General features: G+C 34.1%; 3 protein-coding genes and 1 long non-coding RNA gene across 30 annotated transcripts; 3 read left to right on the forward strand and 1 right to left on the reverse strand.

The window, feature by feature from the left end:
• The first annotated feature begins 6923 nt into the window (after window positions 1-6923).
• LOC145052804 (phosphatidylinositol 4-kinase beta 1-like) lies at window positions 6924-13668 on the forward strand. 2 transcript variants are annotated; one of them, XM_079000689.1, is made up of 17 exons: window positions 6924-8352; window positions 8545-8736; window positions 8838-8886; window positions 9150-9282; window positions 9350-9773; window positions 10218-10298; window positions 10381-10473; window positions 10793-10862; window positions 11093-11190; window positions 11282-11386; window positions 11484-11537; window positions 11799-11942; window positions 12052-12105; window positions 12193-12267; window positions 12705-12788; window positions 12873-13074; window positions 13338-13668. In XM_079000689.1, exons 1-16 carry the CDS (start codon window positions 7312-7314, stop codon window positions 12972-12974), a joined length of 2799 nt encoding a protein of 932 aa, XP_078856815.1. In that variant the 5' UTR covers window positions 6924-7311; the 3' UTR covers window positions 12975-13074; window positions 13338-13668. The 2 variants fall into 2 exon arrangements, with proteins under 2 accessions (XP_078856815.1, XP_078856816.1); XM_079000690.1 differs by having other exon boundaries at window positions 9353-9773.
• Window positions 13669-20813: 7145 nt separating this feature from the next.
• Window positions 20814-24232, forward strand: LOC145052805 (uncharacterized). The gene is made up of 3 exons (XM_079000691.1): window positions 20814-21826; window positions 21966-22898; window positions 23625-24232. The coding sequence occupies exons 1-3, from the start codon at window positions 20906-20908 to the stop codon at window positions 24120-24122; spliced, it is 2352 nt and encodes a 783-aa protein (XP_078856817.1). The 5' UTR covers window positions 20814-20905; the 3' UTR covers window positions 24123-24232.
• Window positions 24233-25089: 857 nt separating this feature from the next.
• LOC145052806 (uncharacterized) lies at window positions 25090-33242 on the reverse strand. Of its 26 annotated transcripts, none has more exons than XR_013684204.1 (10): window positions 32901-33238; window positions 32718-32787; window positions 32285-32619; window positions 31471-32194; window positions 31218-31380; window positions 30360-30694; window positions 27095-27540; window positions 26068-26162; window positions 25892-25990; window positions 25528-25807 (listed from the first exon to the last, which is right to left on the reverse strand). It is a non-coding gene; the product is annotated as an uncharacterized LOC145052806 (long non-coding RNA). The 26 variants fall into 26 exon arrangements; XR_013684205.1 differs by having other exon boundaries at window positions 25892-25993; XR_013684203.1 differs by having other exon boundaries at window positions 25892-26162; window positions 27095-27157; window positions 27509-27540; window positions 32901-33236.
• A 7173-nt stretch (window positions 33243-40415) lies between these two features.
• On the forward strand, window positions 40416-44739 carry LOC145052807 (uncharacterized). The gene is made up of 3 exons (XM_079000693.1): window positions 40416-41447; window positions 42530-43468; window positions 44098-44739. Exons 1-3 carry the CDS (start codon window positions 40527-40529, stop codon window positions 44593-44595), a joined length of 2358 nt encoding a protein of 785 aa, XP_078856819.1. The 5' UTR covers window positions 40416-40526; the 3' UTR covers window positions 44596-44739.
• The last annotated feature ends 27350 nt before the right edge of the window (window positions 44740-72089 follow it).

Here is a 72089-nt window from a genome sequence, read left to right on the forward strand (position 1 = left end):
ACTTTGATTTTTGTATTTCTTCTTGATTCTTGATCTTCATACTTTGTAAGCTCTCATTCACTCAATATTTTTGACATTTTTTTCACAACTTTTTTCACTTTTTTTCAATACTCATTTTTTTTCTATCCTAAAAAACTAAAAAAAACATATGCTTAAGCTTGAAAATTTAACTTTAACCTTTATTGTCTAATGATATAGTCTAATATGTAATGACTAAAATAAATTTCCATGTGTATATTTCAATACACGATGCAAAACATATTATATCCTTCAAACTACACAAGTTTGTATTTTTGTCCCACAATTTCTGTGACATCCCCAATTTCACGGCCAGAAAAGACCGATTTGTTTATGCTTTGTTTTTAAAATCAGAGTAATATTTTAAAGAAAACGGTTGCGGAATTTGTCCCAAAACAAGATATGATAATGATTTATCAAAACATTTCTCAAAGAGAATGTTTTTTCATTTAATAATAAAACCTCGGGATGTCATGTTCCGATACAGACACATAAGCATAAACATAACATACATTCATTTACACTATTGATTTACATCTCCTTTAATCTCTCAGTGCAAAGCAGCATTCATGTTGATACCTGTGATACAAAGAAAATTGAGTGGGTCAGGCTTGGGAGTCTGGTGAACATATAGGGTTTTCAACCCACAATAATACAATTATTATATTCAATCATTAAACAAACAACCCAATTACCCATCCCCATTATCTTCTTTACTCTTAAGGTTTACCCTAAGAATCAACTATCCTTCATTCATTCATTCCTAAGGATTGACCTAAGGAATTGGCACGAAGTCCATTGCTGCCAAAGTTTATCTATCAGGTACTAAATCCATAGCTATCAGACGCTAAGTCCATAGTCGCCGGGGTTTACTCAAGCGACACTAACTCCATAGTCACCAAGGTTCACTTAACAGGCACGAAGTCACATCGTCACCAAGGTTTACTCAATAGGCGCTAACTCCATAGTCACCAAGGTCTATACAATAGGCGCTAACTCCATAGTCACCAAGGTCTATACAATAGGCGCTAACTCCATAGTCACCAAGGTCTATATAGTAGGCGCTAACTCCATAGTCACCAAGGTCTATACAATAGGCGCTAACTCCATAGTCACCAAGGTTTATACAGTAGGCACTAACTCCATAGTCACCAAGGTTTATACAGTAGGTGCTAACTCCATAGTCACCAACTATCCCATCTACCCATGTTCTACCCAACATTTTCGTAGATACAAATACTTACACAGTTTAAATCATTTAACACCTGTATAAAACATCAATTCTATGCCCATATCAAATAGACAAACAATATATAAACACATAGCACGTATTTCATAGCAAATACTTTATATTTATGTGTTAGAAGAAAGTAACCACACACTCACACAAAACATATACTTAATACATTCAAACAATACTTGTATTAAAATCGTGTTTGTGAAAGGGACTATACACTCACTTGATCAGAAGATGATCGGACAACACTACGACTTGCAGAAGTAGTATTCTTCGGTAGATCTAGAAGATCTTCACAAAAATCGGGCTCCTCGCAGGCAAAGCTTCGGCTTGGGAATTGCACTTCTCGGGATCTTCGGGCTTTGGGACTCGCTTCGGGTCTCGGGATGATACTGGGGCTTCGAGGGTACTTCTTTGCATGTAAATTGAGGTAATATGGTTGAGAGATGAGAGAATGAGCAACCAAACTCGGCTGGCCCTTCAAATCTATTTATAGGGCAAAATATGCCATTGCCACGTCGTGGCACCTTTTTCCACGTCGTGGGCTTGGTCGTCACTGCATGCGTCATCGCAAGTTGCATCTGGGGGACTCCCGGAGGTGTCAGAAGACTTGCCACTTCATGGCACTGCTTGCCACGTCGTGGTATCTGACAATTTTGGGGTTTCGCGCCCCGAACTTCAGAAATTCATAACTTTCGCATACGAACTCCGTTTTCGATGTTCTTTATATCGACGCGTAGATGAGATTATACTATACAACTCTCGTTTAGACTCCATTGGCTAATTTTGACTTTATTTTTAATATATTATAAATATATTATCTTTAGTAGGCCGGGACAGGAAAACTCCGTTCGAAATTCAGAACTCTTTCACCTGAACTCCGTTTTCGTCTGTCTTTTTATCGTTGGACTACTATCGCAGACATCTTCGAATCTCGTTTAGATCACTAAGGATAGATATCTATCTACCTTAAATTCACTATTTACGTCGCGCTGGGTCGTGCAGGTTCTGTCGCGAAACTTCGACATGTCATAACTTCTTCGTTATAACTCGGATTTTGGCATTCTTTATATGTACGGAATCCTTGTAACATATACTAAAACTTAGTTAAGATTAATCCTTCTAAATAATCTTCCATCAAAAAGTCATTTTTGATGCTTATCGTCTCTAAATTGACTAGCCTTGATCTACGGGCGTTACAATTTCACTAAAACTAGGAAGGCACAAATATACTATAACATATTGACATAACTAAATCTTAGAATTCGCTTCAAGTTATCCCACATAACACTAGCAAACACAATTCTAATGCAATAATATCAAAACAATATTTTATATTTTCTAGATTTTTCTATATTTGACCATTTTCAAGTCTTTATTTTATTCAAAAAAATTTAATCTAGCACACACACACACACACACACATATATATATATATATATATATATATATATATATATATATATATATATAATCTGCAAGCTTTAATCCTTTTTCAACCTCATACCTTACACTTATTTCATACAATATTCTCATTGTATGCATAAACAATTGATGAGTTTTATATGTTATTAAAATACATATGAAGCGAAAATCTTAACCTTTAAGTTCTCATGTAACCTATAAAGGGATCTATGTTTCTCTAATTGATAGGAATAAACTATGAACATCAACCCTAAAATAACCCTATTGAAATCGAAATTCATAGGTTAGGGCTTACATACATTTGATTTATTATTTGTAAATAAATCCTTGATCCAATTCTTGATTTCTTTAGAAAAACTAGCACCAAAAGCTTAGTGCCTCTAATGGTTTGTACCCAAACCTAGCAATTAGAAGACTTGAGGAGAGAAGAGGATAGAGGAGGTATCACTACATTCGTAAGGCTGTCAAGTCTAAAAGGTTGTAATCTTGAAAGGTTAACTAATCATAATAGATTCATTTATAAATCCCATGCCCACAACAAAAGCACGCAATTCATAATGTAAAATTTGAACTTAGGCAGTGCTAATATTTATTATTTGCATTTTATTATTTAGATATTGGAATGCTAAGCGATTTTGTTTGTTAGTTATAAATTAATATATTGGGAGTATATTAGTTTTCATAAAACAATAGTGTGTCATGTATTCATATGTTTAATTTCCTTGATTAGTTGTATACTTCTTTAAAATGTCCATAGTTTGTTGTAGTTATAAGAGTAATTATGAAATAAAACTAATGTGAAGGCTTGGAAACATCCACATGGTGGATGTATCTTAGGCCCCGTTTGGTAGCCTCTTAATTGAAAAATTAAGAGGCAGTCTCTTAATTTTTTAGATTTAGACTGTTTGGTTGGATATGAATTTATGCCTCTTAATTTTTAAGAAGCCTCTTAAAATTTCAGATATAAAACTACGTCTGAAAAAATAAAAAGATCCCGTTCCCTTTTTGCCCAAATACTTCTTCTCTTTCCTCTGCCTTTCTTCTTCACAATTGTCGCTTTTCTTCTTGCCCCCTCCCACTGAAACGCCGATTGCAACCCTCCGCCATCCCTTCCGGTCATCCCCTTCGGAACGTTGGGCTTAGATTTAAAATGTGTGTGATAGCCAAGAAAGCCCCATTTTACCCTTGAGGCCTTGACCTCTTCACTTTTCCATTGAGTTCGACCTCTTCAAAGCAACCACCTTCATCTCCGGTGTGTCACCCTTACATCGACACCGCCCCTCCAGCGACTGTGGGTGTGTACAAGAGAGAACACCAAGAACTGAAGAGGCCGCGTAAGACTTCATGGGTTCATTATCCTCTCCTAAGGCTGACGTCATCATCGATTTGGGAAATCATCTTCTCAATCACAGCGTCGATCGATGACTTCTTAAAAGATCAGAACTCTCTATGTATTCGTTATCTTCTCCCAAAGTGTTTTTTGTTTTTGTTTCTGCTTCCCAATTAGGTCTTAAGAGTTCTAATTTTGATGTGATAATTCGCATTTCAGGTTGCTGATGATACCATGATCAAAGAACAAGTGGGAAATGTGTTGTTGTTGGCCTTAAGATGTACCAAATGGGAGGCAACAAGAAGTGCTCGTGAAGAAAGCAGAGCTTGCTACTGTGAACATAATCAAATCATCAATATCTAGGTCAAAGTTGGGTGATTTCACATCAATATTGGTGTTGTTTTAATGAATTTTGACGTTGTTTTTTTTACTGAATTTTGATGTTTTTATTAGTTTTGATGTTATTTGGTGAAATTTATGGTTATAGTTTTTTAAGTACGAACTCTTGATAAGGAAAAATTGGAAGTACAATGTTGTAGTTGAAAGAAATGATATACAAGGGCAAAACGGTCATTTTTATTATTCAGCACAACAATTCAGAGGTTCTAGCCAAACAGATTTTTAAAATTCAGATCTTAAAAATTTAGACCCTCTTAGAAATTCAGACTTCTTAAAAATTCAGATCTTAAAAATTCAGATCCTGCCAAACAGCCCCTTAGTAGAAGACCCAAGATTCATATGTATTCATGGTGTATTAATATTGGATTGACACTTCAAGATGTGACTTCACGGGTCGATGCCATTAAACAAATCTTGAAGAATGCATTAAGTTTTTGTATCCTTTGTCATATGATATGTGTAGGTTCCGAGTAAACATACGGTTATGCTGTAAAGTCAAACATTATTATCAAACATAACACTTATAAAGGCTATAATCAAGTATGAAATGGAACATATAAGGAACATGTATAATCAATATGAGATATGTTCCTCTTAATTAGTTGGAGTGTGATACTAGTTAGTTTGACCCATCGGTAGGATTAGATAACATTTATTGTATGTCCATACCCCGATTATCAAGAGTGAAGTCCCTTTTTTTATTTGGGTCCATAAATCAAAAAACCGTTGTTGAATAATAAGAATGATTAAATTCCATGCCACATGTTCAGTGATGTTATAACAAAGAGATTTTAAAAGATGACAACACAATCACCCATAGTACAAGTTAATGTTGGCTTTGTGGAACGAATACTCATACGACAAAGACATGTTGCTAGGAGATCAACACTATTTGTACAATTGTTTGCTTTTCTCTTATATGAATAAGAGACTAATGGAAATAATGACTAATATATAAACAAATTAATGTACTATTGATTACATGTCAAACTATGGAGTCACATACTAAAATTAAAAAAATATAAGAAATAAATAATAAATGTCTATAACATAAATTCTATTTATTAACTAAAAAAATACAAAAACATAAATATTTTAGTTATTATTATATGTTATATAAAAAAATTAAATACAATGGTCATTAGATGCTTAAATAAGAGTTATTTATTTCTTTATTTAAAGGATAAGTATCATTGGCCTTACATTATTGGGCATACTTAAGAATGAGCTTTAGAAGCCTCATCCAATAATTCATGTATTAACACTTTGTTTCTGAGTTCAACTTAACGAGAGAAAAGAAAAGAAATGGGTGTAAGTGAGAAGAAAAATAAAAAAATTGATGTTCCCCAGTTTCATTAAAGGAAAGAAGTGGAAGGAAATAGAATGATCGCTTTTCCTCCTAACTTTCCTTTCGATTTGAAAGGATTTGAAGAGAAAGAAAAAAAATGTTTAAGTTTCCTTCCACTTCTCTCCAACTCGAGAACACAAAAGATAAATTTCTTTTCCTTTCCTTTCTATTCTTTTCTCTCCCTACTTTCTATCCTCTTATTTTCTTTTCTCTGCTACAACGGGGTATTATGGTTATAATGGAATAAACAACACAACAGCCAAAACCCTAATCCATACCTATCCACCTAGCAACTCCTCTCCATCCAACTCCCTTATGTTTGATACAAGCAAAGAAGGAAGAAAGAAAGTAGAGAAACTTTATTGGTTGATTATTTACTAACTATTTGGATTGAAATATATAGATACATAATATGTGTAATGTATCTTGATTGTGATCTCCCATGTTTAAAGGGTATTAACTCTAAAAACATATGGTTTTTGTTAGTTGACACTCTTTATCTAAATAGATCCACCTTTTGGTGTTATGAAATTCTAGAATTTTCTTTTCAATCCCCGACAATATTCACATGGTGGTTTAGAAGGTAAGGGGGAATCGATCGTTCAATCGGTTTTCCACTATTAGATTGACTATTCTTCAAAGGACTCTAAAAGCTGGTTCATTAAATGTTGTCAGAATACAACCAGAATTCATTGATAGTTTCAAAATCCTAAGAGAATGAAGTTACTTCACAAATTCTTGATGTCTATGAGTATTTTGTATGTGTTTACTTTTTATGTTAATTCCATTTATACCATTAGTGCATAATTAAGAACATGAATCCACAAGGTTGTGATTATGAGACAATTAATGAAGATGATGAGGGTCTTGTAAGGAAAGAAGCCGAATACGATGCCGTGAGGGTAGGGGTGGCGGTAGGTTCCATATTTAATAAGTGTTTTAATCAAAATCAATATAAAATTGCTAATATAAGTTAAGTATGGATACTTTAGTAATTTCACATAGACCGGTCAGTCATTGGGACCAAACCACAAAAAAAGAGGCATGAGACGAAAATCACATATTTTTATAAACCCTAAGGACCATTTATGTCATTACTAATTTATATGAAATTATTTGATAAAAGTTTAGCGGAAATATGTTGCTACATATTTGAAAAACACAATTGTATTCCGAACAGGGGAAATGGTGTTCTTGCCGTTTTCAATGCCCGAACAACGGAAACAACGATGGAGAAGAAAGGTGACTTGCATTACAACATTGCAGACGAATAATAACTCATTTGCATACAACAAACTCTTCTCGTAAGACTGTTCATCAGATCTCTCTCCGTTTTCCTTATATTTTTTCTTCCATTCCATCTCAAAATCTCTGATATCGAAACATAGGAGCAAAATTCTGCAGCATCGGTAGTACGATTGGCAGACAACTGCCATTGCAAAAATTTTGAATTCATTCTGTTTTTTCTTGTGAAATTAATCAATGTTTTTGAGGGTTTAGGATCGGATGTCATTTTTCAATGTAGGTTTAGGAGTATGGTAGTTTAATTCGATAATGGTGGTGAGGATTTTGGGATTAACTCGGGGAGATGACGAGTCACCGAGAGAGATCACGCGGAACAATCAATCAATTGATAATGTCGGGGAGAACGGATGGTTGATTCGATTTTTGGATTCCGCTTTCTTCTCTGAGTGGATTGCTGTTAGTTATCTCTACAAACATGATCACTCAGGGGTTAGGGATTATCTCTGCAATCGTATGTACACTCTTCCATTATCTGGCCTTGAAAGCTACTTGTTTCAGATTTGTTACATGCTTGTTCACAAGCCTAGCCCTTCACTTGATAAATTTGTCATCGATATATGCTCAAAATCACTTAAGATAGCACTGAAAGTGCATTGGTTCCTTATTGCTGAGCTTGAAGATTCTGATGATAATGAAGGAATTGGTAGAATCCAAGAGAAATGTCAGATTGCTGCCACTTTGATGGGTGAATGGGCACCATTGGTTAGACTTCAAAATGATTCAGCTATCAATCTGGGAAAGAATAAAGTACTAAACAGATGGCATTCCTCAAAGCAACGGTTACTGTCATTAACATCATCTCACCAGTTTCGTAAGTCTTTTTCATTCTCACCTTCTTCAGGGAACAATTTGCAGGATGAAGGTAGTAGTAGTAAAGCATCCCAAGATGAAAATAATATGTTCAAGAAATTTATTCCTAGTCAAAAAGTCCGGGATGCATTGCGTTTTAGGAAATCTGTATATAAAGATAATGAGGAATCAGAAAAAGATGGTTTTTTTACAAGACTTTTAAGAGACTCTAAAGAAGAGGATGTAGGGACATCCATGGAAAGGGATGATGAAGACAAGGAGAAAGATGGGTTTTTCAGTAGGTTTTTAAAAGATAGTAAAGATGAGAATGAGGTGACATCAAGCTCAGATAGTTTTTTAAAAAGAATATTTAGCAAAGGCGATTTGGAGTCTGTAGAAGGTGATGATGATAAAGAAGGGTATTTTAATAAGTTTATTAAAGAGAAATTTGAAGACAAACAGAAAGATATTGCTGCTAATGATGATGAGGAATACAAGGAGGTATATCAATAATTTGAGGTTTCTGCTCCTTTGAATCTTTTAATACTATCTACAAAGTTCTGCCATTATCTTCTTGCAAATTTATTTTCTATTTTTTTTAGTAATTACTTGACATAGCTACTTAGAAGCAATTGGTTTTTTGACTAATACACTTGAATATGCATTTGATATATGTAATGTTTCTTTTGGCAGAAGCAACCTGGTTCACCAAAGCAAAAGCACGATAGATCCAATCCTAAACCTCCATTGCCAAATACAAATACTTCACAATTTCGTAAAGGAACATATCATGAGTCACTTGAGTTTGTTCAATCCTTGTGTGACACATCATATTGTTTGGTAGATGTTTTTCCAGTTGAAGAACGCAAAAGTGCTCTTTGTGAGGTTGTGCTTCATCTTTCCTTTTAATTTTCTTCTCAATTTTGTTATATGTTTTCAAAACATTGCTTCCTATATACTAAATCTTTGCTTTATGTCTGTTTTAGTCACTCTCTGATATCAATGATCATGTTGTTGCAGCTCAAAGTAGTGGAGGTTTCTCTCTCTCTCTCTCTCTCCCCATTTACAAACAACAATCATTTATGTGAACATATGTATGTATATGGATATGGATATGTATCTATATACACGCACACACTTATATAAACTATGAAATAACTTCAATGAATTGTATAAAGAAATGAATGCAAAAAATTTAAGATCTTTTGTAAACTATAGTCATTTGCAATTTGTTCCCCATTGATTAGTACGATTAAAATAATAATAATTATTTTTTACAATATTTGGTTGTATGATAGGCTTGTGCTTTCCCATGGGGAAGGGAATGTATCGTGTGGTTCACATACCAGAAGATGAAGCCATTCTTCTTAACTCTAGGGATAAGGCACCTTATCTAATATGTGTTGAAGTATTAAAAAGTGAAACCTCAAGGTAAACACACACACACACACACTCATCAACCCTTTCATTGTTATTGATGATTCTTTTTTGTATTCAGTAGCAGCACAAAGGACCACAAACTTTCCAAGGGTGGAACCCCGTTAGCTAACGGAGATGCAAATTTACCAAAACGCCCTCCGTGGGCTAACCCGTTACCAAATAGACAAGATATGTATCTTTCTAGTTTTAATAAGATTTCAAGAACCACTTCACAAGCTATTGATGAAGCCATGAGTAGCTTGTGGGATTCAAATGCAAAGTTTGTTCATGTGAGTCTTTTAGTGGAGAATCAAATATCCAAGTCAAAGTTTGACCATGAATGTGGTCAAACTAGAGATGAAGATGGTGATGATGTGGAATGGGTGAGGGTTGAGTTGAAAGCGGACCCTGGGGTCCACATGGATGACATAGCGGTTCAGGAACCGCCACGTAGGCGGGAGCACCGCCGGGTCCCTAGTATGGTAGCTTTTGAGGAAGTTAAGGTAGTTTTTTCTAAAAATATTTGCATTATTAGTTTAATTTTGAGATTTCATGGTAGTTATTCAATTTAGTTTTATATATTTTAATACGCAAATTTTTTTAAAGTGATAAGTAATTTCATTTGAGTAGTTGTTAAATATATATAATATATGTCAAATGGATATTAAACACATTTATTTGTTACATAATAACATTTTTTTTTCTTGATTTGTGAATTTAATTTCATTTGGGTGTCTAGTTAAGCATAGTAAACAACATGCTTGAATATTTCATTCTTTCAAATCAACCAAACACTATAATGGAATGTGATGAGTGATGACCGATTCCATTCCATTAATTCTTTTTCTTTGTGATTCCATTTCATAAAATTTATTCCTTTCTCTATAAAAATAAGAAAGGAAACAAAACGGAGTGTTGACTAATTTTTTAAACTATTTTTTTTGGAGGCTGCTGCATTAAGAGGAGGAGTACCTCCTGGACTTTGTGTAAAGAGGTCTAGTCAAGAGTCATCAGAAGCAGAGTCAAAGGTGAGAGATTACATTTTTTTTTTTTAAATTTGGCATGAAATTTATATATATAAATGTTTTAGAGATTTTTATTTGAAAACAGGATGTATTATCTGGTGAACTTTGGGAGGCAAAGAAAGATAGAATTCGCCAGGCTTCAGTATATGGAAAGTTGCCTGGTTGGGATTTGGTCTCGGTAGGTAACTTTTAAAATTTTAAATAAATTACAATATTAATTTTTTAATTATGACTTTTTTTGGGTTTAAGATTGAGTTCATAGATTTGTTTTATAAATAAATAAAAGTTGGTTAAGATAATTATAACAACATATAGAAATAAAGTTTCAAAACAATATACTGTATTCACATATAGTATAAAATAATCATATGAATTAATATTCAGTCTATGTGATGACTCATTCCATTCCTAAACAAATCCTTTGTGAATCCATGAATGGAATCCATAAAAGATTTAAACTTTTCTTCTTAATCTATTTCAGTTTTGTTATTTTTTAGGTTATTGTGAAAAGTGGGGATGATTGTAGACAGGAACATCTAGCTGTGCAACTTATTTCTCACTTCTATGGTATGTATGTTAATCTTATAATTTTTTTATAACAAATTATAAAAAAATCTACAAGCAATTTTTGTGCATAATCTGTTTTACAAAAAACCAACTTTAAATCTGTAAGCTTCTAATGTAATATGGTGTATACAGTGTGGAACGAGACTAATTTTCCATACAAAATTAGTATATGTGGAAAATTATTAAATATTTTTTTAATAATTTTTAATAAGATATAGTGTTTATGTCAGATATATTCCAGGAAGCTGGACTACCTCTCTGGCTAAGACCATATGAAGTTCTAGTGACTTCTTCTTACACAGCTCTAATTGAAACGATTCCAGATACTGTAATTAATGTTACTAAACTTATTTATTATTTATTATTTAAGTTTTAAGTTATTGTTTTTATTAAATAATTTGCTCTTTGGCTCCTTGTAGGCCTCACTTCATTCTATCAAAAGCAGATATCCCGATATCACAAGCTTACGTGATTTTTTTATTGCCAAATATCAAGAAAATTCTCCAAGTTATAAGCTTTCACAGGTAAATGATATTATTTTTTTAATGTTTTTTTTTTATATAAGAGGTTCATTTCATTCACACACCAAACATAATCATGGAATTTAAATTCTTGTTGCAGAGGAACTTTGTGGAAAGTATGGCTGGATACTCCCTGGTTTGCTACCTCTTACAGGTATAACTAAAAACTACTAGTAATCATTGTTTTTCAACTCAATAATCACCATAGCTATTTACAAATTTAATATACAAAATAAAATAGTTATCAAAGTTAACACCAGTTTTTGTCACTGCTTTATTTTCCACTTTTGCAATCTAGGAATGTTGTGGTTTACATAATTGATAAATGAGTAGGAAATGATTTTTGTGATTTTACCTTTTAAATTCTAATTCTTTTCTTGAAAAAAAAATTGTTTTGCATTTTCAACACGTGTAGGTGAAAGATAGGCACAATGGCAACCTTTTGCTTGATGAAGAAGGTCATCTTATACACATTGACTTTGGCTTCATGCTCTCCAATTCACCCGGGGGTGTAAATTTTGAAAGCGCACCTTTCAAGTTAACACGTGAACTTCTTGAGGTAAGTAACTACTATTGCAAAAAGACGTCAATACCCTTCTCATAATACACAGCCTATAAGATTATGTAGTGATTTTGAGTGACATTGGTTTTTTGTCATTTTGTGTTAGGTTATGGATTCGGATGCTGAGGGAGTTTCGAGCGAGTTCTTCGACTATTTCAAAGTATAGTATTTGTCTTTTTTTCTTTTTTTATAAATTAAATTCAGAAAATATTTTCATGTTTTTGGTGTTTATCCAATCTGAAATCAGGTTTTATGCATCCAAGGGTTTCTGACATGCCGAAAACATGCAGAACAGATAATCCTACTTGTTGAGATGTTGCAGGTAATGGAAGCTTCATCATTTTTAGGGTTAAATACAATAAATAGCAATGTATTTTCATTCATTTGTTTATTATAATAGCATCCTACTATTATTCTTTTAAATATTTCCATTTATTTGAGAAATCCATCCATTTATAGCAATGTAATTTAAAATACAAAGCAATTTTCACTACTAAAATCAGGGTAAAATTTTCATTATATAATGTCCTAAAAATAAATTTTAGGTAGAATGCTATAAATATAATGGGTACATTTTCAAGCCTTAATAAGAATAAGAAAAAGAAAAAGAAAAAGAAAAGGAAAGTACAATGTTGAAATAGAAATAAGTAAAAGTAGGATGCTATACTATTTAATACTGTGTTTGGCGTGCATTGGACCAGGACAACAATTGCAAAAAGACGTAAATGCCCTTACATTCTTTTTCACTTTCTTCTCCAGGACTCAGGTTTCCCATGCTTCAAAGGTGGTCCGAGAACTGTACAAAACTTAAGGAAACGTTTTCATTTAAGTTTAACAGAAGAAGTAAATTTATATATTTATTTACTTTTAGTTTTAAATTTTTTTTTTAAAAAAAAGTAACATATTATTTTGGTTATTTTGTTCCAGCAATGTGTGTCCTTGGTGCTTTCTCTAATTAGCAGCAGCTTAGATGCATGGAGAACACGTCAATACGATTACTATCAAAGGGTTTTGAATGGGATACTCTAATATCACTTTCATTCGGTTCCATGAAATGACTATTTAGCCCCTGGACCAAGCAAGCTGTCTTTTCTTTCTGCCTTAATGATGGGGGGCATGACTTAATCCAGTAAGCTTTATATCAGTGTTTCTTTTTCTTACTTAATGTAGAAAGAACGCCTTCATAGAAAACTGCTATATAATACACAAATAAATGAAAGTAAGTTAATATTTCTTGCATTTAGCCCTAATAGACAAAGTCAGGGAAATGAGGCTTTCCCCATTAAGTTGTATCTTTTTACAAATTTCCCACATTTTTATTTTTCCTTACATTTCGCCTGGTGTGCCTCCATTTTCTCAAATATTTTATTAAATATTATTTACTTTATCCAGACAACACCTAATGGGAAACAAAGGAACATAATGCAAAGATTTTAATAGATGAAAGGGAAAGGAAAGGATGACAAGTTTTTTGGCCCATGGATGACATTTACCATTTTTACCCTTTTTAGTGTACAGGGAAATTTCATGTGATTATATTAGAAGCAATAGTTCGATTGCTTTATCACCATTTTTTTTTTGCTACACAACCGCTAATTATTGTATTTGTTGTAGTGTATAGTAGTAGTATGATAAGTGTTTTTTTGATGTTGTTTATGTTGGACACTCTATGTATACAATTGCAAGTGGTTACTAAGGTATTGGTAATATCAAAGTTTTGAAAGTTGTTATCTTCGTGATACACATGTTACAAGTTGTGTTCATGGGTTATCTTTTTATTTATTTATTTATTTTTTGATCTAGCTATCATTGGATTAGCATTATGTACACGTATATATAAATTATAATTGTTCATTTATGTGATTGATCGAGTTTGTTTTAGTAATCCTATTTACAGATTTGAGGTTACATATTTGATTAATTCGGCTAAGAAACGCAACTAGCAAACTTGGTTGCTATGTGGTGCAACTTTCCTTAGGATGGAAGGAGTCATTCCCTCCAAACCCACTTAACTTACCACCACATCATCTTCACATATAAGGTTTTTTTTTTTTTTTTTTTTTTTTTTTTTTTTTTTTTTTCTATTATTTTTCTATTTTTAATTATATATATATATATATATATATATATATATATATATATATATATATATATATATATATATATATATATATATATTCCAACTTACAACACATGGAATCCATATCATTTTAAACCCACTTAATTTTTAATTTTAAAATAAATATAAACTAATAAAAATCATACAAAATTAATTTACAAAATATTAAAAACCTACAAAACTAATTTAAAAACATACAAAATTATTTTGGTACAAGCACAATCAATTAAGCATACATAATCATTTGTCAAAGATTTAGTCAAATTGAAACTCAAATGCTATAAAATAATGAAATAAGGACAATTAATTAAAAATATATTTAGACTAAAACAAAAAAAAGTTTGCAATGTAATGATCTAATTCTAATCTTATATCTTGGGCCCAACAGAAGTTTGATAAATTATTAGTTTTATTTTATTCTAACTGAATAACCCTAAAAAAGTTTAGGGCATTACAAAAACACTTATGATTACTACGTGATTACTATGTTTTGAGTTCCCAAAATCAATAGCAACAACTTTCTCCTCCTCCAAGCAAGTTAGGGTTTTCCTCCAAGAGGATCCACCCTTCAATTCAACGTAAGAAGAGAAGAGAAAGATACTGCTTCTCTAACCCGCTGCAAGCGATTAAAGGCTCTAGCCCGCTAGAACCGCGAATCAAGGATTCACAACTTTATGGTACCGTCGGTACCGCCTCAACCCATTCCCAACCGATCGTTGACCCCGTCCACTCTTATAGATATATAAAGGTTTAGTTTTGTAGAATGTTGGCTTGAACAAATTGTCTCCTTGAGTCCTTAGCGGTAAGTGAGGTTTAGATATTAATACGGGCAAATTGCACCAAACAACAAAACATTTTACCATTTTACCAAAACATGCAATATCATATTATATGTTTCATGTTACATGTTGCCTAAATCGGTAAAAACAAATGCAAGTTGGTTGCTATTACTGGTAAAAAAATTAGCGTGTTGCATAATTTGGTAAAAATGGGAAAGTTTGTTACTAGTTAAGTGCAATATACATTATTAGTTTCGTACATAAAGATTTTGTGTTGGTGTAAGTCTTTAATTCACTTAACATCACGATTTTTGCTTTGATGATAAAAAATCTAACCCGAAATAATATTGTGAGCTAACCAAGTAACTTTTTTATTTGAAACATATTATTATCCATGGATCAAGTCTTATCGGTATTCACACATCTCAAGTGATCAAGACAATTGAAGCTTCAATATATATATATATATATATATATATATATATATATATATATATATATATATATATATATATATATATATATATATATATATATATATATATACTTTTGTCTTAGGATTAGGAAGTGCGTCAACAAGTACATTTTATGTAGTAGCGAAGATTATTAGCATATTGAAGTGAATTTCTGAAACATCTCTCGCATAAAGTGATTTTAAAATTGTTTTAAAATCAAATTTTCATTCCAAAATCAAAGTTTAAGTTTTAAAACATGTACGGATAAACGTTTTGGTCCCAAATCAATTTTAGTTTAAAATATAGCGAGCATATTACAATCAATTTCAAAACATAAGTAAAAGTATGATATTACAAACAATATAATCTTCTAAGTATCCAAGCCTCCTTTATCTCTAACTAGAGCAACATGTCAAAATATAGTGTAAGCTGTGAGAATGCATCGTGAGAATACCTGATGTCAACTCTTCGAGAGTAAAGGATGATGGCTATCATCCATACTCAAAGTTAAACTCCCGAAATAGTTTAAATCAACAAAACATCTCAATACCCTTACAAAGTAATATAATAGATTTGGGAAAAACATATCAACATATTAAGTTCACAACATTCGGAGGAATGCAATGCACATGCTCCTAAATCCATTTCCCATGTCCATCTCAGTCAATCTCACAATCCAAATGGTGTTGGATTAGGTTTTTAAGTCCGTAACTATAATTGGTATACACTTAAATTGATAGTAGCACAATCCTTTTGGATTGCCCTCAAGACTAGTAACTAGACATGATAATATTTGGAGAGAGAGTTTTGATTTATTATTGAAATAAATAATTTGTTAATATATTATGAAAATAATATATTAATTAGAAATAGTAATATTTAATTAATATTAATCAGAAATTAATTAGAATTAATTTTAGGATTAGAGGAATTAATTAAAAGTGCAGGGACTGAAGTGCAATTATTTAATAGTTGAGCAAGAGCAATCTAGAACCCTTAATATGGGTTGGACGGTTTCTTGAAGCCTAAGGGCTTCTAGAATGATCCCTTGTGGATAAACAAGAAAGTGGATAATTACCCGGTTTAAGATAATCTTGGATTATGCCTTAATTAGGGTTTTTTTACTACACTATATATACAACCTCAACCCTAAGAATTTCGGCCATGCTATTCCTTAAAGGGTTAGGCCAAAAATTCCTCCTATCTCCTCCTTCTCAATCATCTTCCTTTGCTAGTGTTGGGTGTGAACCATTAGAGACGTAACATTTGTGACGCTTGCTCTCAAGGCTTCAACAACACAAGGATTTACATTATTATTACTATATAACAATCAAGGAATGATTCTTATAACCCTAATTATGTATTTTGGATTATATACTAGTGTTCTAGGGTTTATATTTTGTTGTTTAAGTTGCATGTTCAATTAGAGAAAACATAGATCAATTTTTAGGGTTGCATGTACACATAGGATTTATATGTATTACATAATACCCATAAGTGGTATCAGAGCATAGGTTTAGTTTTCTATTGAATTGATACAATGGTTAAACTTGAACAAGGAGAAGAAAACATAATCGTCATTCTTTTCCGCCACCACGACGTGGTAATTGTTTACCACGACATGGTAATTGTTTCCCACGACGTGTTGGACAGTCAGATCCACAAAATTTGGATTTATGCTTATCTCATGATTTGATTAAGATAATTACATTAAATAATGTTTTAAATAAGTAAAACTGAATAATTATCTAAGTAATTCTTGAGTTGTTATTATATTGATTACTTGTTTAAATATTGACATGTTAGGGTAAAATTGAGTCCTTTAAGAGACCAAGATCCAATGAATCAAGTGTTGAAGGATCGTCCAAAAGACAATGCTCCAATTCTAATCAATCATTCCCTTTGGTTTCTAATGCTCCATATCCACAAAGACCACAATCACAAAGTCTACAACCTACAACTACTCCAATTAGAAGTATTGATTTGAAGTTGAAATTTTTAAAAGGTTGTGGATATGCAAATTATAGAATTCGGGGACCGATTTAATGAAATAACCACCAATTACTAGAATACATGGGGGCTTTGAGTCCTTGTGATTCATTTGCTAACTTTGACAAAACAAAGTTGTTGAAATTGAGTGAGTCGTTGTATAAGAGTGATTTTAATGATTTAGAGAGGATGTAACTTGATGATGAACTTGAGATATATTATCACTATTTACATAAAGAAGTCCTCGTGATTCATTTCCGACCTTTTTCATTTGATGGTGGAAACATGAAAACATCGTTCTTATCCTATGATTTATAGGTTGTTAAAGTAAGTTTTGGTTTTACCCATCCTGATCGCAATAGTGGAAAAATGTTTTTCCATGACGAAGCTTTTGAATACAGACTCGCATAACAAAATAAGTAATGATTTTTTGAACGGTGTCTTGATTTGTAATGCTAAAAAAGAAGCTTTTATAAAGGTTAAGATCGAAGATGTAATGAATCGTTTTAAAAAAAATGTAAATGTAGATGTAAAATTTAAAATTTATGTTCGATAACCACTAGTTTGTTATTTTTAATGCACTCATTTTTTTTTTGTAATACTGCTGCTATAAATTCCTACGTCCGTTCCTGTCATGTGGAGTTGTTGCCCCTTAGGAATGTGGTACTCTTGGTCATTGCTTTAAGAATAACTTTGTTGTTATTATTGGTGTCTACAAACCTGCTATCTAAATTTTTTGACAATATCACCCTTGGTGTACATACTTTAATTGTTGGTAATATCGAAGCTGTCTACAATCTTCGTAGCCATTAATAGATGCAACAACTCCTGTCTAGTTTATTAAAGCCCAAAATGCCATGGTTACAATCTTCCTAGCCATTAATAGATGCAACAACTCATGTCTAGTTTCTTAAAGCCCAAAATGCCAGAGATCCGGGGGAACAAAAAATATTGTCTAGATCATTAAGCCTTATGTTGATGTATCGTTTGCGGTTTTATTGTTTTTTTCCTTTTGTTTTTATAATTTTCCAGCTTGTTTCTATTTTTTAATAAAATTTCTATCGCCGTTAAAAAAACCAAAGTGATAATTATACCGTTGATCTAAACCATGACTCTTCCGCCGGTGTTGGTCATTGAACCAACTTACCAACCCCTTGAACTATGACAATTTTAATGGCATTTTAGTGAATACGAAGCCGGAGATGAGACATTTTATAAAAAGAAAACTTTGCAAATGACCAAAAAGTAGGATGACTTTGAAAAAAATGACCATAAAAATGAAGATTTCAGAAAATGACCACAGGTTCCGCAGAGGGGGTTCTGCGGAACCATAAACACCTCTGCGGATCTTATTTTTTCATTTTTTTTGTTTATTAATATTTTTTTAATCACATAAGATATTATGTGATTATTATGTAAAAAAAGTGTTTTCATTTTTTTATTTTTCTTATTTAATTCCCCGTTTATAAAAGTTGTGTGTTTAATAAAAATTATACAAATATTCTATGTTTTTTTTATAAAATTACACACTGGTATTCTAAATAATAAACATATTTTAAGTAGGTTACGGAATATAATTTAGAAAACATAAACATACAACCTTCATAATAAACATACTTTGAAATAAACTTCATTGTAGGCTCTGTAGATCCTCTACAGCTCTGCATAATCTTTGTTGTTGTTGTTGTTTTTTTTTTTTTTTAATTTATTTTCGTTTTTTTTGCGTTCATTTTCGTTTATTAATATATTTTTTTAAATACACTAATACCCTATGTGATTATTATATAAAAAATTCTACAAAAAAGGTTATATATAATGAAATGTTTTATGTAATACGTTTGCATCTGAGGAACCGAAACACCTCTGCGGATCTTGAATTTTTTAATTTTTAATTTTTTGTTTTTTTGTTTATTCGTTTTTTCTATTTTTTGTTTTCATTTATTAATATTATTTTTTCTGCGGATCTTGAATTTTTTAATTTTTAATTTTTTGTTTTTTTGTTTATTCGTTTTTTCTATTTTTTGTTTTCATTTATTAATATTATTTTTTTTAATACACTAATACCTTATGTTTTAAGTAAAAAATTTGACAAAAAAAGGTTAAAAATAATGAACTTATATTTAATATCAGTCCACGGAACTGTTTGGGAATCCACAAAAATTTTATCAGTGTATCAATGTATACCTCTGCGGATCAGTGTACACCTCTGCGGATCTGTGTACACCTCTACGGATCTATTTACACCTCTTAATCTCACAAACTCACAAAAACCCACTAAAATACGTCTATAACTTCTATAACTGATCCGTAGAGGTGTACATAGATCCGCAAAGGTGACCACTGATCTGTAGATATGTACATTGATGCACTGATAACAATTTTGTGGATTCCCAAACAGTTATGTGGATTGATATTAAACATAAGTTCATTATTTTTAACCTTTTTTTTGTCAAATTTTTTACGTAAAACATAAGGTATTAGTGTATTAAAAAAACTAATATTAATAAACGAAAACAAAAAATAGAAAAAACGAAAAAATTAAAAATTAAAAAACTCAAGATCCGCAGAGGTGTTTCGGGTCCTCAAACGCAAACGTATTACATAAAACATTTCATTATTTATAACCTTTTTTTGTTGAATTTTTTACATAATAATCACATAGGGTATTAGTGTATTTTAAAAAAATTATATTAATAAACGAAAATGAATGGAAAAAAAATGAAAAAAACATTAAAAAATAAAAAAACAAAGATTCCGCAGAACTATAGAAGATCCGTAGAGACTTTAATGAAGTTTATTTCAAAGTATGTTTATTATGAAGGTTGTATGTTTATGTTTTCTAAAGTATATTTTGTAACCTACTTAAAATATGTTTATTATTCAGAATACCGATGTGTATCATTTTATAAAAAACATAGAATATATGTATAATTTTTATTAAAGACACAACTTTTATAAACGAGTAATTAAATAAGAAAAGGAAAAACGAAAACAAAAATTTTTAAATAATAATCACATAATACCTTATGTGATTAAAAAAATATTAATAAACGAAAAAAAAAACCAATATTCGCAGAGGTGTTCACATTCCGCAGAGAAGTTTATGGTTCCGCAGAGCAACCCCTCTGCGGAACCTATGATCATTTTCTAAAATGTTCATTTTTATGATCATTTTCTTCAAACTCACTCTACTTTTTGATCATTTGCCGAATTTACCCTTTTGTAAATGCCGAATTTACCCTTTTATAAATGCATCACAATTTGATAATCTTAAAGCACATGGGAATAATTAATAATGGTTGGTAAGGCACGTGCTAGTTCTGTTATACTCATTTTGCAACCACGCAATTCATCATCATTAAATAAATCATCAGTTATGTAAGGAGAGAGAGGTCGACTAAGATCTTAAGTTTTAGATATTTCTAAGAAGTGCATGCAAGCTGGCAATTCATTATTTTAATAAGACTGAACATCGATAAGGTAAGGAGAGAGTTGACTAAGACCTTATGTTTTATATATTCTCATGGAGCAATAAACGCAATATCTTCTCAAACACATCTACTTTTATTCTTTGAAACTTTTACTCTTGTTTCCTATTTTTGATCGATCATCAAAAAGATGCCGATTCTAAAAGGGTTTGAACACCTAAGAATGAAACTAGATGCTATAAAAAAAGCAACTAACGAATTTGCAATAGATAATCATATCGGCGGAGGAGGATTTGGACCGGTGTTCAAGGGAGAACTCATTTCGGACGAGACGACAAAGACAGTGGCTGTAAAATGTTTAAATCGCAAGTTTGGCCAAGGAGATCCTGAGTTTTTGAAGGAGATCATTATGCTTTCAGCTTATAAGCATGAAAATATTATCTCCCTCTTAGGCTATTGTGAAGAGAAAGATGAGAAGATCCTAGTCTACGAATATGCATCTAAGAAAAGTCTCGACAAACATCTTACCAGCCACGAGTTAACGTGGGTCAAACGCCTTAAAATATGCATCGGGGCAGCTCGTGGAGTGGCATATATTCATAATCCTGCTGGGGGTCATCAAAGACTACTGCATCGCGATATCAAGAGTTCCAACATTTTAATAGATGAAAATTGGAATGCCAAGATCGCAGATTTTGGTTTAGCCAAAATCGCTCCAGCCAACCAGCAAAACTCTTTTATTATCACCAATAATAATAATGTTGTAGGGACTGTAGGGTATACTGATCCTCAATACATGGAGAGGGGAATACTAACAAAGGAATCCGATATTTACTCGTTTGGTGTTGTTTTGTTTGAGGTTTTGTGCGGGAGGGTATGTATTATTAACATTAATGATACATCTACTCCATTTTTGACTCATATAGTAAGATACCATCATAGACGAAAGAAGTTAAAGGAACTTGTTTGTCGTAACATAAAGGATGAAATACATCCCAGTTCTTACAAGATCTTTTCAGAAATTGCCTATCAATGTTTGCACGGAGAGTACGATTTACGTCCATCTATAGAGCAGATCGTGAGAGAACTTGAAACAAGCCTTGAATATCAAGTAAGTTGACTTTTATTTTTCGGTTAATTATATTTGTTTTAGCAATCCTTATTACCCTAAACTCTTGGAGGAAGACCCCCTAAAGATGCTCTAACTATCATTGCGAGGAAATATTAACTTTCTTTTCCAAATTGTATAGTCAGTCGCAGACACAAATTCGTCCTTAGTGAAAGAGTTTGGACATCTCAGAATTGGACTTGATATCATAAAGCATGCCACAAACAACTTTGGTGATGACCACTTTATTGCGGAAGGTGGATCTGCAGGGAAGTTATACAGAGGAGAATTCAAACACTCTAAGGGACAAGTCATGTGTGCTGTAAAGCGCTTGGATTGTACCATGGCCGATACAGATCTTTTGTTTTGGAGAGAGATCATGTTGTTGACAAGTTATAAACATCAAAATATTGTCTCTCTTAGAGGATTTTGTGACGAGAGTAAGGAAAAGATCATTGTGTACGACTATGCACTTCATCAGCGTCTTGATGTTCTTCTACTTGACCCCAAATTCACTTGGCTTCAACGTCTCAAGGCATGTCTTGGGGCTGCATGTGGCTTGGAGTACCTTCATGATCATAAGGGTACCCATCAAAGTGTCGTGCATGGTCATATTAGAAGTGCCAACATCTTGTTGGACCGAAATTGGAATGCATATATTACAGATTTTGGCCTATCCAGATACGGGAAAGACAACGAAGATCACAGGCTCCTTTTCTTCGATGAGGAAGTCCCTCTTGGCTATTTTGATCCAATATATAAAGATACTGTGTTATTGACAAAGGAATCTGATGTCTACTCGTTGGGTGTGGTACTATTCGAAGCTTTGTGCTCAAGGCCTTGTATTGATAATAGTTATGAGGATGCGCGTCGATCCCTACCAATATTAATTAAGAAGAACTATCTAGAGCAGAAACTAGATAGTGTTGTGGATGATAATCTAAGGCAACAGATTGGCCAAAATTGTTTTGATACATTCCTAGAACTTGCATACCAATGTTTGGAAAGTAATAAGTCACGACGCCCAACAACAAATTTGGTTGTGAGCACGCTTAAAACTGCACTTGAATATCAAGTAAGTTGTTTATTTTTATTTATTTATTTTTTGAGTAAATTACACGAATGGTGCCTGTGGTTTGGGGTAATTTATACGTTTGGTCTCTAATTTATTTTTTTAACTCAAGATCCATATTGTTTGTTTTTGTTGCGTATTTGGTCTCTATTTTACCTAAAACAACTATTTTGCCATTGCTTTTTTAATTTATTTAAATAATGTGAGGCAGATAGGTAAGATGAGTGGAAGTGAGGTTGGAACGCGCAACAAGAACAAACTATAAGACTTTCCGAGTAAAAAAATAAATTAGAGACTAAACGTGCAACTTACCCCAAACTATAGGGACCATTCGTGTAATTTACTTTTTTTTTAAGGATGTATAATAACCTGTTTTTTACTATTTATATTTTGAAGAAATAATTAGAACATGAATACAGATTGATATACCTACGTAAGATAAGAAATAGAAAGAATATATTCATATTCTCCTACCGTACACATTTGACTGGTTTATGGTAGAAAATTCTGAATTTAGTTCATTATGGTATAGTAAATATGAAAAAAAAACAAAAAAAAAAACAAAAAAACAATTACACATAAAGTTTCTAATTGGAAAATTATGCATGGTTTTTGTACTACGAGCTCAATTCATACAAAATAACAATTCTTTGGTTCTGGAATAAATCCCAAAAATAAATCTTAAGTTTATTACAAAACATCATCATCTTTTACCCACTTTTTGAGCAGGAGGTCTTTGAAGCAAAAGCAAATCGCCTATTGGATTTTGAAGAAATCTGTCCTCCCGGGGGAAGCGATTTGGTAATTTTGTACACAACAAGCGTCAAAGGCATCAGAAAGACGTCAAAAGATTGCTCCAGGGTTCACTCTCTACTCAAGAGTTTAAAGGTTTTATACCAAGAAAGGGATGTAGCGATGTACTCGGATTTCAGAGATGAATTGCAGAAATTGGGAAAATTAACGGCATTACCTCGGCTGTTTATAAAGGGTAGGTACATCGGCGGAGCTGATGATATTTTTCTGTTGCACGAGCAAGGAAAATTCCAGCCACTTGTTCGTGATATACTAAACATATCGGAAGGGCCATGCAAAAGGTGTGCTGGAGCTCGGTCTGTGGTGTGCCGTAAGTGTAATGGTAGCAATATTCTGAAATCTGTTGAATGGGGCAGAACGAGATGTACGGAATGTAACAAGAATGGTCTGATCAAATGTCCCATTTGCTTCTGAAAATATTTATTTTTAATTTGGTCCATGCCATGTGTATTGTTGCCACTTGCCACTATCAGGTGATGATAAATCTGGTTTGAGTATTTATATATGTATATATTATTATCCCATATTATTGATGATGACGGTCTCATCTTCCTCTATTCATTGAAGTAAAATCTCTCTTAAGGTCATGTCTTGTACAACATACCGCGGTATAGTACGGTATGCGGCAAACACCGTACTGACCCCCAAATTAAAAGTGTGGTATGAATATTTTGTGGTACAACTTTACCGTAAAAAACTCTCCTTCATATGTAGTATTTCATGCATAAAAATATGTACTGTGGTGGGTGTTGTAAGGTATGGTATGACGCCCACTAGTTTTGTGGGATGTGGTAAAAAATGACATGACACAAAAAATATGGAGAATGTGTCACCCTAAAACCACTTTTCAAGATAAAATCCAAGACTTCACACACACACACACACACACACACACACATATATATATATATATATATATATATATATATATATATATATATATATATATATATATATATATATATATATATATATATATATATATATGACAAAATGTGGACCATTAGATTACAATTATGAATGATTAAGATTCTATTGTATACAATAGCTATAGTGGAATACAATACACATAAACATTTCTTTAATAACTAGTCTAATTAAAAAAAAAAGATTAATAGGATATAATGGACAACTTTGATTAATAATCATTAAAGTTCAGAGAATTTAGGAGTTAACAATTATGATTATTCAAATCACAAATCGGTTACAGTAATAAACCAAAATATCAAAACACAATAAACCTTTATATACGAAGAATATGCATTTGAATATTAATGAAATTCTTTAAATATAGTAAATTCTTCAAGAATTCATTATGTTTTTAAAGTACATACATTTCTTACGGTTTTTTTTGACATGAAAAATAATTGTTTTCAAACATATACGTAAAACATAGTTTAAAAAGTAGTGAATATATGATATCTTTAAGAATCTACCTACATTTTTGTTAAAGTTTGCAAGATATTCAACTATATGGAAAACTTTAATTATAACCAGCTGGGAAACCCCACTCCGCGGGGTTCGGTTAAGAGCAGTAAAGTATGTTGCTATTGTCTACAATTCGGTTAAGAGCAGGAAATTAACGATTTAATTTAGAAATCATAAGGCTAGAATTTGCTTCCAAGTGATCTTACTTGTTGGTTTTGTATTACAAATGTTTCTTCTACTGATGGTGTCAACAACTACATCATTTGAGTATCAGCAGAATCATAACAAATGTGTTCTAATATATCTTTATCAGCAACAAATCGCACTGGTAATAAAAAAAGTATGTAAGATTCAATACAAACAAATGTAAATTTTGCCCTTCATTAGCTCATTTAAGAAAAGATGCTAACCTGCTAAGATATAATCACATAAAATAGATTATTGCTTGCGCATTACTTTCGAAAGAGTCTGTCTTTACTTTACCAGCTTCTCTAAGATATCAATCACTAAACTAAACAAAGTAGCAAAAATCATAAGAGAAGAAAAGCTCAACTAAGGGTTTGCTTCTTGAGTTGTTGTATGCATAAAGGGTTCTTATCTTTTCTGGGCTGAACAAAATTTTCTTGATTGCATGTAACAGGCTCATAAGAGTGGCAGCTATCTGTGAGTACCTGAAGTGAAAACACAGGATTGGTACTCCATTACAAGTTGAAGAGTAGCAGACTTAATAGATGTTTTTATAGTAGTAGACTTACGGTTCTATCCAAAAGTATAACATATGTTTTTCCTCCAAAAGGTGATTGTATCTTTCCCAACACCCAAAACCCATGTTGGACACGACACCATACTGGGAGCTGCTGAAAGGGTAAAATAGTCATTTACTCACTGACACCAATGATCTGATAAATCTTCTTAGTTTCCAACTGCTTACAATCTCATTTCAACCCAGTTGATGCATGCATTCAATTTCGTCGAAGAGTGACCTGAATTTCTTTGAATCTGCCTTCGTTATATAATGTCTGTTGTCTACAAGAAAAAAAAAAGCAATAAAAAACCCTAAAAATTTGCTCTTCATAAGGCTTGATTCTTTAAACAAAATTAGATGAAAGGCTTTGTCTGCCGCCGCCTCTACTTCTACCATCGCAGGTAACAATCGTTGCCCTCCCCTCGTTGATTTCCCAGGGATTAAGCAGGCGAAACCAAGAGACCTATCGGAGGGTGACGATGGCTTACCAACATCTCATACCTGCAATCTACGTTTGACTCGCTATCTCCGACTGCATCAATCTCCCCCACGGTTTGTTCCCAACTGTTTCTTACACTCTCCTGCTTTGTGCAGAGCGGTGGAATCCGAATATGACTGGATGAGAAAGCGGGTGGGGGGAAGATAAGGTGGTAGATTAACAAAGAGTAATGAGTCGATCGTATGGTGGCTCTGTGTAGAGGTGTCGTTCACAAATGGAGGAATCTAGAAAAGAAGTGGTGGCTCTATGTAGAAGTGATGAAAGTTCAATAATCATAAGACTTTAAGATCGATGCAGTTAATTGTGTTTACTAAATTATCAGAGTTTGTAGGAACTTACAGGACACAGATTATAATTTATTTCATGCAAAAAAGAAAATGAATTTGTCCATCGGAAAGATACTACACCATTAATTAACTATAGAATGGGATTTCAAACTATTGAAAATTAATAAAACTGGAACATGGAACAATAATTTGTGTAAAGAGACATTATCTAGATTAAGTAATCAGGACAAAACATTTGATAAATAGTTAAAAGAAAGAATAAAAGAAAAGTATCCAAAAACATGCCTTAAAATACAATAGTTTTATAAACTTACCATGTTTGAACACAAATTGGCACTCCTTGGCCTTATAGCATTGGAAGTATGGAACATTTAAGCAATTATGAAAATTTATCTTACAAACATATGCAAGTATGACAAATGTTTACCTTTGCAATGAAAACGGATTTTGATTTTTTGAAGCTTGCACCAACTTTTTCCAATGATATATTCTACAGTGTTTACATTGTAGCATGATTGAGCAAGAGAATATTGAAAGAAAGTCATTATTAATGCAATTCAAACATTGTAGACAACAAAATTACAATTGTTTGGTAATTTTAAGAACAAAAATTACCAGCTACAGTCATCAACGAGCAGATGAACAGTCAGTAAGACATCAAGCATAAAACCAAAACAAAAATAACAAATATTGCTCTTACCTTTGAACTGTAACGGTAGACCATCAGTAAAACTTCAATATAACATTATAGAGTGAGATGGAATGAACGTATTTCATCTTAACATAGTTGATTTTAGTAGAAAATAAATAGAATAAAAGAGGGGAAAGAGGGATTCGGAACCTGATGAGTATATAACCCGAATGACTCAAAACCTGAAAAAAAAAAACAAATAAAATTAGAAACTTACACCTAATGGATTTAAATCAAATGAAACAAAATAAAATCGACTGAAAGACCAATTTCAAAGCAGAAGATAGAGCATTCAAATTGGAAGGTAAATCAAAGAGAAACTGATCATTGCAAAAAAATTGAAGGTAAATAGTTGAATCACTATTATGTACAGGTAATTCAACGACAAAGGCTTAATATCAAAAATTGCCAAATCAGAAAAACAAATAGGAAATACAAATTCAATTGAAAATACCAAGATTAATATCAAAATCATCAAAATGTTGCATATAATTTTTGAAAGCGAAAATACCTGAAGCGATGCAAAAATCATGCATACATTTTAGATATACCTACCGAGCTCTGTATATAAGATCATGATCATGTGCCCCTTTCATGTTCTCCCCAGCCTTCCACATCTCTCTCAATATCAACCCATAACAAATCACATAAAGGCCACTGATCAGGGATATCAGGACGTGCTATATTCCTAATCTGTCCAAGTTTTTTAAGTCATGGGACAATCCTTCGTGCATATAAATAATATTTTAATCAATAAGAGCATAAACATGGAACCAGTTGAAACCAGTCAGTAAATGTCTTCCATAAACAGACATTGAACCTTCTTCGGCTCTTTAAGCGAGTTTACAGGATATTTCACTTTTTGCTCACCAACCAAATAAAGATCAACATACACTTAGAGGCAAGGGAAAACCCCAAAACCATCCCCTTTGGGGTGACAGATACTCTCCTACTGTGACAACCCGAAACTTTTATCCGGTACAATTGATCCGTATATCAATATTAAACTCGAATTTATCATCTTTTAACGAAATTGTGGGTCCTTATGAGTGCTCTAGGCTTAGTATAACCTAGAAACGAGTCTTAAGAAGGATTAGAAAGTGTGTAGCATCACAAAATCAAGCCAATCACACCAAAGGAGGTGTGTGCGGCCGCACACCCGAGTGTGCGGCCAGCCAGCCGCACACACACCCCAGCCACACATCCGACCCTATATATAGGAGAGGACCCCTTTTCATTCACTTTTTCTTCTTTGGCTGCACACTACTTTCTCTCTCTAAAAATCTCATCCAAGAACACTCTAAGGGCCTCAAAAACATGAATAACTCCATCATCTAGCTTGTTATTCAGGTAAAACACCTAAATCTAAGCCTAAAACTCTGCATGTTCTTCGTGTTCTTCATCCTTTGAAGGAGTGCAGCCGCACACCTTCATAAGGTGGCTGCACACACACTAAAACTCTCCAATGGGAAGAGTTTGGCCTCCATTTACTAGTTAGACTTGGTTTTAGAACCTGAACACCTCAAAAATCGACATTTCGGGCACAAATGAGGAGTGTACGGCCGCACACACTCTCTGTACGGCCGCGCATCTCTGTGTGCAGCCGCACACACAGTCTGGCCGCATACCCTGGCCGCACACTCACCTTTATGGCCATACACCCACTTTAATGCTCATATTTGGCCTTAAACTTGCAAAGATCACTAAGTATGGGACATAGAACACGTAGTTCTAGTGATTCTAAGTCTTTAGGGTGGTTTTTCATCATGGTTTGTCATGGAATACTCAATCTAATACATATATGTGCAATATATGTTAATAGGGTCCACTCGCGTACAAAACATCGGCTGACACTCGACACTCAAAACCAAACGGATATTTGGATCCTACGATAAATTGTGAGTTCATACCCCTACACTTTTCCGAGTTTTTCATGTTTTCAGGGGGGAATACAAGCTAAACATAAAGGTTTTCATAACTTAAAAACTAATGCAATTACAATGGTTTACTATCAAACATTTAGATACAATTATCCCTTTTGTAATATGCGGAGCATAAGGGATGTTTTCAAATCATAATTGCATAGTTTTCAAAATCATACACGAATGTAACAACCATTCAAACTATAATAGGTATAATTTGGGATTTCATTACTAGTCTTACAGATTCAAACTTCATGTAAAGTCAAACATATAAACTATGTCAGATTTAGTTTATCCATTATTACGAATACCAAAAACTAGAGTATCATGCTAAATAATTATTTTATGTATAATTATTTATACTCTACACCGTTACAAACGATTTCGAACTCGAGAACAACCGACAACACGTAAACTAGTTAATACAGGATTGTGAGACTATCTTCGTTTTTGCCCCTCGGGGTACCAATAAATCATCACCGGTAGTATAACCAGAGTCTCCTGGAGGGAGAGCGTGAAATTTATGGATAGATCTATTCGTGACTGACAATCCCACACTTGAACTGTTAGCTACAGTTAGGCAGGCACGCATGGGGTGACAAATTTTGTAATCGTACGACGCCTGAAGAACGTCAAGGAGGTCACATGTCAAATTAGTATGGTTATACGACTCACAATAAGTATAAACTAATCACTGTTTACGGGATTTCTTTCTTCTATAGTTTTATTTTAAGTAATAAAGCTATTTATCTACTTACTGGAGGGTATTCCAGGGACAAAATCTATAGTTTTATTTTATGAAATAAAACTACTATACATACTGGTGGTAACGAGGGTTTCCAAACGATCATACATTACATACTGGTGGTAGCCAGGGTTTTCAAACAGAACGTACTTTTCATGCAAGAACCAACAAACATGTGAGAAAATATTGGATTTTCTTGGAAAACATGCACACGTATTTCAGAACATGATAACAACGATTTTCGATACAAACGATATCTACTTATAATGGAAAGAAACTATTTATACAAATTCAGTGACTAGTTTTCAATACAAAGACATGCTTATGAACTCACCAGCTTTATGCTGATATGTTTTCAAAACCGCTTGTATTCTCAGGGCAACGATAGACAGGTACCTAGCTAGCTTTTGGAGGAAAGCATTTTTTTTTAATCTCATCTTTATCTTTTGTCATATAATGTTATGTACAAACTATGTTTTCAAACATATGTAAATATTCATATTGTAATGTAATGGTTGTGTTTACTTTGATTGCTATGATACGATTGTTGTGATACTACGTATGACGTCGCCGCCTCTGGGCGTTTCCGCCGTTGTTTTTCTGACGGTTCGGGGGTGTGACACCTACAGGCCTATTTTAAATCTGTGAAGAACACTTTCCGATCAAAACCTGCTTCAATTAATCATAAGCCAGATTCAATTAATTACTAACACAACTTTAATCTATCGAAAAACAGGTGTTTTGTGCCACAAATGGATGGGTTCAGATAAAACACTAATACTCTAAAAGTGAAACTTTTAGTTTAACACAAATAAGCTTTATTTATGTTATGCATTTCGTCAAAGATATTGTGTGCACTAATAAAATCTATGAATTTGTGTTATTTGTTAAGTATCCAAAGTTAATATAATAAATACCCATCCATTTAAAAAAGAAGAGTTGAGCCAAAAGCCAATTCCAACTTCAAAATAGATAAAGAATGAACCAATATCCATTTCATATTTGATAAAGAAACAGGTGTTGCAATCAATTTGAAGGTCGTCTATTTCTTCTCTGTCATGAAAAAAGTCTCACTAAATAATAAACTTGCTGAAAATGAATTTCTAATGTTTGTCTACAATATCAATCTGATCAAGTAATAAGAAAAGTAGAATAACACGCCACTCATACATAGAAAGAGAAGATAGCTTACATCAAGAAAAGTGGAACAACATGCCACTCATACATAGAAAAGCGGAATTTGTAATGGTTAAGGGCTCAATTGTCTGAAAATGAACCCAAGGGTAAATCCGTAAATATTTCCAGCTAATGAGTTCACAGCCTCTTTATGAGCCCTTAATACCAATTGTGTTACACTGTTGTTTGTGTAAAGGATAAAATCATACATCAGTAACCTAATTTACAATGAAACTGTTAAATTTTTATAAAATGATTGAATAACTTACTGCAATGTCGCCACCCAAGTTCGTGTGCCTTTTTATGATGGTTAAGAGTTTTTAATCACATGCATTGAAATTAACCAGGTCACAAATTAATCTTTTTTCTGAAACACCATCCGGCAAAAATCAAAAAGGAAAAAAAATTGAATTCATAAAAGATGAGTTCTTAAAATATATGATGTTTTAGGGTTTGAGCCATTTTCTGTTTCTCTTTCTTCCAACAGATTTCTTAATATGAGCCACTTAAAATATATATAATGTTTTAGGTCAATTTTCTTTCTAAATCATGAATTGGGAAACTTGTCATATAAGATGAAACTTAATGAGAAGCTTACATATATGATTTCTGAACTGGAAACAAATCAATCAAGCATAATTTTAGAAATGTGATATAAAAATTTGAACTGGAAACTAATCAGATGAGTAAAAATTTTTCATGAGCTAAGAAAAGTATCACATTTCAAGAAGACCCAATCGTGTTCTAAACTCTTTTATTGAAATTAACCATATAAAGTCAAGAAAACTTAAAATGACTATTAAAGCAACAAAATTCAACCAAACTGGAGACTGGAAATAGTTGGATTTACCTGGTTGGTATTACAGAGTGTCGATAGTTGGAGAAAGATGAACAGGATTGTGGTTGGAGTAGAAGATTGGCATTTGCTGACCACAATGAAGATGAAGAAGAAACCATATCTAGAGTCGAGTTAGGTTCAATTTCAGTTCAGCTCTGAAATAGAAATAAACACAAAGTAATCAGTGAAATCAAGTTGTTTGATTAACTTTACTTAATCCTAAAATAAATAAATAAAATTGCTACCTTCGAGGAGTCGTGATATTGGATGAAATAAGCAGTATCAAGGTAGCAGGTGCACAGCCTGACAATACAGGTCCTTCAAGATTCCATCGTCTCCCAACCCTCTTCGTCTCCAATGTGGCCACTCCTAAAAAAAACTTTTGATTTCTTTTACAGAACCCAAAATGTGTTTAGTAGAGAAAGAATGAATAAGTTGAGAAAGATGTAGAGGTAGAATGAGGAAACTTACCTGTGATTCATCAACAGGAGCACCAAACGTAAAGCGTAGTCCTTCAACTATCGTCAGGGGTATTATGTTTCTTTAGCAGCCTGGAAAGGAGATTCTTCAATTACCGGTTCTAATCGAGAGAAATAAACAAAATATAATTAGAAAATGGAAAAGAAGCAGAAGGCAGAAGATGTAGTTATCGGGTGAAATATATTTTGTCTCCATCACCTCTGATTCGGAACTGTTAGGGAAAATCTCAACCATTTCTCAGTTCAAGTGTGTTCCTTCTTCGACCATACTATAATCCAAAACCGATATGGTAATTAGGCGATAGTGATATGCCCCATACAACAAACGAAGCCAAATAACGGATACCAGACACCAGGAGAAGGAAAAGATCAAATTCCTTACCGTGTAGAGAGTCCAACAGGAGCGATGGTCTTCATCAAGCCCTAATCGCAGGTCCATATGAGCGGCTGATGGTGGTGATGATCGAGGTAAAAAAAATACGACAGCAGTGGCGTTGGCCTCTGTCAGCGTGTTATCGGGCTGCTTCTCCATCTCTGGCGACTCCTTCCGTCATCGGAATATTGGAGTCGGTGGTGAAGAAGAAGGTAGAAATGGTGGAGAAAAAGAAGGTTGGGAGACGGTGGAATTTCGAAAAGGGATAAAAGGAAATTGTGGAAGGATCAGGGTGGAAGGATCGGGAAGTAAAGTCATAAGTAACCCGAGCAACAGTACCTGGTCCGGTTGTTACTTGATGAGAGAGACAGTAGGGGAAGACTAGGGTGAGCGCGGTGCGGTTCGGTGCGGTTATTAGCTAAAACCTTACCACTAACCGCAAATGCGGTTAATCCATTTTCAAAACCGCATGGTGCGGTTATTTTTGCGGTGCGGTTTTGTTTTTTCTATGTTGCAGTTATTAACCGCATGTATTTGGTGCGGTTATTTTGTGTGTTTTTTAACCACAGTTTAGAGCTCAAATGGTTTTAAGAGTTCAAACATATTACTTGTAATAATAATAATAAAAAAACCATAAAATATAAGACAATTAACTTAAATCACAAACAACTAATATCTTAAAAACGTCAAATCAATAGTAATTAATAAGAAACAACTAATAATTAAAATTGTCTAATTTCATCATTTTTCAAAGTTAAACATAATAAAACCCCAATACTTTGGTTTTCTAGTATTTTATCCATCTTTCATCCATGAAACTTGTGTTATTTTTAATATTTAATATATTAATAATTAATTAAAAAAATTGTATATAATATATGCGGTGCGGTGCGGTTTTTTTGCGGTTTTTGAAAACTAATAACCGCACCGCACCGCAAATTTGCGGTTTTTGACAAATAGAAACCCTCACCATCGGTTTTAATTGCGGTTGCGGTTTATCGGTTGCGGTTTATGCGGTTTTTGCGGTTAATTTTAGTTGCGGTGCGGTTTTTGCTCACCCCTAGGGAAGATAATGACGCCTTAGATTGCTAACATGTATACATAAAGAATATACATAATGTCAAAAAATACCATAAAGAATATACACGTCAAAAAAGCTAGAAAATAACCTAGGGACCATTTCTGTCAAAAAAAAATAGCCAGTTCACTATTCAGCTTGGTGCACAACTTTTATATATATATATATATATATATATATATATATATATATATATATATATATATGGCTAGGTTATTTTGTTTTTACTAAGTATTGTGTGCCAGAATGCACAGATCTGGACCAACGGATGAAATTAATCAATGGACATGATTTGAGAGTGTATGATATTACAATGGGGTAACATGTACCATATAATCACACAATTTTTAGCAAAAGGGTATTTTGGACAAATAACTACATTTATAAAAGGAAATTTTTGGATTTTTAGAGATGATTAATTCTCCTAATTTAAAAAAAAAAATCTGAATTTTTTAATTAATTCAATTTAAATTTTACCGATTTATTCTACCAGAATATTTTTTGTTAGAATGATACTCTTTCAGAATTTTATTATAATAGAATATTATTGATGAAAAACAAAATTCTTGAATCATATGTTGAAAAATAACAAACATTCTAATATATTCTTATACATCCGAACTTAAAAACAAATTCATACATATTCTTACAGACTAAAAGTCTTATACATTTTAATATATTATAAATATTCTAAAAGAATATCAACAAAAATGAATAACATTCTTAAAAAATAACAGCATTCTGCTAGAATACTCTCGTTCTCCATGTTTTCTTCATTTTCCACATCAATGGCAGCCCCTTCAAAGCCTAAATCCAAAAAAAAACATAATCAACTTTAAAATAGTATAACTTTCAGTATATCCTAACAGAATAAAACTATAATTCTAACAGAATGTGTAAGACATTAAAGACTTTTAATTTATTCTAACAGAATGTACTCGAGTCACTTGATCAAGTATTCCCTGAGTCATCTGATCCAAATTATCGACTTAATCTAATTACAATGACTACATTGTAGCTAACAAAGAGGACAATACTTTGGAAAAAGGTCAAGTTATTACAAGTTAGAATGTGGTAAATGTGACAGTTCAAAGATCACAAATGTTTCTGAACAAAGAGTGCTAAAAATACAGCTGTAACATTGCATGTTCGAAGGACTATAACTAAACCAATATTAATCAAATTTAAATGACTTCTAAACCTAACTTGGAGCTAACACAAAGGAGAACATGCAGAAACAAATTTCATATCATTCCAAACTAGTATGAGAGAGATATGATAGCTCAAATATTAAAAAAAAAAATTGGCTGAAATATTTGATTTAAGCATTTTAACAAACATTTGGCGGGCAAATCAAATGCACAAATCTTTATTTAAATCATCGTAGTCATAACTCATATCAAGAATCAATTAGTTGTAACTTGTACGAATTCTGAGTAGTTAACAACCATTACCAAACACTCGTTCATGTGCTTTGTAGATTCAACTTCATAAAAAGCCCAAAAGCTTAAAAAAAATAAAAAGAAGGAAGATTGATTACATATGATTACTATTACAGACTGTTATTGCCTGAGAAGATGGGGAATTAAGCATCAAAAGCGATGATGAAGGGAGAACAGTTCTTCGGTGACTTCTGGGACGATCAACTGAAGATGACGATGGAGAACTTGAAGATGAAGTGAACCGATTTGAACAGCTCCTTAGTTTCGTTTTAATTTCTGCTTCTGGGACGATCAACCGAAGACCACGACTTTAAACCCTAGAAAAATCAGTTGCCTTGCTGCTACTAATCCAGAGAGTCCGGCGGTGTAGACGATGATTTTTAGAGAAAAGGGAGAATCGGTGGTCTAATTTAAGGGATTTGATCCATGAATCAAGGGATTTAATCTTGGTTATTATTTAATTTATATGCAAAATTACATATCTAGCCTTATCTTTATTATTTAAGAATTAATTTTTTCCTGAATTCCTATTGGTGCATTTATGCACACAATAGTTGTCAAAAACATTTGAACCTATCTCTCTCTCTCTCTCTCTCTATATATATATATATATATATATATATATATATATATATAATTCTTTCAGAATGTTTGTTAATTTGCTAAGATATTTAACTATCTATATTTTCATCATTTTTTAAGATGTTTTCATCATTTTTAAAGAATATACACAAATTTATAATAAATTACATGCATTCTGTAAGAATAGAAGTTGATATTTTTTAAAATTAACTTTTCATATCGATTTTGTTAGAGATTGTTTTGAAGTACTTCCAACTCACGGTAAAAATTCTATTTTTATTCTTGAAGAATAATTATATTGTTATAAAATATGATCAAATAACAAGATAAATTATAGAGTAAAGAAAGACATGAGAGTGGAGAGAACTTTTATTCCAATACTTGTGACGAAATCATCAAACTTTACAATACTAGCCATGATCAAATTATATATATATATATATATATATATATATATATATATATATATATTTCAATTTAATATATATTAATCAGTGTTGCAGAAATTGGCATTTGATGGCCTCGAATCGATTACGATAAGGGTGTTTGAAGGAAATTGGACAAAATATGTCATTTCCTTTTAAAAGAAAAAAAATGATTATTTGTAAAAACACGATAATTTTGGGACTTTTCTGACAATTTTCCTACATGTAAACTTAAAATTTTAACGGTTAAACTTATAACTTTCTAAAAAACACTTAAAAGTTAAGGGAAATAATTTCAAAGAGTTTGTCCATAAGAACACTTCCCACCCCTTCCATTTATCTTCATCACCATGGACCCCATCCTTCCATTTGGTATTAGCCAAAACTAATAACTATATTTACATTTATGGTCATTTAACTTACCCTACATTTAAAATAAATATCATATCTTTATTTTAGCGCGGTGTAAATGAATACCACTACAATTAAATCATAATAATATAACTATACTTACATTTATGGTCCTTTAACTTGCCATACATTTACAATAAATACCCTATCTTAATTTTAGTGCGGTGTAAATGAATACCACTACAATCAAATCATAATAATATAACTATACTTACACTTATGTTCCTTTAACTTGCCATACATTTACAATAAATACCCTATCTTTATTTTAGTGCGATATAAATGAATACCACTACGATCAAATCAAAATAATATAACTCCACTTACATTTATGGTCCTTTAACTTGCCATACATTTACAATAAGTACCCTATCTTTATTTTAGTGCGGTGTACCACTACAATCAAATCATAATAATATAACTATACTTACATTTATGGTCCTTTAACTTGTCGAACATTTACAATAAATATCATATCTTTATTTTAGTGCAGTGTAAATGAATACCACTACAATCAAATCATAATAATATAACTATACTTACACTTATGTTCCTTTAACTTGCCATACATTTACAATGAATACCCTATCTTTATTTTAGTGCGGTGTAAATGAATATCACTACGATCAAATCAAAATAATAAGTATGGTATAATTGTCTATTTTTTAGGATTTGGGACGATATTCGATGATTTTTCAGGATGATATAAACAACGTACAACACTCGTTGAGTTTCACTGGATTTGGTTCTGCACAAAGTGAATATTGGTTGATTATGCCGGATACTGGATTTCTCATCGCTAATAAGTATGATGTAATTGTCTATTTTTTAGACAAACAAGGTTCGTCGACCTGTTTTCCACTTTGGCATGGTCCGCAAGATATTTAAATCATATATCTATTGTTATCGCCTTCATTTATAATTGGCCATTACGTAAAAGTTGATTTACAAGAATTACATTAAATGCCTACAGTTTTGTTACTTTGGTGTCATCACAGATCAGAACGTGCTGCTGGATGGGAAATACTGTATAATGCTCGACTTAATGCATATACTCCACCGAATGCACCACGTAATAATTGTAATATTCATGTAGTTAATGTCCCTGATAATTAATAAAACTAAAATATGACATTATTTGACGAAACAGTAGTAAATGAAAATGATAATTTTATATGTTATAGTTGTGAAAAAATATCATATTATATTTTTTATTGTTCGTTTAATTGTTTGTAATCATTATTTTTTATTGTTCGAAACGTAAAAAAACTCGAATTTAAACCGAAAAGTTTATAAAAAAACCATCTAATTTAAAAAAAATAACAAAAGAAAAGGTTAACTACCTTGAATTATACCGACAAATATATTAAAATAAACACGTAAATATAATTTTTTTAGGTAAATGAATGAAAATTATTAATAAAAATCAAATTATGTATAATACGAAGTTAGCAAAAATGGTCATTAATGTAAGTTTTGGAAACCACATATACCATATTCGTAAGAAAAAAATTATCAGAGACTGACTTTGTGACTTTTGGCAAACCATAATGACAATTTTTGTAATTTTGATATATATATATATATATATATATATATATATATATATATATATATATATATATATATATAATTTGAAAAAATAAAAAAATTATACGAAATCTATACAAACTCTATTAAAATAAAGAACAAATAAAATTGTTATATAATAATAATAATAATAATAAATTTTTAAAAGAAAATAAAAAAGAAAAAAAGAAGAATAAGTTAGTGTTTTTATTTGAAACAAGGACTAAAAATGTAATATTCATAACTATAGGGATACAACCTATTAATTTTTAAATTAAAAAACAAAACTGAAAATAAAACCAAAATACAAGGACCATTTCTTTAATTTACTCTAAACAAAAAACATTAAAATAGTTTCACGTTAATACCATGGTTATATATTTAACTAGTTGTAAGACCCGTATATTTTATACGGGTTAATTTTAAAAAACATTATACGGGTTAATTTTAAAAAAATTAAACATTAAAATATAAGCAGTAAATATTTTTTAATGTAAAACTTTAAAATAAGAAACAAAGAAACATATTCATTGCAATTTAATTTCATATATATTATATTTAATACTTTACATATATAAATTATGAATTTAATTTTAAAAATTGAAACAAATCAGAAATTGATAAGTGGATAATATTTTTTTCAAAAATACCATAAAATGACAAGTGTCAAAACTCATGAGAGATTGACAAGTGGCAAAAAAAACATTTATTTATTAGAGAGGATATTTTTTTAATTAAGTTTACCGTTAATAGCTTTCAATAAATGGTTTTGACTTTTTTTCCGAGTATATTTAAAATCCCCCGCCAATAACAACACCGTTGAAAAATAATGAGCTTAAAAATGTAAACAATTTAATTTCCAAAGTAAAAAGTCATAATTAGAGGGGTGAGAAAATCTGGGGTCGGTAGGACCCCCTTCATAACTGCAACACAATTTGATAATCTTAAAGTACTTGATAATAATTGGTTCAGATGATTGATACGTTTAGTCTAAACTCAAACAAAGATGAATGGATATGTGGTCTCGATTCGAACGGCTTATTCACGGTTGAAGCATGTAGGTGGTTGTTGAGTTCATCAAATCCTGATCCAGCATCGCATTCCTTTGCCTGGATAACCGAAATCCCTATAAAGATAGTATGTTTTGTTTGGAGAGCTAGCCAAAATCGCATTCTTTTTGCGATGCGATGACACTTCAACAAAGGGGAGTGAATTCCCTTTCGATGACTTGTAGTGTTTGCAACATCGATGATGAGTCAACTAACCATCTATTATGGACTTGTCCATTTGCAAAGGTCACATGGGAATGGATATTCAGTATCCCAATATGATAATATAAATGGAGTATTAGATTTCGCTGCAACCTGTGGAAACTATCCCAAAAAGAGAAGAATATTATTAGGAATTTACTATGGTACCATTTGGAGTTTATGGAAAGCACGAAACGATAGAATTTTCAGGAAAAAGATAACAACTCCTGCAATGGTAACTGATATCGTTAAGGCATCGGTATTTATGTGGTTCAAACAAAGGAGTAACCGTGGTAGTAACAATTTCAATTGGACTAAATGGTGCATTAATCCATTTTGCGGACTAATTTTTCAACTTAGAGTTTAATTCGAACTCTAATAGGAGGTCTTTTGCATTATTTATCTCTATATGTATCTCTCTCTTTCCCTCCTCCTGCATAGATACATGCCAGAGGTTTGGATTTTTCTTCTTTCTTCTTAATAAAATTTGCCGGTTAAAAAAAAAAAGAAAAACCTTGATAATAATTAACCAAGGTTGGTAAGGGCGTAAGGCACGTGCTAGTTCTATTATAACCGCAACTTATCATTATTAAATAAAGGCATCAGTTATTGTCATTATTATATAAATCATCAGTTATATAAGGAGAGAGAGGTCGATTAAGATCTTAAGTTTTACTAAGTGCATGCAAGCTGTCAATTCATTATTTTAATTAGAAATAAACAATCAATTAGGTAAGGAGAGAGTTGACTAAAGCCTTAAGTTTTATATATTGTCATTTGTCTGCAGCAGCAGACGCAATATATATCTTCAAGCACATCAACTTTTAATCTTCAAAGGTTTTACTCTTGTTTCCTAATTTTGATCGATCATCAAAAAGATGCCGCTTCTAAAAGGGTTCGAAAACCTTAGAATGCAATTAGATTCTATAAAATCAGCAACCAACACATTTGCAAATGAGAATCAAATCGGCGGAGGAGGATTTGGACCGGTGTTCAAGGGAGAACTCAGTTCCAAAGAGAAGACGATGATCACAGTGGCTGTAAAACGTTTAAATCGTGAGTTTGGCCAAGGAGACCCTGAGTTTTTCAAGGAGATCATTATGCTTTCAGCTTACAAACATGAAAATATAATATCCCTCTTAGGGTATTGTGATGAGGAAGAAGAGAAGATCCTAGTGTACGAATATGCATCAAAGCAAAGTCTCGACAGACATCTCCGCAGCAAGGAGTTAACGTGGGTCAAACGCCTTCAAATATGCATCGGGTCTGCCCGCGGGCTAGCATACCTTCATGATCCTGCTGGGGGGCATCAAAGACTATTGCATCGGGATATTAAAAGTTCCAACATTTTATTAGATGAAAACTGGAACGCAAAGATAGCAGATTTCGGTCTATCCAAAATGGGTCCAGCCAATCAGCAAATCTCATTTTATATCACCCATAACATCAGTGTTGTAGGGACGCTTGGGTATACCGATCCGCAGTATATGGAGAGTGGGATACTAACAAAGGAGTCGGACGTCTACTCCTTTGGTGTTGTTTTGTTTGAAGTTTTGTGTGGGAGGTTGTGTATTACTGACGCTAATGATAGGTCTAAATCTTTGACTAATATGGTACGAAGATATCACAGACGGAACAGGCTAAATGAAATGGTTTGGTCTCACACAAAAGATGAAATTCATCCCAGTTCTCTTAAGTGCTTTTCAACAATTGCCTATCAGTGTTTGAATGGAGAATACGATACACGTCCAATCATGAAGAAGATTGTGCGAGAACTTGAAACTAGCCTTGAATATCAAGTAAGATGCCTTTCCCCTTTAAATTAATTAATATATAATCGTTTTATTTTATTTTTCATTATAAATTCAAAAACATTAATAGGAGAAATAAAACAAGTATATTCTACTTTGTCCCTTGATACTTAGTCTTAATTTATATATATATATATATATATATATATATATATATATATATATATATATATATATATATATATATATATATATATATATATATATGCTTTGTAGCAAATTTTTATACTGTTGTTATTCTTTTTTCGTATTTTGATGTATTTTTGGTATTTTCCGGATTCTAGGAAAATAGTATTTGAAGTATTAAAAAAAACAAGCCATAATGGTGTCATAAATAGAAGGGACACCAATAGAAACGGAAAATAATTTAAAAGCTCAACGAAGTTTTCAAAAAATTCAACAAACCTTAATCATGTTTTGTCTGTTAAAAATAACCCAACGAACTTAACATTTTGTTTAAAAAGTCCAACAAAGTTCCAAACAGTTCAAAAAATCTCAATTTTGTTTTGTTTAAGTTTTTTTTTTTTTTTTTTTTTTTTGGAACAATCAAAACATGATTGAGTTTTTTAAACATTTTGGAAACTTCGTTGGTCTAACAAGTCATTTTTCTGATACGGTAATAAGTCACGTCATCTGTTTCTCTTAGTTGACTTTCAGAAAAGTGTAACTTAATTAATTTTTTTAGATAAAATGTTAAGTTCGTTGGGTTTTTTTGAACAGACAAAACATGATTGAAGTTTTTTGAACGGTTTGAAAACTTCGTTAGACTTGTAAGTCATTTTCCCCCAATAAAAACTATATTGAGGATGGGGACTTTAAGACAAATCATAACGACGACATGTTGTCCGTAAAGACAATTGTGACCGCTTTCATAACTAATAGGTTCAACATTTGTCGCCCCTACTTAAAAATCTTGTAGTCATGACACCCCATAAATGCTCAAACATTATTCTTTATGTTAAATAAAGCATTATTTTTTTGACTAAAGAATACATCAATAGTTTTTTGACTCCCTCAAGCTCCTATCATCATTACTAGGAAATATTATAACTTTCTTTTCCAAATTGTAGTCGGTCGCAGACTCGAAGTCGTCCTTAGTGAAAGAGTTTGAACATCTCAGAATTGGACTTGATATCATAAAACTTGCCACCAACAACTTTGGTGAAGACCACTTCATTGCGGAAGGTGGATCCGCAGGGAAGGTATATAGAGGAGAATTTAAACACTCTAATAAGGGACAAGTCATTTGCACTGTAAAGCGCTTGGATTGTACAAAGGACGATATGGATCTTTTGTTTTGGAGAGAGATCATGTTGTTGTCAAGTTATAAACATAAAAATGTCCTCTCTCTTAAAGGATTTTGTGACGAAAGTGAGGAAAGAATCATTGTATATGACTTTGCAATTCATCAGCGTCTTGATTTTCTCCTACTTGACCCCAAATTCACATGGATCCAACGTCTCAAGGCATGTCTTGAAGCTGCATGTGGCTTGGAGTATCTTCATGATGATAAGGTTACCCAGAAAAGTGTCGTGCATGGTCATATTAGAAGTGCCAACATCTTGTTGGACCAAAATTGGAACGCCTATATTACAAATTTTGGCTTATCCAGATATGGACATGCCAATGAAGAACACAAGCACCTTTTCTCTGATGACAAAAATGCCACTCTTGGCTATTTTGATCCCATATATAAAAATACAGTGCAATTGACAAAGGAAACGGATGTCTACTCCTTCGGTGTGGTACTATTCGAAGCTTTGTGCTCAAGGCCTTGTGTTGATAATAGTTGTAATGACGAGAGTCGATCTCTACCAGTATTAATAAGGAAGAACTATCAAGAGCAGAAAATAGATAGTGTTGTGGATGATAATCTAAGGCGACAGATTGACCAAAATTGTTTTGATACATTCGTAGAACTTGCATACCAATGTTTGGAAAGTGATAAGTCACGACGCCCCACAACGAGTTTGGTCATGAAAACGCTCAAAACTGCACTTGAATATCAAGTACGTTGTTTTTTTTTCTTTCTGTTCAGTTATTTTTCTATAATCATGTTAACCTATTTTTTATTATAATTTGAAGAAATAGTTGGAACACGAATTTAGATTGATATACCTACGAACATAAGATAAGAAACAGAAAGAATATATTCATACGGTAAACACTTGACTGGTTTATGATATAAAAGTCTTAATTTAGAGTAAAATTTTAAATTCCTAATTAATTATGGTGTAGTAAATATGAATATATATATATATATATATATATATATATATATATATATATATATATATATATATATATATATATATATATATATATATGAACAAATATATTATTACACATAATAGTTTCTGATTGGAATATTTTGCATGGTTTTTGTACTAAGAACTCCCTATAAAATAACAATTACACTATTATTTTACTAAAAGACTTCTAGCTCATGTGTTATCTGGTATTGTCATTCCTTTTTAGAGGTCGAAAGTTCAACTATTACGACTAATTTATGAGTAGACCAAATTTGAAGTTCCAAAAAGAAATTACACCATTGTTTGCTTCTTCAATAACACCCATAATTTAATCTTAAGTCTATTACAAAACATGGTTAATTATTTTTTACCCACTTTTTGAGCAGGAGGTCTTTGAAGCAAAAACAAATCGCCTTTTGGATTTCGAGGAAATCTGTCCTCCAGGAGGAAGCGATTTGGTAATTTTGTACACAACAAGCGTCAAAGGCATCCGAAAGACATCAAAAGATTGCTCGAGGGTTCACTCGTTACTCAAAAGTCTAAAGGTTTTATACCAAGAAAGAGATATAGCGATGTACTCGGATTTCAGAGATGAATTGCAGAATTTGGGAAAATTATCAGCACTACCTCGGCTATTTATAAAGGGTAGGTACATTGGCGGAGCAGATGATATTTTTCTGTTGCACGAACAAGGAAAATTCCAGCCACTCGTTCGTGATATACTAAACAAATCTGAAGGGCCATGCAAAAGGTGTGCTGGAGTTCGGTCTGTTGTCTGCCGTAAGTGTAATGGTAGCAATATTTTGAAAACTGTTGAAGGGGGCAGAACGAGGTGTACGGAATGTAACAAAAATGGGCTTATCAAATGCCCCATTTGCTTCTAAAAATATTTATTTTTAATTTGGTCCATGACATGTGTGTTGTTGCCACTTGCCACTATCAAGTGATGATAAATGTGATTCGAGTATTTATATGTGTATATGTTAATATCCCATATTATTAATGGATTACGGTCTCATCTTCTTCAATGCATTGAAGTAAAATCTCTTTTAAGGTCATACGGCATGCCTTCTACCGCATATCGTGGTATCCTGCGGTATGCGGTAAACACCGCACCGACCCCCAAATTAAAAGTGTGGTATGCATATCTTTTTGTACAACTTTACCATGCGGGGAACAAAAACTCTCCTTCATATGTACTATTTCATGCATAAAAATGTGTATTGTGGTCGGTGTGGTAAGATATGGTATAACACCCACTAGTTTTGTGGGGTATGGTAAATAATGACATGACACTTAAAAAGTATGGTAAATGTGGTATGACACCCACAAGCCTAATGCCACCTTTGGAGATAAAATCCAAGACTACACACACACACACACACATATATATATATATATATATATATATATATATATATACAAGCCTAATGCCACCTTTGGAGATAAAATCCAAGACTACACACACACACACACACACATATATATATATATATATATATATATATATATATATATATATATATATATATATATATATGGAGTGGTTCAAATGAGAACCACAAAAGATTAAGAACCTTAAGAACTCTCATTTAATAAGTGAATATATATTGTGAATATTATCAAGTAAGTTAAAAATCCCGATTTTTGTCTTTTTGGTAAGAAAATGGCAAAATCGTAATTTTTTTGGTCTAATATTTTCATGCATGCATTCATTCATATTTTAACACAAAACTTATATAAAATACAATTTTATATAGTCCATTTATAGTTTAATACATAAAATTCACAACTTAATAGAACTTATTTTACACTGATTCTCAAACTCAGAAAAGTCAAACCTAAACTTTACCACCACCACACGCCGCCACCAACCACCTGTGCCAACATTGCAACAATTCTTTCTTCCAAATGAGATCTGTATAAAATCAGGCAATGACAAGTTAAATACTACATTCATGAATGCACCTATTTTGAAGTTAATGCAAAATAACTATAAAAACTAAGGCATTCTTACATATTTATACAACATAAAAAATAAATATATTCACAAGAAATTAATGCAGATTTTTTACATAAATGTCATAACTAGCATTTTTAGCTAGGAAATTTTATTCTCATGTAAACATCATCCATTGTAAGGCTTGTACTCTAAATGAATATCATATTCTATGCTCACTCAATATATTTCTTATAGTCAATAAGGAGTTGGAAAGCCTAAAAATCCCAGTTCAAATTCATTAAGGACTAGGAGTTTTTTTATTGGACCTAATGGACCAATAAACCTTCTATTTGACTACTTTGGGCCTAGAAACCCTAATTGGGCCCTAATTGGATCCACATTCATAAAACCTAACCTTTTGGGCCATCATGGGCCTAAAATGAAATGGTGTACCCTAATGGGCCTTATTTGGGCTATAATTGATTTAAATTAACCCTAAAGGACCATAAATCCATTCTTTTGGTACAATTTGGGCCGTGAACCATCCTATGGGCTTAATGGGCCGAAAACTTACTTATGAACTTTATGTTTTCGAGCAAGACCAAGAATGAACCCAAACTAGTTCATTTCTTGCTTCTTAGGCCCAAATATCGGCCCATGTGTAAAAAAAAGGGGGGGGGGGTGAAGATGGAAAATTAAAACATGTCACCTCAATATTGTTTAATGGTTAACTAAGCTATTGTTCAACATGTAACAAAGCAAGGATCTCATGTCTCCATGCAAGTCACCTCATCCTTCTCTCCCCTCTCTTCTTTATCTTCTCGGCCGAGACCTCACAACCACACCACCCTCTTCAAAAATTTCTCTTCAAACTCTCTCTACTCATGCAAAAACATCTTCTCATTTTCTTCAAGAGTCTCGAGAAATTGTAGTGCTTCAAGAAGATCTTTCACTTGTATCACCATCCTTGGTAAGTTGTTATCATACATAAGTTTTGATCTCTATCTTTAGGCTAAGAACACTCTTTCATGTGGCTTCATTTTGTGATCATGCCTTTTAGGACCATCAAAGCTTCAATACTTCTTCCAAGAAAGAATTCAAGCCAAAAACAATAATCATATTCTTCCATTTCCCCCTCAAAACTGAAGCTACAACCCTCAAGGTGAGTTCATACCCCTCTATTTTTGGTTTTTATGGGGGAGAATACAAGTGAAATGTGTAGATCTATGTGTATTTGTATGATATGTGTGATTTCTTGTATTTATGTGATGATTATGTGCTAAAATGTGATCTATTCGAGATTTCTAACTATAATGGGAAAAATATGTGATCTAAGACATCTTACACATATTAATATCAAGAAAAAATTGATATACAAGTTTGAAATGAGCAAAACAAAACACAAATCTTGTTTATGAGCCATTTTTGACAAATAAGCAAAAATATGGGTAAAATGATACCATTTTCTGTTTTATAAAGGTTAAAAAGGTCAAATTGGTTAAAATATGATTTTTTATAAAAATCATGACTTTTAAAGGACTAAAAATGTAAATTTTAGCTTAATGGGCTAAAATTTGGGCTTTTTGGTTTTTAGACCCATAAATGCGAAAAACATGATTTTAAGGACTAAAATTGTATATTTATCAAAATATGAGTTTTAAAAACATAAATAGCAAGTTTCAGGGGCTGAAAATGTAATTATTACACGAAAGGACTAAAAATGTAAAGTTTGGATTTTTAGATTTAAATTGTAAAAATTTCGAAAATATGGACTACATTGTAAATCCTTTTAATTAAAGGGCTAAAACCGTCCAAAACCTTATTTTGGGCTGAAAATACTATTTGGATAAGTGTTTGGGCCGAAAATGTCAAGAAAAATAATCTAAGGGCCTAAAATGTCATTTTTCATAAAAAGGGACTAAAATTGTCATTTTTATTAGAAGACTGAATTGACCAAACAATTATTTTTGGTATTTTACGATCGAACAATTCGTTTAAAAAAAACTTCTGATTTTTATACTATACAAAACGGGTAAACACTAAATTTAATGGGCTCAATATTTGTAAATTATGCTTAATGGGCCTTTGTGACCCATTAACATAATTATTGGGCCCAACAATAATAATACATGTTGATTGGGCTTCTGGTGACCCAATTACATGCTTAATGAACCCTCAATGACTTTACATGCTATTGGGCCTTAGTGGCCCATCTACATTACTAGTAAGGTCCAACTTACTCATGTGCTCGATAACCTAAATTAACATACATGATTAATGAACCACAGTTGTTCCTATTCGTGCCGTTTGGGCTTTACTCATACTAATGTAAACAATAAAGGGATTGTGATCAATACTATTCAACTTCTCAGGGTAATAATTAGGATTAGTGAGAAATATGCGGTCGACACCAATAAGTGTCGGTCGTAGCCTGTAGTTATAACCAGAGTCTCATGGAGGGAGGACGAGAGTTTGTGTATAGATCTATACGGGGGTGACTCCCCCACACCTGAGCTGTTCGCTACAGTTAGACTCGGCCAGTCTAGGGTGACAAAATCTTGATCAAAACCGGTGTTTGTAAAAATGCTAAGACAGGTGAAATAGTCATTATTATGCATGGTTATAACGTCTCACATAAAGATCCGTTACCATTTCACTATTATTTGGGAAAATTGACTTCATATATATATATATATATATATATATATATATATATATATATATATATATATACTATGAGATTTATCCGAATTCACAAAACTATCACACTGTTTTATATCCGAATATATCGAATTTTCCTGGACTCAACATCATTTCTATATTATTCTTCAACTGCTATATGACAAATACTAATGTTAATAAGCCATATATACTAGTTCTGAAATTACACATATCTATACACTATTGGATCATCACATCATGTTGCAAACAATTTTACTTACAGAAAATATCGGATTTTCTAGGTCTTACCAACAACATGAAACGTTTTATATCAAACATGTTTATGAACTCACCAACATTTCATATGTTGACTATTTTTAAAACAACTTGTATTCTTAGGTAACAGATAAGCCGAAGATGATTATCATGTGTGATTAGGACTTCATGTTTTATAACTTTCAAACAATATACTTTTGAATATGTAATATTTGTTCAATGTACTTAATGTGGACTATGTAAGTTGTATTATGTAATGTTGGTGATGTATGTGTTTGTTTCATGTATATTCATTGTTATGGTATTCAATGGTTAGTCACGCAAGCCCTTGGACGTTTCCGCCGTCCGGTTCGAGGGTGTGACAATAAATCAGTCATATTTTAATACAAAAATTATATAAAAAATCATAGCAACATGCAGTTAATTCACAACTTAATATAGTCAATTATTGTTTAATATATAAAATTAAACCTTAATATAAAAAATTAACAATTTAATACATAAAAATGTCATATTCTTAACTTAAAATATACATTTATATATATTTAGATCTAGATGTTAGTGTTTTTTCAAAGTTTAATTTACATAATATTCACAATTTAAATTTTATATAATTTAGTTAAAATTAGAGAAAATCATATATATGTATAATGATTCTTAATTCAAAAGCAAAAACAAAATTCATAAAAAAAATAAAATCTTAATACAACCAATTCACAAATTAATACAATCATTTCACAGTTTAATACATAAAACTTACAGCTTAATACAATAATTCATAGTTTAATACATAAAATTTATATATGCACAATTATATTTTTTAATTTAGTACTAACAATAATACGTTCATATCTAGAGACATTTTTATCTATTAAATTGTGAATTTATTATATTGAGCTGTAAATAAATTTACAGCTTAACACAACAAAATCACAGTTTAATATAATATATTCACAACTTATTTACAAGTATAATATCATATTTCAATGTATAAACAACTCATTTATATTTTAATACATACATAAATTATCTCATACTTTATAAATAAACATCAAAAGAAATTTATATATATATATATATATATATATATATATATATATATATATATATATATATATATATATAAATTATAAAAGAGGATAACTTATCTGAAAATGCACCAAGCACACCTAGATCTGACTACATCTGAGAAATTGGTGCGTCTTTTGCTATAAATCTAAAAGATTGATGATATTTGGTGGCTTTTCAGACGATCTGAGGTAAGGAAGCTTGTTAGAAAACAAAAAGCATTATGAAATCACATCTAAATGTCAGATCTAATCAGATCTATGTAGATCTGTGTCACACCCCCGAACCAGATGGTGGAAACGTCCGAGGGCTCACTTGACTTAAATTGAATATCATCACAATGAATATACATGAAACATAACATAAACATCACCGTGCATTAATACAATACAACTGACATTGTTCACATCAAGTACATTGTCTAAATATTACATTTCCATAGCATAAATTGTTTGAAAGTTTTCAAAACATAACATCCTAACGTACTTGGTATTACCCTTCAGCTTACCTGTTACCTGAGAATACAAGTTATTTTGAAAAACGTCAACATATGGAATGTTGGTGAATTCATAAGCAGGTTTGGTATGAAAATGCTTTGTATAGTTTATAAAACCTAGAAATCTGATATTTTCTGAAACCGCAATTGTTTATACAAAAAGTGTGAAGATCAATAGGTTTATGCATTAATGATTTTAAAACGTGTATATATGAGAAGTTTGGCGTTGTAGTTATAGAAAGTGCAAGTGGTTAAATTTGATTGGCCCTGAAAACTCGATGTTTTCCGATAAAACAGTATGATCATTTTGAATTATTACACCGTCACAACGAATGCTTACAAATTCCCTTGATTACTCAGATGGTATTGGATTTATTAAGCGAGTCGTTATAACCATGCATGATAATAACTAGTTCGTCTGTCTTGGCATTCTATTGAACATCAAAATTGATCTTAAGATTTTGTCACCCTAGACTGACCGAGTCTAACTGTAGCGAACAGCTGAGGTGTGAGGGATTCACCCCCGTATAGATTTATACACAAACTCTCGCTCTCCCACCAGGAGACTTTGATTATAACTACAGACTACAACCGACACTTATTGGTGTCGCCCGTTATTACTCATTTAATCCAAATGAATTTGATTAACCTTGATTAACGATCTGATTTTTTTTTACTTGAATAGTCGGTAAGCCTAACAGACGAGGAGAAGATGACCACGAGGTCCTACTAATCACGCTTGTTATATAAGGCTATCGAGTATACGAAGGACGCGTTGGCCCATTTCGCATATGATTTACTTGGACCTTACTAGCAATGCTAATGGGCCACTGAGGCCCAATAGCACGTAAAAGCCATTGAGGGTCCCTTAAGCATGTAATTGGGTCACAGGAGGCCCAATAAACATTTATTATTATTGTTGGGCCCAAAAGTCATGTTAATGGGTCGCGAAGGCCCAATAAGCAAGATTATAATCTTTCAAGCCCAACAATTTGAATATTTACTTGTTTTATGTATAGTATAATTGTCGGAAGTTTGATTGAACAATTGTTAAATCGCAAAGGCACAAAGCTTGTCGATTGTTTATAACGATATTTAAAAATATATGTATATTCTTCATTCTATTTTCATAAGTTATAACTTGGTATTTTGACCCAAATATCTTAGTAATAAAATAATTGAATCAAAAATATTGGTTTGACCTATTCAGCCATTGTTTAATAAAAATGACAATCTTAGTCCCTTTTTATAAAAAAAAATGACATTTTAGGCCCTTAAACTATTTTCTTAACATTTTTTGTCCATAGACTTATTTAAATAATGTTTTTAGCCCAAAATTTACTCTTTGGTAGTTTCAGCCCATTTTTTAAAGGATTTTCATTTAAAGTCCAAACTTTTCTCAAATTTTACAATTTTTACCCAAAATCCAAAAACTTTGCATTTTTTATCCTTTTTGGCAAAAAGGGTCATTTTAACCCCTAGAATAGATTTATTTGCCCTTTTACCCACTATTTTAAGAAATTTAGCATTTCAATCCCTTAAAACACTTTTTTTCGCAATTTTTGGGCCTATGGGCCATAAAGCCCAAAGTTTGGCCCAATATACTACAATTTTCATTTCTAGTCCTTTAAAAAGCATAATATTCATAAAAGCTTCTATTTTAACTGTTTGGACTCTTTTGGTCTTTATAAAAAACGTAAATGACAATTTTTCCCCAAACTTTTGCTTATTTGACAAAAATAGCCTAATAATGAGGTTTATGTTGTAACTTGTTTATTTTAACCCTTATATGATAGATTTTCTTAACTTGTTATGTGTAATACTTCCTAGATCACATAGTTTTCCTCCATGAACTATAGATCTCGAAATCCCTTTCATTTTGGCTTACATATATCACATAAACACAAAAATCACACATAGCATACAAACACACACAGATCTACACATTTTACTTGTATTCTTCCCCATAAAACATGTGAAAACCAAAAATAGAGGGGTATAAACTCACCTTTTCTTGTTGGTCACGGTTTTGAAGAAAAAATGGAAGAAAGTGAGGTAATATTCGGCCCTAGCAACACCTTGATGTAAATCTTGAGTTTATGGAGCTTCTGTCACAACTAGAAATTTTTGGTGCCTTGTAACTACAACACTTATGTCAATTATGAATCAAAACATGAAAGCATGCATGATGCTTACTCTATGACAACAAATTTTCAATCAAACACTTCATACATGCACTACAAATAGTCAACAAATAATTGGAAACCCTAGAAGTCCTTGTTTAAGTCCATTTTGGACTAGGACTTCCTTATTGGGCCCAATGGACCAATAAGCTTCCAATTGGAATATCATGGGATTAGACCTCTTAAATGGGCTCTAATTGGACCCACTTTCATTTATTTCAATATTTTGGGCTATATTGGGCCTAGAATGAAATAAATTATTTAAATGGACCATATTAGGCCATAATTAACCTAATTTAGCCCTAATAGGTTATAAAAATCATATTTATATTTATTTGGGCCAAACATCACTTAACATAACCATGAAATAGGCTTAAGCATACAAGGCCCAATCCTTTTCTTTTTCCCTCTCCAAATCTCAACCCAAGCCCAAATGAAGAGAGGAGTTGACTTTTCCTATGCCACCTCACAATTGCCTAAAGGATTTCTATGCAAAGATAACCCATACATCCATGCATTTCCCATATTTCCATGAAAGCACTCTCTTCTCTCATCTCTTCTTGCTCTCGACCGAAACCAAACACACACACACACACACTTCATTCAACAATTCTCTCAAAGAAACTCTCTCCCCATTCTCTCCAAATTTTCGAGATCTAAGAGGTGTTCAAGGGATTTCTTCCATAAAAATCATCATTCAAGGTAAGTTGGTGCTTAAATCTATGATCTAACTCACTTCTTTTCATCAAAAATCATCTCTTAATCCATTCAAGTTCATGATCTTGCATCTTAGAACCCACTAAGTCGAGATCCATCCAAGGAACTTGCTAGGACCGAAAATAGCACCAAACTTCTCCAAATCTTCTTCAAAATCGATCCACAACTCAAGGTGAGTTTCATACCCCCTTCTTTTTGGTTTTTATGAGTTTTATGGGGGGGGAGGTGGAATACAAGTAAATGTGTAGATCTATGTGTAAATGTATGCTATGTGTGATTTGATGCATGTATGTGTGTGATATCATGTGTTTGTGATGAATATGTTATCCAAAAAGTGTGTAAAACCGAGATCTAAAACATGAGGAAGGAAATAAACATAACTTAAACTATTTTACACTAATAAAGTCAAGAAAAATAGTTTATATGGTTAGGATGAACATGCTTGAACATAAAACCCATTTTTGGACATAAAAAGTCAAAAGTACAAAACTTAGGGGCCATACCAACAAATTATAATTTCTGGAGGGTCAAAAGGGTCCAAACAGTTTCTATAATAATTTTTCTGAACATCAACATTGTTGAGGGGCTTAAAATGTAAATTTTGAATTTAATGGGCTAAATTTGGGCTTTTCGGCCCAATAAGCTTCAAAATGCGAGATTTCTAAATTTGAGGGGCTAAAAATGCAATTTTCTGTAAAACAGGGGATTTTAAGCGTAATAAAACTATTCCAATGTTCAAAAATGCGTTTCAAATTCAAAAAGGATAAAAAATGTAAAATTTTTCTATTTTGGGCCAAAATTGTCAAAGTTGCAAAATTGAGGGTTTTAAACCGAAAAAAATCAATCTGGAAGGACTAAAGCTGTTTACAAAATAAATTTTGGCTAAAAATGTCTTTTCAACAAGTTTATGATACAAAAGTGGCAAAATAATGTTTTAAGGACTAAAATGAAACTCTTTTATATATAGGACTAAAAGTGCTATTTTTATAAAAGAAAGGTTGTGAAAAGGTAAAAATCTTACTTTTAAACAAATTAATTCATTAAGACAAAATACAAGATCCACGACTACCGACGAAACGTAAAAACAAATACACTCTCAACAACCAATATCATTACAAAACGAATAGATTCGGTCTCGAATCAATAACAAAACAAAAATCAATAAACCATAGTATTTCAATAGACGCGTGATAACTAAGAGGAGTCAACATTCAATCTTTGGGCTTGAAAGTTTCAAATCGTGTTTGTTAGGCCTTGCTAGCCCAATAACATGATCTTTGGGCCCGGAGGGAACACGCTTACATGTTAATGGGCCTTCTATGACCCAATTACATGTAAAAGGACTTTCAATAGCTCTATTGTGCTATTGGGCCATAATGGTCCATTAGTACTGCTAGTGAGGTCGAGTAGTCAAATGCGAGTCGGGCCAAGTGCCTTTCGCATTCCCGATAGCCTTGAATAACTTATGGAAATAAAGGGGGCTTCGTACCCTCCTTTCTCCTCGATTGTTGGGCTTATGAGAATTCGAGTAATCAGATTTGTGGTGTTAATCAAGAGAAGTCTGGGTGGTTGGATTGTGTGAGTAGTACGGACGACGCCTTAGGGATCGTTCGTAACCTGTAGTTATAAACTAGTCATTTTCATTAATGCGTGATTGTAACCACTCACAAACCCTAGTTAATCCAATGTCACCTGGGTAATCAAAAACATTCGTCGTATCGGTATAACAATAAACAAGTCATGAAATTTGCGTATTGGGGAAAACATCGGGTTTTCCCGGAAAGTTCAACATTTTCACCTGTGTGATGTATACAAAGTTCAACAATTATACATGTTTTCAAAATCGACAAGCATATTTACGGATCTTCACACTTTTTTTTATATAAACAAATACTCTTTTTAGAAAATATCGGATTTTCTGGGTGTTTCAAACTTCACAAAAATCATTTTTCTATAACATTACTTATGAACTCACCAACATTTCATATGTTGATGTTTTTCAAAATAACTTGTATTCTCAGGTAAGAGGTAAGCCGGAGAATAAGTACCAAGTCATGTCATGGTGTTTTTCTTAAACTATCTTTTAGATAGTCTATGTTATGGAATTGTAACGTTTAAACAATGTACTGAATGTAAACAATATCAGTTTCAATATTCCAATGCATGGTAATGATTTGTGTTATGATTCATGTATATTCATTGTGATGGTATTTAATTTGAGTCACAAGAGCCCTCGAACGTTTCTGCCGTTCGGTTCGGGGGTGTGACAGGTTGGTATCAGAGCTCTATTTATAGTGAACTAGCATATCTAACCACACATTGATATGCATCTATAAACCAAAAAGAGGGACTAACACAACTCTGAACAAAACAAGTAAAACATAACAATAAAAACACCCTTGCTTGTATTAGGAAAAAAAAAAGAACATAATACCGAACCAAACAAGATAATGCTAGTATCTCGGTTAAGCCAGAACTGTTCTTAGTCGTATCAAGGAGTGGATGTAGCCTGATCAACTACATTTCCCCCAAGGTACAACCATCACATATTCTGAGGAAATCGTGATAGCTAGGGAACCTAAAAACATACCCTTTATCACCAAGAAGAGAACCTCAATTCAACCTGTGCAATAGTTGTAGAGTCATAAGATAATGTAGTTTATTCGTATACCTTCTCCCAGTCTTCATGGAAGGAGAGCAGCAGGGCATTCAGTTTCATCAAGTCCTAGTAGCCCACGGGAGGGTCAAGGATGAGCCAGAGGTAGATCAAGGAAAGGCACACGACAGTAGACCTAAAGAGGAACATGACGAATACGTGATGGTTGATCTCGATTATGATGAGTTGGACCAGGAGCCATATGAAGAAAAGGGCGTAGAGGAGGCGTGTAGTGAACCTCACCAGTTGGAAGCCCCGTCAAATTTCCGCATGTTTCAAGGGGTGGATACAGACTACTTACGCGCCCTCGAGGAGGCAGTTATCAGCCTGAAGCTTTAACTCATCATGGCCAAGGCAAGGGCCACGCGAGCCGAGCGAAAAGTAGAGGTAATCACCCAAGAGGCGGATGAACCGGCTGAACTTCTGGTGCGTCACATCGATGATTGAGTGTCGTCGTCATCCTTAATAATAGGACCTACTCTACTACCCGCTAGATAGGTTCCACCATACGAGGGACTAGTTACACTCATCTTTAGTACTAGTACTAGGATCTATGCTATGTACCCCGACTCTATGTTTAAGTGACTACACTACTCATAGAGTCGTTATGCTGTCGAAATAGTACCGCTTATGTATGCTCTTTCGAGTAAAATTTTCATGTATCAAAGTGCGGGTAATAGTAATGAAAGATTTTACATGTTTTATTATGACGTTATAATCTGCTATGTGTTACGTATCCATGATTGTATGCTAAATTGTAGTAGTACTTAAGTTTGTGTCATGCACCTAGTCTATAGGATCACAACCTCACAAAAACCACAGACACTCAACATCTTTCCGTTCCATGACAGAACGATGCCTCAACGACCCACTCGCGGAAACCCTGGGCCAACCCCACCCGAAGTCGGCTCAGTTGCATTCCAGGCAGCTGTATCTGCTGCGGTCACCGCAGCAATGGCACAAATTCACCAAGGGAACAATGGAGGAGTCAACGGACAAGGGTCCGGAAGTTCGAACAACAGGATGAATCAAGGACCCACCAAAAGATGTTCTTACAAAGACTTCACCAACGCCAAACCACGAACCTTTAACGGCACTTGAGGGATGATCACCCTGAAACGATGGATCGAGAAGGTGGAATCGGTATTCGAGATATGCGATTGTCCTGAGGAGATGAAGGTGAAGTTTGCCGCATGCACTTTCGTTGACCAAGCGCTCACTTAGTGGAACAGACACGTGGAAGCCATGACACTTCCCGTAGCCAATTCCATGCCATAGACAGAGATGAAAGAAATGTTGATGGCCGAGTATTGCCCTCGTGGTGAAATTCAGAAAATGGAACAAGAGCTGTGGAATCTCACTGTACGGAACGCTGATATAGATGCCTACATATCAAGGTTTAGCGAACTGTCTCTGTTGTGACCTGGCATGATTACCTCAGAGGGTAAGAAGATCGAGCGATTCATCTGGGGACTAACCTCCCCGATCCAAGGAAACGTGATAGCTGCAAATCCCGAAACTTTCGACAGTGCCAAGAGATTGGCCAAGAAACTGTATGACCACAACAACAAGAAGGGTGAGAAGCCAGTGGAGACTGAAGTTAAGAAGGAAAATGATATCAAGAAGGGGAAGAACAACAAGAGGAAGGGACGTCAAGGCTCCGAGTCGTCCAAGAAGTAGCAAACAGTGGCAGTTAATGCTGCAACCACTCAAGTTCCATCCACACCACATGCTCCAGCCTTAGTTGCTCCAAGTGCTCCTAGACCTTATTCTGGTAATCTTCCCAAGTGCAAAAAGTGCGGTCTCCATCACAATGGAGAATGCAGAGAGATGCAGTGCACCAGTTGCAATCGGAAGGGGCACACGGCAAGGTATTGCAGGACCTACCCTCCTCAGAACCAACAACAGGGAAGCAACAACAACAATAACCGCAACAACAACATCACCAACACTGGCGGCAACAATGCAGGACCTAGCCACACCTGCTATGGATGTGGAAGGACTGGGAATTTCCGTCGAAATTGCCCCAACAACAACAATCTCGGAAATGGAGGAACAGGAAGGGTGCTGACCATGGGTCAGGGAGAAGCGATTCAGGATCCCGCTGTTGTTACCGGTACGTTTCCCCTAAACCACACTTATGCATGCATCCTATTTGACACCGGAGCGGAGCGAAGTTTTGTGAGCAATAAGTTTAAAATTTTGTTAAAACAAAAATCCCAGAAGCTCAATGAAATCTTTACGGTGTAAATGGCCAATGGGAAAACCAAATCCACTGGGGAAGTCTACATCGGATGTACCCTAACTCTAAATCAACATGTCTTCCGAATAGACTTAATGCCTGTTTCCATTAGGAGTTTCGATGTGATTATTGGCATGGAATGGTTAAGCTCCCACCATACTGAAATTATGTCTCACGAGAAGGCCGTTCGCCTTCACCTTCCCCATCACGAAACCCTAGTTATTTACGGAGACAAACCTAGCACGAACCTTTACCTCATCTCGTCTGTCCAGGCACAGAAGCATCTGCGAAAGAACGATTTGATGTTCCTGACGCATATAGTGGATAAAACCAAGGAAGAGGTTAACGTTCGAGACATTCCAGTAGCACGTGAATTCCCAGACGTATTTCCTGAAGATCTTCCTGGGGTACCCCCAGAGAGACAAGTTGAATTCCGAATTGATCTTGTTCCAGGAGCAACTCCTCTCGCTAAATCGCCTTACCGACTAGGTCCTGCTGAGATGCAGGAATTGTCCAGCCAACTCAGTGAACTCCTGGTCAAAGGATTCATCCGACCCAGCTACTCGCCATGGGGAGCTCCGGTCCTCTTTTTCAAAAAGAAGGATGGATCTTTTAGGATGTGCATCGATTACAGGGAGCTAAACAAGCTCACTATAAAAAATCGCTACCCACTCCCACGAATCGACGATCTATTTGACCAGCTCCAAGGAGCTAGTTACTTCTCTAAGATAGATCTACGATCTGGGTACCATCAACTCAAGGTCCGGGAAGACGATATTCCCAAAACCGCTTTTCGAACTCGTTACGGACATTATGAATTTGTTGTAATGCCCTTCGGTCTAACGAATGACCCTGCCGCATTCATGGACCTAATGAATCGAATCTGTTGACGATTCCACGACAACTTTGTTATCGTTTTCATTGACGACATTCTGGTCTATTCCCGAAGCGAAGAAGAGCATGGCCAACATCTCCGACAAATCCTGGAAACCCTGCGAACAGAGAAGCTATATACAAAACTCTCCAAGTATGAGTTCTGGCTCCGTAGCATGAACTTTTTCGGTCATGTTGTTAGTCAGGAAGGAATACATGTGGATCCTTCTAAGGTCAAAGCCATCGAAGGATGGGCAGTTCCGACAACACCCATAGAAATCCACCAATTCTTAGGCCTAGCAAGTTACTACAGGAGATTCATTCAGAACTTTTCTAAGATCGCCAAATCACTTACCTCGCTTACACAAAAGGGCGTACCATTCAAATGGACGGACAAACAAGAAGTTGCATTCCGAAATCTGAAGCAAGCACTCTGCAGTGCCTCGGTACTATCTCTACCAGAGGGAACGGAAGATTTCGTGGTCTACTATGACGCGTCAAATCAGGGTTTAGGTTGCGTTCTCATGCAGCGTGGAAAAGTGATAGCTTACACATCCCGCCAACTAAAGACACACGAAGTGAATTATACAACCCATGATCTAGAATTGGGAGCAGTGGTCTTCGCTCTGAAGATTTGGAGGCATTACCTCTATGGTACGAAGTGCACCATCTTCACGGACCACAAGAGTCTCCAACACATCTTGAATCAAAAAGAGATGAATATGAGGCAACGAAGATGGGTTGAACTATTAAACGATTACGAGTGCGAAATCAAGTACCACCCAGGCAAGGCCAACGTGGTAGCTGATGCCTTGAGCCGGAAAGAGTACTCAAATCGTCGCGTGAAAACTCTGTCAATAACCATCCAATCTCACCTAACTACTCAGATCAGGGCAGCCCAGTCAGATGCCATGAAGGCAGAAAACAGAGCAAGCGAAGCATTACGCGGAATGGAAAAGAATCTCAAGGTAAAAGAGGACGGAGTATACTATTTCATGAACCGTATTTGGGTCCCTAAACTTGGAGGATTTAGGGAGGTAGTCATGAATGAAGCTCACAAGACGCGATACTCCATCCATCCAGGTTCGGACAAAATGTACTTGGATATTAAACAACATTATTGGTGGCCTAACATGAAGGCAGAAATTGCCACCTATGTCAGCAAGTGCCTTACTTGCGCCAAAGTAAAGGTGGAATACCAGAAGCCCTCAGGGTTATTACAGCAACCAGTAATCTCCGAGTGGAAATAGGAAGGGATTTCTATGGACTTTGTGACCAAGCTACCCAAGAAGTTAGATGGATTAGACACTATATGGGTAATAGTTGACCGATTGACGAAATCCGCCCATTTCCTACCAATAAAAGAATCCTACAAGATGGAGAGACTGACAAGAATATACATCCGAGAAACCGTGAGGCTTCACGGAGTGCCAGTGTCTATCATCTCAGATAGAGACAGTAGGTTCACTTCACGTTTTTGGCAATCACTTCAGAAAGCACTTGGAACCCATCTCGACATGAGCACCGCTTATCACCTACAAACGGACGGTCAAAGTGAACGAACCATCTAGACGCCCGAAGACATGCTTCGCGGATGTGTGATAGACTTTGGGAAGTCCTGGGATACCCACTTACCCTTAGTTGAGTTCTCATATAACAACAGTTACAATTCGAGCATCAAAGTCGCTCCTTTCGAAGAACTATATGGACGTAAGTGTAGATCCCCGTTGTGTTGGGCTGAGGTGGGCGACAATCAGCTAGCAAAGGAACTAGCATTAGACAAGACATTAACGGGACCAGAGATCATACGGGAAACCACGGAGAAGATAGTTCAAATCAGAGCTCGACTACAAGCATCACGCGACCGACAAAAGAGCTATGCTGATAAACGGCGAAAGCCCTTAGAGTTTCAGGTCGGGGATCGAGTGCTGTTAAAAGTTTCTCCCTGGAAAGGGGTCATTCGTTTTGGAAAACAGGGGAAACTGAACCCACGATACATTGGACCTTTTGAGATCTTTGCTCGAATAGGTCTAGTGGCGTACAGACTACAGCTACCCGCTGAGCTCAGCAGTGTACACCCCGTGTTCCATGTTTCCAATCTAAAGAAGTGCCTATCCGATGAAACTATCGTCATTCCCCTTGACGAAATTGAAATCAATGAGAATCTCCTGTTCGTTGAAGAACCAGTCGAAATCATGGACAATGAGGAAGCGTACTAAGCAAAGTCGCATCCCGATCGTGAATGTACGATGGAACGCGAAGTGTGGGCTAGAATTCACGTGGGAACGCGAAGACCAAATGAAGCAAAAGTACCCTCATCTATTCTAGCATTCTCAGATCTAGCTTTCAAAAGAATTTCGGGACGAAATTCCCTCTAACGGGGGGATGGTGTCACAACTAGAAATTTTTGGTGCCTTATAACTATAACACTTATGTCAATTATGAATTAAAAACATGAAAGCATGCATGATGCTTACTCTATGACAACAAAATTTCAATCAAACACTTCATACATGCACTACAAATAGTTAACAAATAATTGGAAACCCTAGAAGTCCTTGTTTAAGTCCATTTTGGACTAGGACTTCCTTATTGGGCCCAATGGTCCAATAAGCTTCCAATTGGAATATCATGGGCTTAGACCTCTTAAATGGGCTCTAATTGGACCCACTTTCATTTATTTCAATATTTTGGGCCATATTGGGCCTAGAATGAAATAAATTATTTAAATGGACCATATTGGGCCATAATTAACCTAATTTAGCCCTAATAGGTTAAAATCATATTTATATTTATTTGGGCCAAACATCACTTAACATAACCATGAAATAGGCTTAAGCATACAAGGCCCAATCCTTTTCTTTTTCCCTCTCCAAATCTTGGCCCAAGTCCAAATGAAGGGAGGAGTTGACTTTTCCTATGCCACCTCACAATTGCTTAAAGGATTTCTATGCAAAGATAACCCATACATCCATGCATTTCCCATATTTCCATGAAAGCACTCTTTTCTCTCCTCTCTTCTTGCTCTCGGCCGAAACCAAACACACACACACACACACACTTCATTCAATAATTCTCTCAAAGAAACTCTCTCCACATTCTCTCTAAATTTTCGAGATCTAAGAGGTGTTCAAGGGATTTCTTCCATAAAAATCATCATTCAAGGTAAGTTGGTGCTTAAATCTATGATCTAACTCACTTCTTTTCATCAAAAATCATCTCTTAATCCATTCAAGTTCATGATCTTGCATCTTAGAACCCACTAAGTCGAGATCCATCCAAGGAACTTGCTAGGACCGAAAATAGCACCAAACTACTCCAAATCTTCTTCAAAACCGATCCACAACTCAAGGTGAGTTTCATACCCCCTTCTTTTTGGTTTTTATGAGTTTTATGGGGGGGGGGGGAATACAAGTAAATGTGTAGATCTATGTGTAAATATATGCTATGTTTGATTTGATGCATGTATGTGTGTGATATCATGTGTTTGTGATGAATATGTTATCCAAAAAGTGTGTAAAACCGAGATCTAAAACATGAGGAAGGAAATAAACATAACTTAAACTATTTTACACTAATCAAGTCAAGAAAAATAGTTTATATGGTTAGGATGAACATGCTTGAACATAAAACCCATTTTTGGACATAAAAAGTCAAAAATACAAAACTTAGGGCCCAAACCGACAAATTATAATTTCTGGAGGGTCAAAAGGGTCCAAACAGTTTCTATAATAATTTTTCTGAACATCAACATTGTTGAGGGGCTTAAAATGTAAATGTTGAATTTAATGGGCTAAATTTGGGCTTTTCGGCCCAATAAGCTTCAAAATGTGAGATTTCTAAATTTGGGTGGCTAAAAATGCAATTTTCTGTAAAACAGGGGATTTGAAGTGTAATAAAACTATTCCAATGGTCCAAAATGCTTTTCAAATTCAAAAAGGATCAAAAATGTAAAAATTTTCTATTTTGGGCCAAAACTGTCAAAGTTGCGAAATTAAGGGTTTTAACCGAGAAAATATCAATCTGGAAGGACTAAAGCTGTTTACAAAATAAATTTTGGCTAAAAATGTCTTTTCAACAAGTTTATGATACAAAAGTGGCAAAATAATGTTTTAAGGACTAAAATGAAATTCTTTTATATATAGGACTAAAAGTGCTATTTTTATAAAAGAAAGGATGTGAAAAGGTAAAAATCTTACTTTTAAACAAATTAATTCATTAAGACAAAATACAAGATCCACGACTACCGACGAAACGTAAAAACAAATGCACTCTCAACAACCAATATCGATACAAAACGAATAGATTCGGTCTCGAATCAATAACAAAACAAAAATCAATAAACCATAGTATTTCAATAAACAAGTGATAACTACAAGGAGTCAATATTCAATCTTTGGGCTTGAAAGTTTCAAATCGTGTTTGTTGGGCCTTGCTAGCCCAATAACATGATCTTTGGGCCCGGAGGGAACACGCTTACATGTTAATGGGCCTTCTATGACCCAATTACATGTAAAACGACTTTCAATAGCTCTATTGTGCTATTGGGCCATAATGGTCCATTAGTACTGCTAGTGAGGTCGAGAAGTCAAATGCGAGTCGGGCCAAGTGCCTTTCGCATTCCCGATAGCCTTGAATAACTTATGGAAATAAAGGGGGCTTCGTACCCTCCTTTCTCCTCGGTTGTTGGGCTTATGAGAATTCGAGTAATCAGATTCGTGGCGTTAATCAAGAGAAGTCAGGGTGGTTGGATTGTGTGAGTAGTACGGACGACGCCTTAGGGATCGTTCGTAACCTGTAGTTATAAACTAGTCATTTTCATTAATGCGTGATTGTAACCACTCACAAACCCTAGTTAATCCAATGTCACCTGGGTAATCAAAAACATTCGTCGTATCGGTATAACAATAAACAAGTCATGAAATTTGCGTATTGGGGAAAACATCGGGTTTTCCCGGAAAGTTCAACATTTTCACCTGTGTGATGTATACAAAGTTCAACAATTATACATGTTTTCAAAATCGACAAGCATATTTACGGATCTTCACACTTTTTTTTATATAAACAAATACTCTTTTCAGAAAATATCGGATTTTCTGGGTGTTTTAAACTTCACAAAAATCATTTTTCCATAACATTACTTATGAACTCACCAACATTTCGTATGTTGACGTTTTTCAAAATAACTTGTATTCTCAGGTAACAGGTAAGCCGGAGAATAAGTACCAAGTCATGTCATGGTGTTTTGCTTAAACTATCTTTTAGATAGTCTATGTTATGGAATTGTAACGTTTAAACAATGTACTGAATGTAAACAATATCAATTGTAATATTCCAATGCATGGTAATGATTTGTGTTATGATTCATGTATATTCATTGTGATGGTATTCAATTTGAGTCACAAGAGCCCTCGAACGTTTCCGCCGTTCGGTTCGGGGGTGTGACAGCTTCTAAGGAGTAGATCACGAAAATTGTATGAGTTAGGAAGAGGTTTTGGTGAAATAAAGAGACTAGGTTATGGATCTAATCAATAACTTACCAAAGAGTATGATTCTTATTGAAGAACCCTCTTGAAATGTTCCAAGATCTCGAAATTAGGATGGAGAAGAGGATGTGCTTGAGAGTGTTTGAGATTAAAGTTTGAAGAAGTGTGTGTGTTTGATTTTCGGCCGAAGGGAATAAGAAGAGGAGAGGGGAGAAGTTGTGAGGTGATAGATGCATGGAAACATGAGAATGGTGCATGGAAGTATGGGAATTATTGCATGGATGCCCAATATGTAATAAGGAGGTGGATAACCCTCCTTATTTCATTAATTTCTATTTTTTTGTCTTCCACTTGGGCCGAGAGAGAGAGAGAGAGAGAGAGAGAGAGAGAGAGAGAGAGAGAAGAGGAAAGGATTTGAGCCTTTAGTGCTAAAGTCCCATAATGTGAAGCCCAAATTAATGTTTTTCGGCCCATTGGTCCCTTAAGAGGTTTTATGGCCCACTTTGTATAAAAGAATGAGTTTTATGGCCCATTTGAGCTAATTAGATTTGTTATGGCCCAATAAGGGTATTTTATTTCATTATAGGCCCATTATGGCCCAAAATTTTAAAATAAATGAAAGTGGATCCAATTAGAGCCCATTTAAGAATTCTAAGCCTAAAGTTGTCAAAATTGGAAGCATATTCGCCCATTAGGCCCAATAAGGAAATCCTAGTCCAAATGGACTTAAACCGGGATTTATAATGTTTCCAATCTTTACTTGACTATTAACAGTGTTTGTATAGAGTATTTGATGAAACTTTGGTTGTTATTAAATAAGCATCATACATGCTTTCACATTTTTGGTTCACAAATGTTATCATTGTTGTTCTTACAAAACATAGAATTTCTAGTTGTGACATCATCCCCCCCATTAGAGGGAATTTCGTCCCGAAATTCTTTTTGAAGCTAGATTTGAGAAGAAGAGAATAAGTGAGGGTACTTCTTTTTCATCTGGTCTTTGCGTTCCCGTGTAAATTTTGGTCCACGCCTAGCGTTCCATTGAACCTTTACAATCGGAATGCGACTTTGTTTCGTAAGCTTCACTTCTTTGTCCATGAATTCAACTGGTTCCTCAATGAATAGGAGATTCTCGTTGATTTCGATTTCTTCTAATGGAATGACGAGGGTTTCGTCGGATAAGCACTTCTTCAAATTGGAAACATGGAACACATGGTGTACACTGCTGAGCACGACAGGTAGCTGCAGTCTATAAGCCACTGCTCCCAATTCGAGATCATGGGTGGTATAATTCACCTCATGTGTCTTTATTTGTCGGGATACATAAGCTATCACCTTCCCACGCTGAATGAGTACACAGCCTAAACCTTGAGTTGAAGCATCGCAGTAAACTACGAAGTCCTCTGTTCCCTCTAGTAGTGATAGTACTGGTGCACTGCAGAGTGCTTGCTTCAGAGTTCAGAATGCAGCTTTTTGCTTATCTGTCCATTCAAAGGGTACACCCTTTTGTGTAAGCATGGTAAGTGGCTTGGCTGTTTTGGAGAAGTTCTGGATGAACCTCCTGTAGTATCCTGCGAGACCTAAAGATTGACAAATCTCCGTGGGTTTCGTTGGAATCGCCCATCCTTCAATGACTTTGACCTTAGAAGGATCCACATGTATCCCTTCTTGACTAACAACAAGACCCAAAAAGTTCACGCTACGGAGCCAAAACTCACGCTTAGAGAGTTTTACGTATAACTTTTCGGTTTGTAGGGTTTCCAAGATTTGCCGGAGATGTTGGCCATGCTCCTCTTCGCTTTGAGAATAGACTAGGATATCGTCGATGAAAACAATAACAAAATTGTTGAGGAATGGTTGGCAGATTCCATTCATCAGGTCCATGAATGCAACAGGGGCATTTGTTAGACCGAAGGACATTACAACAAATTTGTAATGTTCGTAACGAGTTCGTAAAGTGGTTTTGGGGATATCCTCTTCCCGGACCTTGAGTTGGTGGTATATGGATCGCAGATCTATCTTAGAGAAATAACTTGCTCCTTGGAGTTCGTCAAATAGATCGTCAATTCGCGGAAGTGGATAACGATTTTTGATGGCGAGCTTATTTAATTCCCTGTAGTCAATACACATCATAAAGGAACTGTCATTTTTCTTGACAAAGAGAACCAGAGCATCCCAAGGTGAGAAGCTGGGTCGGATAAATCCTTTGTTCAAAAGCTCACTGAGTTGGTTGGACAGTTTTTGCATCTCTACAAGAGCCAACCTATAGGGCGATTTGGCGATGGGTGTATCTCATGGCACAAGGTCAATTCGGAACTTGACTTGTCTTTCTGGGGGTATCCCTGGAAGATCTTCGGGAAAGACATCTGGAAAATCGCAAGCCATGGGGATGTGACGAATATTGACCTCCTCCTTGGACTTATCCACTATGTGAGCCAGAAATGTCATGTCTTTCTTTCGTAGATACTTATGTGCCTTAATGCACGAGATAAGACGAAGGTTTGCACTGGATTTGTCTCCATATATAATTAGGGTTTTGCAATTTGGGAGGTGAAGGCGAACGGCCTTCTCGTGACACATAATTTTAGCATGGTGGGGGCTTAACCTGTCCATGCCGATAATCACATCAAAACTCCTAATGTTTACAGGCATCAAGTTTATTTGGAAGACGTGATGATTTAAGGTCAGGGTACATCCTACGTAGATTTCCCCAAGTGATTCTGTTTTCCCATTAGCCATTCCCACCGTAAAGGTTTCATTAAGCTTCTAGGGTTGTTGTTTTAGCAAGTGCTTGAATTCATTACTCACAAAGCTTCGTTCTGCCCCGGTATTAAATAGGATGCATGCATATGTGTGGTTTAGGAGAAATGTACCAGTGACAACAGCAGGATCCTGAACCGCTTCTCCTTGACCCATGGTCATCACTCTCCCTGCTTCTCTATTCCCAGGGTTGTTGACTTTGGGGCAGTTTCGATGGAAATGCCCAGTCTTTCCACATCCATAACAGGTGCAGCTTGCCCTAGCGTTGTTGCTGCTGTTGTGGTGTTGATGTTGTAGTTGCAGTTATTGTTGTTGTTGTTTCCCTGCTGCTGGTTCTGGGGAGGATAGGTCCTGCAGTATTTTGCCGTGTGACCCTTTCGATCGCAACTGGTACAATGCATCTCTCTACATATTCCATGATGATGGAAACTACATTTTTCGCATTTTGGAAGACTTCCATCATATGTTCTCCCTAGTGTTGGTGTAGTCATTGTCATGGCAGCATTGACACCAATAACATGTTGTTTCTTCGAGGATCCTTGAGTTAGTTGTCCCTTTTTCTTACTCTTAGACTTTCGCTTCCTGCTCTTGGGCTTGGGGTTTGGAGTGCCTTGATAGGCTTTCACTTGTTGGTTTTCGTGGTTGTTACTTCGACTGTAGTTGTCGATGTTATTTCCACCTTTGCTGGTGTTGTTTGCATTAAGTTGTGTCATAGCGGCGATCACGACAACAGTTACAACAGCTTGGAATGTAGCATAGTCTATCTTCAGGATTGGTGTCTCACAGGTGGGCTTGTTATTTCTGCGGGATGACATTTCTGCTGCATGATGATAAGCAGGATCATAAGTAATGGTGGTCATTTCCGGCTGTACTCTATAAGCTTCGTGTTTTCTTCGTAGGATTCACAATGTTTCGCTCTACATCCCTATGATGTATTTATGATCGTAGGTAATTCGTAAATCTTTCACGAATATTAATTCGTATTCATAGAGTTCATAGGTTATTTCAGTTTCAAGGTTCTTGAGTATCTAACGGTTTCGATGGTTTGTTTGTGCACATATGTGAAACCCCATATTAAAAAAACATAGCATTTCCGCTAGAAATAGTCATTTTTAATACAGGAAAATTTGCCTGAAGGGCATACAATCCATAGGAAAATGTATGATCTGACAATATTATGACATAATATCAATAGAAACACAATACTAGTAGGAGATACGACTGATTCTACATATTGTAAAACTTATAATAGCAAATAGTAGAGTACGTTCTGTCAGTTACGATGACGATGACACTTAATCGTCAAGCTGACGTATCAGGAGTTCAACCAGTTCATTCACCTCCTGGGTGATTACTTCTTCCCTTTACTCGGCTCGAACAGCTCTAGCTTCGGCCACAAAGAGTTGACGCTTGAGATTGATTATTTCTTTCTCAAGAGAGCGTATGTAGTCTTTATCACTTTCCTGAATCGTGTGCGGGTTTGATAGGGCTTTCGATGGGTGGGGTTTACTAGATATCTCCTTAACGTCCTTTCTTTCATCTGACTTGTAGTGACAAAGAACATGGTTTGGCATGCGGAATTAAAGTATGCACAATTGAACATGGTGATTTGGGTGTTCAAGAGATGTATTGATTGTATATGGTGTTACTCAAAAAGGATCTAGATCTAGACTACATAAATAACACACACTTACACACTCACTTTTACATCCCTCAAGCACACCTCTACAAGTGGACTAAACCCACCTTATATAGAGGTGTTTACATGTCTCTCTCTCACTCTCTATCTCTCATGTGTCAAAAGGCAAATACTCCACATGCAAGTGAGTTTTACAAAATTCAAACATTTACAAAGTTAATCATGAATAACTTTGTACCCCAACATTCTTCCCCTCAAAGCTAGGAATGAATGACCCACTTCAAATCTTCCAAAGTCGAGCAACTACGCAGTTCGAGCCTCAAAGGTGACACATGTTGAAACGAACTTCAATCTTCAATTCTTTCATGATTCTTCAATTTGGGCTCTGGGATGTATAACCAAACAATCCGAGCAGCAACGAATGATTAACTCCAAATAATCACCCAAAAGTTGCGCATAAAAAGACACCCCAAAAATCTTCAATAAAACCAAACCCATTTCGAATACATCACTTCTGAACTTCCAATTTCATCATCTCGTAAACTTCAAAACTTCAAGATCACTTCAGTCTTCAAATCCGCGTAATATGAAACATTCAAGTTCGAATTTCCATATAAAACTTCTCCCCCCTTTTTATAATCAAAATTTGATTATAAAACTCCAAGGAAAAAGAACGTGCTCTGTTCGGAATTTTTCATATCTAAACTCCCCATTAACATGTGGCATAAATTTTATGCTTCAATCCGGAAAATCCAAAAGATAATCAATTTTTATTTTCGTTCACGGATTGTCTTTGACAAAATTTCTCAAAAATGGGTAGAAATTGTCAATTTCAAAATTCTGCAGTGACCTGGTGCGCCTAAAAAAGTAAAATATGCAAATCTCTCCCCCTTTTTCAAATTTGGGTAAAAAGCGTCAATTTGCACAAACTGCAAGGGCCTGAAATGTACTTTCTTCAATTTTCAGCAAAAAACAGTCCTTTTTCGAATTTGGGTGCAAACTGCTAAAAATTCGAAGCCTTAGGGACTATTTTCAAAAATTCTGCCTTTGTGCTAAAATCATACGAAGAATCCCCCAAAATATACGAAGCTCCAAAAAAATTTCGAATTTGGATGAAAAGTGTCAAACATTCGAAACTTGCTTTAATTTTCGAAGTGTCAAAAATTCGAAGGTTTAGGGGTCAAATTCTAAACTTTTACTTTTGTCCAAAATCATACGAAGCGTTTTGATAAATTGTACGAAGCTTTGATTTATACGAAACTTTGCATATTCGTGCGAATGTCTAGGGGCTGATTTCGTAAATTCATCTTTTTCTTCTTCAGTTTACGAAGCATACGAAGCCTACTCAGTGAACAGTAACCCTTCATACAAATCGCAAACACCTCTTCGAATCAAAATCACAGTCAACGATTATTCAACCCATCCTTCACACCCTTCGTTAAAAAATTCGACTGTTCATAAATCTAGATCCAAAAACCTTTGTTTTCCATTATTTGTTCTGTTTCAAACCATTCGAACATCATTATCTCATCATTAACAGCAATCGACTCCAATCCTAGACTATCGTCTTTCGAACAGTAACCCAAAACCGAGATCAACAGTGTATCCTTTACTCTAGATCATCAACTTTTGCTTCAAAATAATCAATCGATTTCCAAGTCGTCATTAACCCAAGCCTCCGCATTCAACGACTCCAAACTTTTGTTATTACCCTTCAAACCAAATTTTGATTTCATCTGCCTTTGTCTATAATCAACCATAATATCGATCAACAAATCCCAGTCTTCGATTTTAACAAGTCTCAATCGACCATCTACCCAGGTTACGCTTTTAGTCAACAGGTTTTCGAAATAAAAAACTTACAACCAACAATCTTAAACCTCCGATTGTTCATCTCGTTCTGTTAATAGTTCGATTTCAATCCATCATCCTTCTATCTACATACCAAGCCTTTCTTCTCAGTGTTTAACAATCGACATCATGTTAATCATTGAACCCAAAATGAATCATCACACAAGATTGATTTCAGCATCAAAAATCAATTTCGTGACCCAATAGATATCGATCGACTTAGAATTAACATATATCACAATTTGAAATTGATATCAATGTTGAGCTAAATCATTCGAGTCACAATGAAACATCCAGATTTGAATCTAAACAAAATTTCAAATCGATTCCCATTGTATTAATAACCCAATAATGACTTTCAATATTGACTCTTCCAAGACTTCAACAATCATTCAAATCAAAATCAATCGACATATGAATTTCGACTCATAATCAAGAAATTGAATATTCATTTTAATCAATCTATCAACAAATAGAAGACGATGAGGAGTTGATTCACAAATCTAAAATCAATAGTCAAGCACTGAAGAACGAATTTCTGTATACGACTTGGATTAAAACAAAAAGTATTCCGTTTCAAAATGGGCTAAAAAGTGATTTATTTCTGGGCTCAATGAAATAGTAATCAATTTATGGAATTTGGATCAATTGAGAAATTTGTATGGGCTCAAGAATTGTGAACAATAACGAGTTTTGAAAATGGATCAAAATCAAATTATGCTCAATTATGAATATGAACAGTAACAAGCAAATGAAATTGGGCTTAAAATTTGATTCAAATGAACAGTTTCAATTTGAAAATCGGATCAAACAAACAAATAGGATTGGATTGGGATTTGATCAACAAAAAAAATATTGGATCAACAAATGGATTTTTCAAGAAAAATTTGATCCAACGAGTCAAACGATTACAAATAAAAAACGTAACGCACGAATCATCAAAATTAAGAGAGATCATAGAGAGAGACTCACCAAAATTGTTCAAATTGCGACAAATGTTGCCAAACCGAGAATCTTTCTTAAAAAATCACCTTGATCTTGAAGATGCGCTCTGATACTAACTGTAGTGACAAAGAACATGGTTTGGCATGCGGAATTAAAGTATGCACAATTGAACATGGTGATTTGGGTGTTCAAGAGATGTATTGATTGTATATGGTGTTACACAAAAAGGATCTAGATCTAGACTACATAAATAACACACACTTACACACTCACTTGTACATCCCTCAAGCACACCTCTACAAGTGGACTAAACCCACCTTATATAGAGGTGTTTACATGTCTCTCTTTCACTCTCTATCTTTCATGTTTCAAAAGGCAAATACTCCACATGCAAGTGGGTTTTACAAAAGTCAAACATTTACAAAGTCAATCATGAAACATGACTCCTGGTCAGATTCGTCATATTCGTAATCAGTCATCACATACTCTTCCAGTTCCACTCCGGGTCCCACCTCCTGACCCATTGCAAGGCCTCCTTCAGGGTTTTCTTCAGGATTGTCACTTAGACCAACCTCAATCTCCC

This window comes from Lactuca serriola, chromosome 5 (genome assembly GCF_051521515.1).
Source record: "Lactuca serriola cultivar US96UC23 chromosome 5, Lser_US96UC23_V15, whole genome shotgun sequence".
NCBI lineage: Eukaryota > Viridiplantae > Streptophyta > Magnoliopsida > Asterales > Asteraceae > Lactuca > Lactuca serriola.

Coding starts and splice junctions, on each gene's coding strand:
- LOC145052804 (XM_079000689.1), top strand. CDS start 7,312: ATGGTGGTGAGGATTTTGGGATTAACTCGGGGAGATGACGAGTCACCG. Junction 9,774..10,217: donor TAGCTTTTGAGGAAGTTAAG/GTAGTTTTTTCT, acceptor TTTTTTTTGGAG/GCTGCTGCATTAAGAGGAGG. Junction 10,863..11,092: donor ACTTATTTCTCACTTCTATG/GTATGTATGTTA, acceptor TGTTTATGTCAG/ATATATTCCAGGAAGCTGGA.
- LOC145052805 (XM_079000691.1), top strand. CDS start 20,906: ATGCCGATTCTAAAAGGGTTTGAACACCTAAGAATGAAACTAGATGCT. Junction 21,827..21,965: donor AAACAAGCCTTGAATATCAA/GTAAGTTGACTT, acceptor CAAATTGTATAG/TCAGTCGCAGACACAAATTC. Junction 22,899..23,624: donor AAACTGCACTTGAATATCAA/GTAAGTTGTTTA, acceptor CTTTTTGAGCAG/GAGGTCTTTGAAGCAAAAGC.
- LOC145052807 (XM_079000693.1), top strand. CDS start 40,527: ATGCCGCTTCTAAAAGGGTTCGAAAACCTTAGAATGCAATTAGATTCT. Junction 41,448..42,529: donor AAACTAGCCTTGAATATCAA/GTAAGATGCCTT, acceptor TCCAAATTGTAG/TCGGTCGCAGACTCGAAGTC. Junction 43,469..44,097: donor AAACTGCACTTGAATATCAA/GTACGTTGTTTT, acceptor CTTTTTGAGCAG/GAGGTCTTTGAAGCAAAAAC.